Source organism: Labeo rohita, unplaced genomic scaffold, assembly GCF_022985175.1.
Source record: "Labeo rohita strain BAU-BD-2019 unplaced genomic scaffold, IGBB_LRoh.1.0 scaffold_400, whole genome shotgun sequence".
NCBI classification, from domain to species: Eukaryota; Metazoa; Chordata; class Actinopteri; order Cypriniformes; family Cyprinidae; genus Labeo; species Labeo rohita.
The window spans coordinates 5,764-68,477 of record NW_026129318.1 but is presented as its reverse complement, the minus strand read 5'-3'; the positions used below and the strand labels follow the sequence as shown (position 1 = coordinate 68,477).

The window sequence follows — 62,714 nt, the reverse complement described above, 5'->3', positions numbered from 1 at the left end:
CATACGCGTGAGCATAGAGCTTAATATATTAGCGCCAGTGTTGGGGCTAGTTACTCAAAAAAAGTAATATATTACATATTACATATTACTCTCAAAAATAGTAATGCCTTACTTTACTTTATTACTCCCTGGAGAAAGTAACTAGTTATATTACTAGTTATATTACTAGTTACATTTTTTTTCTTAATTACTCTATAATTGCCTGAGATGCATCAGATGGAGGGAGAAGATACAAAGGAGGAGTGTTCTTTAGGGTCTTTATTACGCCAACAACTGGATATGTTTTTGGTCGATCGGATCACAAGTGGACAATGGAGACACAGTCGTTTACATCTGGTGTTTTAATCCATCTCTTCTGTCCACTTTCGACCACTTCTGACCACATTCCTGCATTTACATACATTACAAACTCAACTGACAGGCGTCTCTCCTGTATGACTTCATGTGATTCTCTTCAGACATTAGAACTGTACATGAATTATGAGCTTCTAGAACGTTTGACCTCCTAACTGAAGATCTTTTTTACAAATATAAACAAAAACAGTATCAATAAAAATAGTCTAAACAAAAGAATAGCTGTATTAAGTGCAAACAATAGTGCAGCCATAATCAAAGTAGGCTAGGCTACTCTCTCAATGTTCAAAGTGCAAATAGAGACCAATTTTTTAAGCCTGATACAGAGCTATAGACAACTACACAACCTATTATAGGATACATACAAATAACAACATATATATGTTATGTAGCCTAATTTGCGCGCACTGTGGAACCGCTCTCTAAAAGCGCGTATTAAAATTGCTTTTGAAGGCGTGTGCGCGTTTTACTTTCGGTTTCGTTTTAAGGATCGTGCGAATTCTCAGCGGCGCTGCGCGTGCTTTCTACAATACGAGACATTAATTTAACAAACGAATTTGAAAGTGAGGGGGACACAAACGGGATTTTGAAAAGTGGATGTGGTCAAAAGTGGACAAGCTGAAAACGTTTTACTTACTTAAAATTTACTATTTTCATAGTGTAACAATGTTGTTTTGTGCCACTGATTTGGCAAAGTATCTGTCAAATGAACTAAAATCGAAAGCACAATATGACTTTGCTCACACAATCAGTTCATGATCCAATGTTTTCAGAGTATCAGAAGAGGGGTGAGTCAGGTCATCAACCTTTTTTCTTTGTTCAATTTGCACACTGAACATGGGTTCACTTGGAGCTCTTATTTTTGAACTCTCAAAGTGCACCAGATTCATGAATTTAACTTTAAAATATCTCAAATTTTCTCTCGGGGGGCATGCCCCCAGACCTCCCTAGAAGGATCCAGGTTCACCCACCTGTGTCTAACAAAATCTTACGTAAATATGACGTGAGCTCCCATCCACCACCACTAGCCCCTGATGTTTTGGCACCAGCCCCAGATGTTTTCAAATCCTAGAAACACCCCTGGTGGGTCCGATGTCATTGGTCTTCAAAAGTGGGTGGGTCCTGTTCCACCCACATTCAATGGTTCCGACGCCCATGTGTGTACTGCATTTTTGCAGAACTGAGAAATGAATGTCTAGAGATATAGTATTGTGTCAGTAGACCAAGAAACTACTATAGTACTGTATACTGTAATGAAATTTGGCCAAATGTGCAGAGGATGCTAAATTATTATTATTATTTTATTTTTATTATTTTGTTCCTGGACTGTATTGTGGTATTGTGGCATACCAAGTTCATACACAATTCTTTGGTATTTGAACTTTTCTAGTGCTTTTTTTTTTTTTATCTATTGCAAGATTACTTTACAGTGGTAAAATGAAAAAAAAAATTTTTTCCCCCCAAAAGTTAATTGCTGATTTATACATCTGTATCTGTTTTTTGTAATAGTGTTATTGATCTCATGAGTGTTTACTGGCAGGAAAGTCGTCTGTGTATTTAAATTGTGTGTAATCATTTAAGAACACCTGTAATAACCTGAAAAGTTTGAAAGACAAATTTATGCTGGCTTGTCTTAAAGTCTTGTTTAAAAACATAAATAGTTTGATCAGATATTCTAGATGTTTGCTAGGCTCTTGCTATGCATTTGCTGGGGTGTTGCTAGAGTAGATGGTAGAAAGTGTGTTGTGGGTGATTACAGACATTGCCGCTTCTGTTAATAACAGAAAATCAAACATTGTTTTCAAAACGAATCCAGAATTCAGTGCTTTGATATTACTGTATTCTTTCTAATGTTAGGAAATTCAAACGTTTTTGTTGCTTGCTCTTAAACTTGCACTAAAATGTGATTTATACCATCTAAGTATGTAATTTTAACAGAACTGCATGTCTTCTTTAGTGATACAAGCTCAGAAACATTTATAACCTCTATAAACAGTATAGATGATTACCTAATGGTAATGCAATATTTGTGAACATAGCTGTGTATGTCAGACTATAAATTCCCTAAAACTAGGCATGAGGGCTTGCTTTGGTGTTGCCATCCCTTATAGATCCCATGCCACCCCTTTTGCCACCATAAAAATTATTTTCTAGATCCGCCCATGCAATCATGGCTTTAGAATAGGCCTATAAATAGGCCAAAGGTCAAGTTATACAGTTTTTCTTAGTCGCTTTGGTGCGTTTCTCAGATCAGAAAAATAATTTTCTAAATTACTGCACTTGTTCAATCTCCACATCATCACTTGTGCACATCATAGCAGTTTCTCATTCTTTTGAACAAGTTCATTTCTACACATTTCTATTAATCTTTTTGTAAATTTGCCATGGATTGTGCAGATGAATCTTTTCACTAAGAGAATATAAGATTAACCAATGATAAACCAGTTCTCTGAAATTACTCATACAATGCAGCACGCAAAAATACAGTTCTGCGAAAGGGGTGTTTCCTGTGTTTGGATTTCAAATTTAGTTTTTTTTTTTTTTTTTTTTTTTTTTGTGTCCATATTTCTTTCTTTCTTCTATATATACAGTACTGTGCAAAAGTTTTAGGCCACTAGTATTTTCACCAGCTAATAAATGGTTTAAAGTAAGTTATTTCTATCTTTTGCTGTAGTGTGTCAGTAAAAAATATCAGTTTACATTTCCAAACATTCTTTTTGCCGTTATTTGTAATAATCTAGTGAGATTTTTGTTTGCACAAGGAGTCTGACAACAGCCAGTGCTCCACACAGAACTAATCTCATCATCATCCAGTCTTCCTGTAATGACATGAAGACACAGAGCAAACTGAAACAGAGTAAATCCAGAAGAACTGTGGCAACATCTCTAGGATGTTTCAAGTAACCTACCTGCAAAGCTACCTGAAAAACTATGCACAGGTGCACATAAGGTAAAAGCTGCTGTAAATGCAAAGAATGGTCACATCAAATGTTGATTTCATTTAGTTAATAGAAGGTAATTGATAAAGAAAATCTATTTATGACAGCATCCTCATTTTACAGCATTTTTACACAAGTGCCTAAAACTTTTAACAGTGCTGCAGCTTTGCAGGTAGGTTTCTTGAAGCATCCTGTAGACTTTGTCACAGTTCTTCTGGATTTAGTCTGAGTTTGTTCTGTTTCTTCATGTCATTCCAGACAGACTGGATGATGATGAGATCAGATCTCTGTGCAGAGCACTCACTGTTGTCAGACTCCTTGTGCAAACAAAAATCTCACTGGATTATTACGATTAATGGCAAAATGAATGTTTGGAAATGTAATCTGATATTTCCTACTGACACACTACAGCAAAAGACCGACTGTAACTGACGTTAAACCATTTTTTAGCTGATGAAAATACTAGTCGCCTAAGACTTTTGCACAGTACTGTATGTATATATATATAACAATGACGTTGTAATGTGTCATTGTAACTGTGTAACTGTGAATCCTATCGAGGCTCTTTCAATCAATATCTCAGTAGTCTGTAAATTTGTACTTTTGAAATGGATATATGGCATTCATAAGAAGTGCATCCTTCTGCATTTCAAAACAGTAACAGTACAACAATAACTGCCATAAAAAAAAAAAAATAAAGGTTGTCAGCCAAACTGTCAGCCAATTACTTTCAGTCTTGTACGGAAATGTACATAGGAGCTCATGAAAGAAGAGCTTTAGGTTTTGAATAACTGTGGGTGCAATGTAAGACAAATGTTTGCTTGTAAGATGTGTTTGTGATATTCTGAATGCAGTGCATGATTTTGCAAGAGATGTGAGGCATTTTGCATTTTGTGTGTGCAATTCTTGGATTTGTGTGTAAAGTTTTAAAAAAAGAGGGGCAAAGTTTTGAAAATGTGTGTAAGCAGTTGAAAAAAATGTAAGTGATAAAAAAGAGAGCAAGCTTTGCTTACCTTCTAGGGCTAGGCTATAATCCATTCAGAATTTGTATGACACTTTTGTTTTACACAGTGCAATGTTTCAAGATGACATCTGCATATTTATGCTGGATTTGTTGTCAAAATAGCAGTGACTGACACAGTGATTACCAAAGTAATGGATAGGACAAAACAATATATGTGAGAGCAGCCTCAGTGATTTAATTCTGGAACCGATCCATGCCAAACAACCACAGACAGCGTGCGTCCTGAGCAAGATCTAGTTCATGGACCATTTTGAAATCGGGACATATCAACCAGTAGCCTAATTTCAAATGTCAAATGTCACCCATGATTATTAACATTATGTTACATCTGTCCACAGGAATTTACCGTGATCCATCCTGCACCAACAAGACAAACCATGCAGTGCTGGTTGTGGGATATGGTGGGCGTGCTGGACAGGACTTTTTGGCTGGTCAAAAACAGGTACAGGTTTACTGATTGTGAAATTGTGAGATCATAAACTAAGAACATCTGTTTTAAACAAAACAGTTAGAGGGCAAAATACAAATGCTGATTGTTTTCTTTTGCTTTAACAGTTGGGCTACCACATTTGGGGAGAAAGGCTACGTCCGTATGGCCAGAAACCAGAACAACATGTGTGGTATCGCCTCAAGAGCCATCTATCCGGTTATGTAGCTGAAATCTATAAATATATCATAATAACATTGAATTTATAAGTAATTTTTTATTTTTCTTTCTTTTTTGACTTGTAAAGCTTTACAGTTTTTTTCAACTGCTTATACACATTTTCAAAACTTTGCCTCTCTTTTTCAAAACTTTACACACAAATTCAAGAATTGCACACACAAAATGCAAAATGACTCACATCTTTTGAAAAATGAAGCACTGCATTCAAAATATCACAAAAACATCTCAAAAGCAAACATTTGTCTTAAGTTGCAAACACCTTTGCCATAATATTATATTTTTGGATATATCATATACACACAGTTATTCAAAACCTAAAGCTCTTCTTTCATGAGCTCCTATGTATATTTCTGTACAAGATTAAAAGTAATTGGCTGAGAGATGTTGAAAAATCCATGGTAAACACGAAAGCAAGATTGAAAACAAACTATTTTTTTAATGACAGTTACTGTATGGAAATGCAGAAGGCTGCACTTCATATATATGCCATTTATCCATTTAAAGAGTATAAATTTACACATTATTGGGATGCTGATTGAAAGAGACTGAATTAGATTCACAGCTTAACAGTTACACTGACACATTAAAACGTCATTGTGACAGTAAAGAAAAAGACATATGGGCACATAGGTGAAAATACAAAATTAGAAATGCACCAAAGCCACTGAGAAAAACTGTATAACTTGACCTGTGGCCTATTTATAGTCTTATTCTAAAGCCGTAATTGGTTGGTGTTAAGTAAAGCAATGAGTGTTTGCACACGTGAGGGCTTAGTGTGAGGCACTGATGAATTAGTGTGGCATTTTAAAAGGTTGTGTTGAAAAAAGGAAATCAAGATACTTCCTGTTAGATTCTTGTGTGTTACATAAAGAATTGTGTGCTGTGTGTTGCAAAAGTGTTTTAAAAATTAAAAATGTTGTATGCAGTTGAAAAAAAAATGTAAAAGGAAATATGCATTCCCTCTATTCAGTATTTTACAAATGACTCGATTTTATTCAGCACAACATCACAACGAACAGTTTCACATGAGGTATTAAAGGATTTTTCAATTAGCCACATTAATAAGGTAAGAAGGGAGAGAATGGCATGTGAAGGAAAATTCTAACTTCTTTTAACTTCTAACCTGTAGTAGTGTTGCAATCATGAAATATGGACAAGCCATCTGTCTGAAAATAGTAATCTCATTATTTGGGCAACAAGCTGATTTACCATACAAGTTAACCAAATATTTTAGAAGAGAATGATGTAATGTGACATGCTGATACCTTTGCTATGTACTTTTCCTATATAAACTGTTGTATCCTTATTGCTGGGGGATTCTTTGTGATTGGTGTGAGGTCCTCCCAGCCATTATTAAAGCATATTCAAAGGCATTGTCTGGAGTCTGTCTGGTTACTTCTGTGCAGCAGGTGTAATAGAACACTAAAGATCTTAGACCCAAGTGATAGAGAAATGAAAGCTTAGACTGAATTTCAGATTTGTTGTCAGGATGTTTTCTGTTGTCAGTTGAGGGTTTATTTGGTTGTCTTGGGTGTTGTCAATAAAACTTTGTTCATGCAAAGAGCAACTTGTCATGTAGCAGCTTGGAATTAAAAGTGCTAAAGATTGTAGGTGTCAGAGTGAATCAGATAAATTGAAGATTCGATAAGAACATTGTTGAAACCAAAGAGCCAAATTCCACAAAGAGGCCCAGGCTAACCAGACCATGTCACAAATCTGCCCATGATACCCTGGCGCCAGCCAGCCAGAAGTAAGCCTAACCAACCAACTCCTCACAGCTTTGAACAACTTGCAACAGTATACTGTTTTCTGTGAACGACTGAACGAGATGATTTTCACATCATTTTGTAGAAAAAACTCTAGCCTACCACATCCAGTTCTCAAAAGTCTTGCAAACAGTTATATACTCACTGTTTTTTGCACGCATAAATCCACCAAAGCAACAATAACTAGCAAAACCGAACTCTTACTGCCCATCAATTCGCTTGAACTAAATTGTCCTCTAACGTGTTAGTCTTTAAAGTCGTATGTTATAGCAGCCCGTTAGCGACCTCTGCTGGACTGGTTCATGCAATCCTTCATAACACTTTGAGTTAGGTACATTTCTTTAAATATTATCAAACCTAGTCAGTTCATAATTACAAATCGTTCCGATTGTAACTGTTTTTGTCCAGCCAAAAGTCCTGTCCAGCAGTCGCACTGCGTCCCACAAACAGCACTGCATGGTTTACGTTTCGGCTGCAGGTTGGATCATTTTAAACTCCTGTGGTCAGTTCACTCAACATCATGAGAGCAATATCAAAAACAGCATCTAAAATAAAAAAGACAAAAAGCTAATTGAGAAGGTATCAGTTAGCATAGTTTCAAATAGAGTCCATTCACACCTACACCTTCACACTGTAGACATATCCCTTTTTTTCCAGTCAAGAGAGTCTGGGACAGCAGCCGGAGCAGCGTCATGCACTCATGATTTTTGAGGGGCCACGATTTGTGATGATGCTTGTCATGTGACACACAGCAGCCACGATAACACTGCATAGCTGATACAGGCTTATGTCCTTCTTTTTTTAATAGTAAAGCCAACATGACAAAGAATCACGATAAAATCATGAATTGTGATATTCCTGAAAAAAATTGTGATATGATATTTTTGCCATGTCACCCACACTGAACTTGTGCTACAACTGTTTGTCCTCTGCTAAAACGTTCAACCTCTGTAGCACCAGTGCTATGTGCAAAAAAAAAAAAAAAAAAAAAAAAAAAAAAAGTTAACATACAACAGCTCTTTCATTGTCTCATGTAGTCATGTTGTTCATTCGCACTCTTTGTCTGAAACTTACAGGATGTTTTTTTTATAGTACAGTGACCTCTTATATGTCAAAAGATCAAGAGACTTTTGGTTTCTCAGTTAATGACCCCTTTAATGCCACAGTGGACCTACACAGGTTTTTGCCCACACTGTAAAAAAAATCTGTAAAAATACAGTACAATATACCGTAATAATTTGAAGGAATTTTCCTTATTTGGTTTTTACAGGTGTTTTTCCATATTTTTGAATTATGCTTTGCATTGTGGGAACAAGAACCTCTCGGTTGCCTATCGGCGCGAAAACAGTGAAGAGAAGACACGGAGAGTTTCATTTTAATGTCGGCTTTTGAATTTGGGAAACCCGTTTTTTTATGTTTCGTGGTAAATGTTGTTAAATGTCACATAAATTGTTTATGTAACGTTAACTTAGTTGCTGTCTGGCTTGTTTGGCAAATGAACGTCAGAGATGTTGCATTCAACATTCTTAGCATATTGTTTTCTGCCAAATGAGGTAAATTTAGATCTTTTATTGTCTTGTTTTACACACACACACGAATGATAAAACCAAAAACAAAAATTAATTCGGTAACGTTATACTGGCAAGCTGTCTGTGAAGCGACTGTGTAAACACAGGCATCCGATGCGCGGCAGCCGCGCCATAATGCCGCTTCAGCTAGGTCAGCATGCAGGTACGTTAGCTCATCGAGTTATCTTTCACACTCTAATGGACAAATGCACACGACTATGTCAAAATGACCGTTGTTGGCGAGTGACCTTGTAAGCACAATCTAAACTTTTTGAACTTTAGTCAGTGTGTGGTGTTTATTTTGGGGCATAAAAAAGATCTACAAAGTTACAAATCTCAAAGTCCACTCCAAAAGGAGATATTTCGTTTTTAATAAATCCCTTTTCAAGAACTACAACAAATGGCTCCTTTGGACTACAACCTTTGTTTTCCGCATGCAATGACGTCACAACGCGGTGCATTAGAATATCATTAAATTAAATCCCGCCCACGGAAATTCAAATTGTTGGAGGGAGGGTAGGGGAGAACCGCTTCAAGGAGCCGCAGCACGGCGGGTATAAACACAAGCATTGACTAGAGTGGACGCTTCAGAGCTGTAACACGCCGCAGACGTGTGCAGTACAGGGGGTCGAAACACATGCCGAAGCCGCGATCTACCCCGGTTGCCGTGTCAGAGCCGTACGCGACAAAGACGTCCTGGGGTCGGCTAAGGCGCCAGCGGGAGCGATTGCATATTTTCCAGATGACAGAAAAAGAACTTAAATTGCTCCCTCAGTTTTCATTGGATACATAAAAGTAATACATCATCTGAATCTGTAAAGTGTTTACTTGTTTTTGTGTACACTTCTCAGTCTCCGTGAATATTCAGTTGAAATGCGTCACTAAAATGTACTAAACCTCAGCGAATACATGACACACAAGCATGAGAGATATATCTATAGAAACCTTGAAATGTCTACTTTTAAATGAGTCTTAACACAAATCTGTGTTAAAGTAATCCGTATGAAAACAACGGGATGTACTTTTTCCCCTTGGAGCTCATTACCTCTAATTAGGTCACGCCCACGCTGTTCCTGCTATTGATATTACAAACATCCACGTGAGAGACGCGCGACATGACCGTCCACATCAACTGGTAAATAAAGCAGCAACGTGTTTATGTCGGATACTTTCGTTTTTGGAAGAAGGAGCTGAGAGGAATAATCCTCCTTGTATTTACCCCAGAAGAAGACGCGCTGAGAGGAACAGGCTAAGCTTGTTTATCTCACAAACAGAACGCGAACGCGGCTACAGCAAGCTGAGGAGATCTCTTATACAGTGTAAGTAATGTTTCTTATTGGCAATGTTTTGATGATAGTACATATGTAAGTAAACTCAGGTTGTGTAATTCTGGTGCTGTTTATTGTAACATTGTTTAAGTTGCTTTGCCTTATGTCCACATTTGTGTGCTGTTTAGCCCAAAGACCATAAAGCTAGCATCTACATCAGGAAGCAGTAAGTTTAAAGTTTGCACCCTTGGTGAGCGGAGCGAGGTGTGTATTTTTGGTTCCATGTTTAAGAGATGTAAAATCTTTAATGATATAACATTTCTACATTGACTCTTTCTGGAATTTTGTTTTGTTGTGTATCTTTTACCAGAAAAGTTTAATGTGTTTACAGATCAAATTATTGTTTATGTGTTGTTAGTTTTGAATAGCTTTAAGGGTTATTTAATGTGCATGGAATATGTACAAATGCACGATGATGCACTGTAAAAGATGTGAGGTTTTATTTGTAAATTTGTGTTATGCCAAAGGCTTATTAACCAGCTATTTGTGTGTTTACTTTTAGTGTTCATGGTGCTTATGCTGGTTGCAGGATAATAAAACCAACTGCACCCATTAGAGACTCTTTGTTGCTGTTTATTTAGTTGAAAATAAGTATATTGCAAGACATAGTTGATCTGACACTTGGATTAAACATGCAGATAAAAGGGAAGTAATACATCCCTTATAATGAATTGCATCACTTTAATGATATTTCAGTTATAATAAATTGCTTAACTTCAAAAATGTGTTGTCAAGCCACTGGAGTCACATACTTTATTGATGTTTTTATACCTTTCTGGACTTTGTGTGATAGTTGCGCAGATTATCAATAGAAGGACAGAAAGTACCTAAATTTCATTTAAAAATACTCTTTATTTGTGTTCTAAAGATGAATGAAAGTCTTATGGGTTTAAAATGGTGAGGGTGAGTAATTGACAGAATTCACATATTTGTGTGAAATAAAACAATATTGTTTTCTCTTATAAGAAAAAAAGTTTTGAATCTTGACTGTTTTACAGTTTGAAGTTTAAATTTTGTGACCACTATTTAGTGCAACACCAGTATTGTACGAGTGCTCATGTTTTCTTTTTTTAATTATGTCTGTTGCTATTTAAATCTAAACTGTCTTTTCTGATACAGGCATTTTTTGGTGTTTGACACATTGTTAAGTGAATTGATTTGATTGAGTATTTGATTGATAATATTGTTTTGTCCTAACCAATTTAAGGCAAACAAAAGCCATTGAATGCACTTTTAAGAATGTTTACATGAAGTAAAAATAAACTATGTTCAATTCGTATATTGTGCTGAATTTATTTGCTTTATATATATATATATATATATATATATATATATTAGGGCTGTCAAACGATTAATCGCATACAAAATAAAAGCTTGAGTTTGCCTAGTATATGTGTGTGTACTGTGTGTAATTATTATGTTTATATAAATACAAGCACATTCGTGTATATATTTAAGAAATATTTACAAGTATGTGTATTTATTATAAATTTTATATCATTTATATTATATATAAATACAAATATTTTGTACATAAATGACATATTTCTGTTAAATATATACATTAATTTGTGTGCATTTATATATACATAATAATTACACACAGTACACACACGTTTGTTAGGCAAACTCAATATATAGAAATATATATATATTTTCTGTATTTGTAATATATATATAGTGTATTTTTTGGTATTTTTTTGGGTACTTTCTGGGGTACTTTCTGGGTACTACTACTGATAATCTACGCAACTACCACTTTCAGGGTCCAGAAAGGTATAAAAACATCAATAAAGTATGTGACTCCAGTGGCTTGACAACAAATTTTTGAAGTTATGCAATTTATTATAACTGAAATATCATTAAAGTGATGTAATTCATTATAAGGTATGTATTATTTCCCTTTTATCTGCATGTTCAATCCAAGTGCCATTTTGAGATTTTAAAAAAGCTCAAATGTTTTTTGAAACTGTTCATGCAAGAGTCTTGGAGGAATGCACAGCCACGTGGTTGCCTTCATCTCAACCCTCCTTCAGGATTTCTTCACAGGAAAATTCTAAAAAGAAATAGATATGACAAAAAATAAAATTAATGAAACTAAACTACAGAGTAACACGCAGGTTGGGGTGGAAAAGCAGTCATACAGTATTTTAAGTTCATTAAATCAATCAATACCATAAAACCATAATACTTTCCAATTCAAACAATTGTTTCTACATTGCTTAACTTACATTTCCAATAGTCTCCATTTGCATCTGTCTGTAACATGGACTCGTGGGAAGCGTGTAAGATCCACTTGCGAACTTTATTAAACAGATCGTAGTCAAGACAGGCAGGGTCGATATCCAAACAAGCAGTACATCCAGGGCAAAACAATAGCGTAATCCACAAAACAGGCAGAATGTCAAAAAAACAGAGTGAGCAGTCCAAAGTGACAAATGAACAGGGCTGTGAAACTTGGCAAAAACTATGGCAAAGAACTAGACAAAACTGTGGCAAAAACAAAGACAAAACTATGCAGCAGAGGGAGCAACAACAGTCAGTCCATGGGTAAGGGCTCCCTCTGCTGGCGTGGCGCTACACTGTCATATGAGCTTGTAAGAGCAACTATGTCTTACAACATACTTCATTATTTTCAACTAAATAAACAGCAACACAACAAAATGCTTTATACACATTTTATAACATGCGCGTTGGGCCCTAAAACACCCTCAGACCCAAGTGATGGGCAGTTCAAGATTGCTGTCGTTCAGGAAGTTAATAACCACATCCCCTGTTGCAGTTGTGAGCTACAAATACCCAGAGCAATACTAGGCAATAATAGGCAACACTTACACTGGAATTCATACAGAAGTAAGCAACGCGCATGTTATGAAATGTGTATAAAGGATTTGGTTGTGTTGCTGTTTATTTAGTCGAAAATAATTAAGTATATTGTAAGACACAGTTGATCTGACAAGATCGTGGTAGTTTTACGCAAACCTATTGCATAATGCTGTAAATTTCAAATCTACAGAGGCGGGATTTTCTTCAACGGTCGACATTCAGGAGTGGCAAGAAGAACAATTCACAACTGTGGTAAGTGACTTATTTCGGTTTTTATTTCTCATTTTTTGGCAACTGCAGTAGTATATTAAGGTGTCTACATTCGCGGTAACCACAGATTAACGAATCCTCCGTCCGTGGGGCGCGAGGGAGACTTTTACCGGGTTTAAGCAGCGCAGTCGCGGGAGGATTTCACACATTCCCCGGCCTTATAGCGACTTTAGGTGGAAAGTCTCTGGGTTCCTACATTAAAAATTACACGCTTCACTGACAACAGTTGTGATTCACGGGAACGTCGTGTTGTTCAGCACACTTTCTCATTATTTTTAAAATGTAAATCAAATTTGCACAGGCAGTCATCTGTTAACATGGGCGCCAAAATAAAACATGTGACGTTACTAAAGGCTCGGAACTCGCGGTCATCCCGCTCACGGAGGATCAGTGTCATAGGTGGAGTTTCACTTTTATGCGTGGGGGGCACCCTCTGGCAGAGGAGCCAGCAGCAGATTTTTTCATACTCAATACATTTAGAATTAACAATGACTGCTGTACAAAGAGTAAAAAAATAATAATAATAAAAAATAGGCTAATGCAGAGAATAGCCTTGCTGCCATAGTCGGTGTACTGCAACGCCGGTTACGTCACTTGCCCACCGCGGCACCGCATGACCGTTGTTTTGATTCTTTATAGTAACAAAATATTATTTAGTTCAGTTGGAGAACATACACTACAAATAAAACTGAACGCGGCTGCTTAATGCAGAGTGCCGAATGACAGTCGCATTGCAGATCAGATTTCAGATTTTATTTATCGGAGAACAGAGTGAGGTCAGGCGAGACAGACGAGAAGTTTGGCAATGTTTGAAAAGCCTGTTGATTTTTGTAATTTATCTATGGTGTTTTTCGAAGGTTTTTTGAACATTCGTGTCTTATTTATTTGGTTCTAGTGTTTGCTGATTTTTACTTTGTGTAATTTCTTTCTTATTCGTTTTGCTAATAAACGTTCTACGTTTCTTATATTTATTTGGTTCCATGGTGTTTACCGATTTTCCGTTTTAATATACTAGGCTATTTAAAATTTATGTAGGCCTAGCTATTAAAGTTATTTGTCATTTTATATTAAGCATACAGCATGGTGTAAGCTATTTTTATTCGTTTTGTTAATAAAAGTTCCATGATTCATTTATAGGATAAGTGAGTTTAACGTTGTATTTTATTGTTGCTTGAGTGGAATTCAAGCAATTGACGCCGAATTGCCGCTAATTTAAAAGTGAACCTAAAAAGTGCACTGTGCATTAGCTATTTATAAACGAAGGAAAGCGAGTGAAACGAGGGAAATTGAAGATATGTGCCATTGAAGTTCGGAGCCAGTTTCCTACTATCCTCATTCCTGAGAAACTTGTTTCTGATGTAGCCAAACAGTTAACTTGCAAAAGCGGAAAAAATAACGAAAAGAGAGTCCTTTGTATCAAGACAAGTTGAGAATCATGAGTCGCGACTCGGGAGGATGTGGGGCTTAAATTGAAATTAATTTACCCAAAATGTACTTATTCTATCCACTAAAATAAGAAGATATATATATATATATATATATATATATATATATATATATATATATATATATATATAACTTATAAGCTTTGGTTTAAAGAATGAGTTAATCCAGCCCATCTTTTTGTCTGACCTGTTCGCAGCATATATTCACTCTGGAGTAAGCTTACCAGGAGGAGACAGACCGAGATTTAGACTTCATTCAAAGGTAATGGTCGCATTCTAAGAATCTGAATACCTGCATTTTACATGTAGATATGTTAGAATATCTTTCTCAACTCCAAAAGGGGGACGATTTTTTAAGGGAGAATGATTCAGATGTCTCAAAAGCTGAAACCAATGTGAATTACATATTGTCTGTTTCCTGACTGTTTTGTAGGTATTTAAGAGGAACAAAGAAGTTAAAAGGAAAAGTGCCATCTAAAACCACAGGGCAAATGGCACAGAAGAAACTGGTTGAAGTGAACCCAAGTTGCCACTGTCGTGGAAATTCTCAAAGCTAATCTGACTTCACCACAGACAACTCAAACAACTAAATAAACAGTATCTCGGGCTAATTCCCTGAACTCCCCGAATACTTGCAGTACAATCCAAAGAAATACTGTATCTCGAGCTAATTCCCAGAATTCCTTGAATACAATATAATCCAATACTTCCCTGAAGTATGGTGACGGTGTCCCATCAAGAAGCTACTATCACTACCTCAATCACACATGGCATGCAGGTCTTCAGCATCTATACACTCTCACCGCCCTTCTCAGCTGTACACTGTTACTTCAGCCCGAGGACGGCTTTATAGTCTTCCAACACTATCACTGTCTTTGTGGTGGTCTTTTGAGCGTAGAGTCTTTAGTACTCCTATTCCTCAGCTGCGCAGCATATACCAGACACCACTCCCTAGTTGCTCTTTGCAGGAATGTTTTATTCACGGCCGGGAACCCACTGATGACAACAACCAAGAGAGACTCCCTGAACAGAAAGATACATGTACATTTATACCTTGTAGTTGAGTAAAAATCAATATCACTCAAGTCTTCTTCACTGTAATTGGTTACACTGATCTGGTCATTGGTTTGTCATATGACTTAGTTCTACTGTTTAGGCACTTTTTAGATTATTTAATCATGGAGACATGGTCTTTGATTTGAGCATCACTTAGACTGTACTTTTCTAAACAAGTTTATGTTGAACACACCCTTTCAACATATTCTAAGGCCATTAAATAAAATTTCCATCACAATTCCCCCCTCTGATCATTTTACACGATCACATTCTCATGTTTTCTACTGTGGTAATCTCTTAAAATGAATAAATGATCCTCCTTCTTCCTCTACTTACAGTTTCTTTCTAAAATCATCTGACATCATCTTCAGTTCTTTCTTCTTTCCAAGTATCTAAGATATCTCCATCCAACTCAATCACTTGTTCTTTTGTAGTAGGCCTAGATAATATGATTGTCAAACTCAATTTGAAAACTTTGCTGGCCCACAGTCAGTCTCAGACCCACTGTTCATCCAGGCAGCCCTACAGATGTCTCAACAGCTCCATTTTTCAGCAGGGAAAGTTCCTTGGCTCTGCTTATGTGGCATGAAGTTGATGAGATTTACAATGTGACACGTGAATCCAGGTATCACGCTCAGCAACCTTGATGGCAATGTTGGTTGTTAGGATGATCTCATATGCCCGGAACCACCTTGGACAGTACCACGTCTTCCTCCAGAAGTCTCTAACCCAGATCCGCTTTCCTGGTTCGTAGTATTGTCGGTGTTCTCCAACTACAACCGGTAAAGCAGCTTTCACCTGTGAGTGGATAGAGCTGATAGCTTTAGTCAAATACATCATATAATTTCTCAACTGTCCATCGATGCCTGCAAAGCTCTCTTGGGGAGAAGACTCGATCATCACTCGACCTGTAAGACAGTTCGTAAGTCAATCTGTAAGAATTTCATGTGGGCTGAGGGCCATCTTGTTGACTTTATGGGCTCTCATGACCATCAGGACTATTGGGAGGGTTTGAAACAAATGCCATTCATGTTTCTGCCATGATTTTTTTTTTTTTTTTTTTTGGTTTTTAAAATCTGATTTGCCTTTTTTACTGTTTGGGTGATATGCACAGTGGGTTTTCAAATTTATTCTCAATCTGTTTGCAATTCTGTGTTTATTTTATTTACAAAATGTGTCCCATTTTCACTGGGCAATCTTTCTGATAGCCCCCACCTTGGGATAACTTCTGTTATTAAAGCTTTTGCTACAACTGTAACATCAGCTTTTAAATGTAGTGAAACACTCAACCCACATGTCAACAATTGCAGGACAGTACTCATAACTTTAGCATTGTGTAAACTGTATGAGGTCCATCATGATGTGCTGAAAAAGAAGTTATGGTGTGGGGTGAGCGGAGTAAGTTTGTGGCTTACTTCGTCTTCCCATGTTATTTGTTGTGCAAATGTAACAGTTCTGGCAGAGTTTCTCTGCCACAACTGTAAATCCTGGGGCAGTACATGTGGAACAAACACAGTTAAAGGGTGAAATGTCACCAAGTGTGAACTCGCAAAAAAACAGCTTCAACAGCGGTCGCTACCGAACGAAGGCACTGTGGTGTTCCACATACAACAGTGTCAAATCGTTTGGTGTAATACTCGATCGACTGATGGCGATTTCTATGGGGCTGTGTTAGAACTGCCGGTATGAACCCCAATTTTTTTTTTTTTTTTTTGAAAAAAAGTGCTCAAAGGGTTTTGAACAGGTAAACCTAAGCTGCTGTTAGTTGAAATTTTTTGCATTGTTTTGGATCCATGGCCTACAATATCCCCCAGAAATGACATAATTTGTAATTTTTCAGAATTTTCAGAAAAAGATTTCAGAATTTTCTGAACTGCTTCAATTTGTTCAAATCCTAGTGCACGACCTTTTTCTGAAATGAGGTGACCAAGGTACCTAACTTCCTGCTGCACTAGATGTAGTTTTTTTTTTTTTTTTTAATTTGTGACCATTTTCTGCTAAAAGCTCCAGTAATCCGCACAGATCGATTTCACAGGTGGTTTTGTTAGGAGAACACTGCATCAGATCATCTGGATGTACTGAAATTTGCATTTGCTAAATCAATGACTGAGATGTATATATAATGAGATATGTAGCATTGTTAAGCAATTCAGACAAAGTTATAGAAGGATTTGGTACAATTGGAGATTGCGGCTATATAGTTCCATTTACTAATTTCAAATCCTGTACAAATCTCCATTTCTCCGATGCCTTCCACACCAGTAGAATAGGAGAGTTCACAGGTGAATTTTGGCAGGGTATGACTGTCCCTTTTTTTTTTTTACTAATGTCACATGCACTTTTGATATTCCCTCTTCAGCCTCTTTGCTAAAGGAATACTGTGACCTAAATGGTTACCCTCAACTGCGTTGAGTCAGTGGTGTTACCCTCAAAGGTGCCGTATTTTGGCCAAAATCAAATTTATCATTTGACCAAAGAGTGTCTAGAATGCTCATATACATTGTTCCTATCCTGGCCTATAAACCATAAGGTACAATGCAGATGAAGTGTTTTTTCTAAATGCAGCAACATTTGTTGATAAGTAGAGTATGGGTCAAAAGAAAGAGTTAAAGCCCAATTATAATACCAGTTTGGCATAATTTGCATGTTTCTGAAACCAGGAAAGAATGGTTCACTTGTTTCAGCATTTTTTTGTTACTATCAACCAATAGTATGCCAGATAACCCATGTTGTTTGGGTTTTGCCAGAAAAGCTAAATTTGGAATTTTTAGAGCAGTCTCTGTAGTGATCGTAGAAAATGTGGCACTTGTGTCCACCAAAAAGAAGGTAAAGAAAGTCCTTCAACTTGAATAGTCATTTTTGGGTTGTGTCTTTGGTTGTCAGATTTTTGCAATAATTCTTTTGGTTGAGTCTCTCTCGCCTTATCCTGTTCATGGTCTCTCACACTTGAGGATGGAGACCAAGGGTTGTTAAATGGAAGGAGGAGGAGGTTCATGTGTGACATGTTGTTTTTTTTACTCTCTCATGGGCAGTCCTTGGCCCAATCACCACAATTGTGACAGTGATCGGCAATGGTTTTCCACTGATATAATGCCTCTTGATGGCCTCCTGAAGATGGCACACTCTGGCAGTTTTCTCGATGGTTGTAATCTCTTCTTTTCCCAGACCATCAAACTCTGCCCTGCTGCTGAACTCCATAGTTTGTTTTTCCCAGCTAATGCAAGTCAGTCTTACTGCTTTTTGCAAATCAGGGAGGAGTCCATTCACAAAATGATGTTTTAGTGTCCCTGTGTTATCAGGGCCCTCTGGAGGGCCAGCACTTTCATCAACAGCTGTTTTTAGGCATGCATGTTAAGCACTCACCATCACCTCCTTTAGCTGTTTTGTTTTAGAGATTGCTCCCAAGTTAGGACACATAAGGAACATTGCTTATTCTGGCAATCATCCTATTCCGGCAATCATCCTATTCCAAGTGGTCTGCCATCCTGGAATGTCAGTTCACTCTGGACCTGCATCAGCATTCATTCTCATAGTGTTTGGGTTGAAAGCATCATCTTCAGCTCCACGTACTTCAGTCCATTTCAAAGACAGCTTGTTGCTGATGATAGCTGCCTAGTCTTGGGTTGTGGGTCTGTATGTGCCATCGAAGTTTTTCACTGTTCTGATAAAATGCTCCATCATTTTTTCTGGATCTGGAAGTGCAACAGCCACATTTCGGAGTTCCTATATGTTCCAAGGTTGTTCCACCCAGATGGGCCCTCCTTCTCCAGGAAACTGGATCATCGGTTGTTGCGGGTTTCTTAACTCCCCGGTCTGGGCTTGGATCTTGTTGTTATCTTTCTCCTTGGTGTTCCTGACTGTGATGCTTTCTGTCTGAAAGGCAGGGATAAAGTAAATATGTGTTCCAATGTTTTCTTGTGTGTCGAAGCAAATTTGTTTATCTCTTTCCACAGCAAGACCGGTTGCTCATCAGTCTTTGTCTCAGTGTCATCGGGTTTAATCTTTTCCTCATTCTGGATTAGGGAAGAAGGGACCTTTACTTTCTCATCTGCATTTAGGGTTGTTTTATTGGTCAGGAGTCTGTATGCCTTGTGTGTGCCACATCTTCATCTTGTTTCTGCCGTGTGGTTTGCACAGCATTAAGAGCTGCAGACTGTGTTGGTAGGTCTTTTCGTTGTTTCTGTTGCTCTGTTTGCTGCTCTGCCTCTCTCTCCCATTTATTGAACAGCATCCAGTCTATCCGATCTGCTTCTTTGAAGACAACTGCTCCAACTGCTTTCTAGTTTCTTCTAGAACTGAAACACTCAGAGAACCGCATGAGACAAAATACCCCTTTGTCAATTTTGATCACCATTGTATCTAATCAATTAGTTCATTACTCAAAAGTATTTTTTTTTCAAGGGTCCCTTCAATTCAGGGACTGAATCTGGTTTACCACAGCAATTCCCTGGCAATTCTTTGAAGAAAGGAAAATGATAGATCAGTCACAACATATATGTGTATATATATATATATATATATATATATATGTTTTTAAGTAATGTGAAAGCAAGCAAGTTCTTCTTTGCAAGATGCAGAAAAGATAGACACTCACAAATAGTCAATTTTTTTTTTTTTTTTTTTTTTTTTTTAATGTGAGTAATGTGAGGGGAAGTAGTATTACTATTACTACACTGTAAAAAGTGCTACATCCACAAAGTAGGTTTTATATACTTTAAATAGTTGTAATCTAGTTCATGTTATTTGTTTTATACTAAAAAGTATCAATATACTTCCTCTTTACTTAAAATATATCAGTTTTTATATAACAATATATTTTAAATAAAACTATTGCAATTTATTTGGGTAGTTATTTCTATGTGTTTGTTGTGTACAAGAAATGTTATAAAATTGAGTTGACATACATATTTTTTAGAGCAGCTGTCGATGTGGAAGGTGTGTTCATCAAACGTAAATATTTTAAAATTATTATAAGTTTTTCATTGGCGGAGACTTTCCCAGGCAGATGCAGCATCTTCCTCTGCACTTCAACTGTTTGTTCGCTGCAGGGGATCTGAATTTCAGGGACTGATTAATACGGTAAGTTGAGCAAATTTAGCCAAATGATTTGTGATGTAAAGTCATGCGAAATCGCTTACACCACTAGAGAGGCTGAGGTTAGGTTTGCAAATTGTATTAGCTATCCTGCACACATCACAAGCTAAGTTGGCTGCACAAGCAGTGTGGTCTTGTAGGCAACGATCGGCAGACAACGGTGGTTGAGATCGTGTTGTTAATATAAAAATTAAGTGCTGTAGTCATGCCTACTGTGTGTTTTTAGGCTACTTTGGCTTTAATTTTACCAATTATACCACTTTTAATCGTTAGTTAGCGTTAACCTTAAACTAGCATAGTACTAATGTTAATGCGTTTTGTCTAGGACTTTTACCTTACCGTTTAATGTCAAATATTAGTTTAAGTTTAACGCTAACTAACGATTAAAAGTAATATTATTGTTAAAATTAAAGCCAAAGTAGCCTTAAAACAGAAATGTCGCAAATCTTTTAGAGAGATGGCCTGCCCTCTTTGAACCATCACAGGTAAGGTAAACTCAGCAAAGTTGACTAGCTAAAATCCAAATCTTTGTCATCTAACGTTACTGGTATGGCTAAAAATACAAGTCAACAGTATTTTTTTTTAATTATAATTCAAACTTTCTTCACCATCAGACTCTGTGTCTTTTATGCTGTGCTACATTCAGTTGAATTTCACATTGCTCAATTATGGTAAATTGCAGATAGTTGTGAAGACGGCACACATAAGGCAACAAACTTGACCAAAGATTAAATTTCATTCTTGCATTTTTCATACTCCAAAACTCTCATGTTGTTTAAATCACAGAAAATTACTTTTGTTATGTAAAAAAAATTACTTATGGTACCTTTTTGGGTAAGTATAGATTATTTATTCATGGAGACGTGGTCTTTGATTTGAGCATCACTTAGACTGCACTTTTCTAAACAAGTTTATGTTGAACACACCAAAATATTCTAAGGCCATTAAATAAAATTTCCATCACACCATTCTTCTTTGCAAAGTGAAGGATTTTCAGCAGAATTTCTTAAAAGTAAGTACACATACACACACACACACACCAAGATCCCCTTTTATTATATTCTTTTATTATCTACACTGCCATTCAAAAGTTTGGAATTAGTAAAATTTTTTATGTTTCTTATGAAATATGTCTCTTCTGCTCATCAAGGCTGCATTTAATTGATCAAAAATACAGAACAAATATTTAAAAATATTACAATTTAAAATAATTATTTTTTTTTTCTATTTTAATATACTTTAAAATGTAATTTATTTCTGCATTTTTTAGTATCATTACTGTAGTCTTCTCATTTCTCCAGTGTAACATGATCCTTTAGAAATCATTGTAATATGCTGATGATTTATTATTAATTTTAGAAACTGCTTAACACAGTTGTGCTGCTTATTTTATTTAATTATTTTTTGGAACCTGTAATACTTTTTTCAGGATTCTTTCATGGATTAAAAAAATGCTTTTTTTTTTCTTTCTTTCTTTCTTTTTTTTTTTTTTTTTTTTACTTTTATCCAACAAGCATGTGTTAAATTGAAAGTGATTTTAAAGACTTATATTGTTAGATTAGATTTCTAATTTTAAATAACTGCTGTTCTTTTGAACTTATTCAAAGAATCCTGAAAACGTATCACAGGCTCCAAAACATACATTGACAACAATGACAATAACATTGACAACATTGACAACTGATAATAAATGAGAATGATCTCAAGTCAAGTCAAGTCAAGATTATTTAAATACCGATTTTAACAATACACAATTGTGAAAAAGCGGCTGTACAGTATTAAATAGGAAATAGTGCATCAATAATGCAAAAGGGCAGCAGTAAACATTAAATTTTCAGGTAAAGGCAGTTCATCATTGGATTCAATTATGTCATCTAGCTCAATTCAGTTCAAATAGTATACAATATCGTTTGAAGAAAAAGTGTCCCCAACTAAGCAAGCCAGAGGCGACAGCGGCAAGGAACCAAAACTCCATTGGTGACAGAATGGCCGTCTAGGTGACGAGGTCTTCACTGGGGATCCGTCTCTGGGGCTCATCTAGTTGACGGGGTCTCCGCTGACATTCAGGGCTGTAGAGGTCGTCTCTAGGTGCTGATCCACCGTCTGGGCTGGGAACGGACTGGATCCGGGGGACTGCAGTGACCATCTGATCTGGATACAGGCTGGATCTGGTGGTTAATGTGACCTCGGAATAAGAAAGAAACAGACTAATATTAGCGTAGGTGCCATTCTTCTTACGATGCATCTGGTGTTACGGGAAGTGTTCCCAGTTACGGTTGACCTAATTAATGCAGCCTAACAATCCTTTAACGGATTTGAATTATAGAAATATGTTGATGTGTTATGTGTAAGCAAGGTTAAAGAGATGGGTGTTTAATCTAGATTTAAACTGAGTGTGTCTGCGTCCCGAACAGTGTTGGGTAGATTGTTCCAGAGTTTGGGCGCTAGATAAGAAAATGATCTGCTGCCCGCGGTTGATTTTGATATTCTTGGTATTATCAAATTGCCAGAGTTTTGAGAACACAGTAGACGTGAGGGACTATAATGTGATAAGAGCTTGTGCAGCTGGGCTAATAATTATAAAATGTTGAATGTGAAGTGAACTTCATCAAAACTTATTTCTTTTGTGTTTTATATTCATTGTTGTCTGAGTTATAAGGTACAATGGACATCATTTATTCTACACGGAACCATATATGCAGAATTTTGTGTTATGAGGAGCACGTATTATGATACCTCTTTAGAATTAAATTTGCCGCTGACGGGGTCAGATGTATTCTCTCTCGCTCTGCTAACGAGAGCCTGGTAAGAATGTTTAAAGTACACTAAATGAGTTCATTATGTTATTTCACGAGATACAGAATGTCTAATAGTAATGTAAGGCTGTGATGTCATGAAAATGAATGTAAATGATCGCATTTTGGATGCTTTACTGTGACTGACTGGTATAGCAAGTTTTTTCCTTTCTGTCTGAGCAGAGTGAAGGGGAGAGACATGTCTCCAAAGAATTCATTTGTGCTCTGTGTTTCTGCAGGTATGCTGTATCGTTACTGTATTTTGAGAAATGTTCAAAATGTGTTTAAAATCAACTTTATATGAGTTTGATATAAAAAATGAGGTCTGTCTGCAAAAGTGACATCATATTGTATATTTTGATACATTTTATTTGCACTTTTCTTTGACACATTTGTTTTGATATTTGATACATTGATATTGGAATGTTTGGTTATTTGTGTAAAATTTCTTATCTTATTGCTCACTGGTATGAGTAAGCAGTGACAAAATTATATTCTTATAGAACATCTAAACACAATATAATACCTGCTATGCTATATAACAGTGATTTGTATTTTCCTGGCTACTTTATTCTGTGGTTCATTTTTATATTTTATTTTGTTGTCTTAAGTTTTGTAATTATTACTGTGAGTACATTGCATCTTTAGAATCAAATTTGCCACTGACGGGGTCAGATGTATTCTCTCTTGCTCTGCTAACGAGAGCCTGAGTGAAGGGGAGAGACGTGTGTCCAAAGAATTAATTTGCTCTGTGTTTCTGCAGAATAAAAAAAACCTGAGACCTCCATCGTCAACGTAGTCTTTATTGAATAAAACCACAACCAGATTAAAACTGCTACATAAAAATGGTGCCGTGACCTACTGGATCAACTGGATCACCCACAGCCGACTGCCGGAGTTGTACGTGTTCGTGATGTCTGAGTGCTGAACATGGAGGTTGAGGAATCAGTTTCACCATTGTTCCAGTAGCTGTAACAGGAGAAGAGACTGTAAAGCGACAAGAGACTTCTCTGCAGACTGACAAACTGATTGTTGAACGTAGAGGCTGAGGAATCAGTCTCACCGTTGTTCCAGTAGCCATAACGGGAAGAGAGACATTTCTGCAGACTGATAATATTGAATTTTTGGTTTCACCTCATCATACTTCTCTGACATTCTCTGAGGTTAGTTCATTTTTGGGGCACAGACCCACAAGAAAAACATCATGGTGGGAAGAGTTATAGTCTCCATGTCTGGTGATGGATGGGTCCCAGTTAGGATAATGAATCCTCTTGATAAGCCCATAACACTGAAAAGGATCTCCAAAATAGCCAATGTCTTTCCTTCTGTGGCGGTGGAGGACCTTGGTGCACAATCTGATCACAACACTAATGAGATGGTGAGTGTGCAGAGCCAGAGCACTGTTGGAGGCATTGTCAGTGATGAGGAAAGTTGCCCTGTCGTCAAACTTCATGAAAGCTTGCAGGACCTTAATCTTGGTGATCCAGATGTTGACTCATGTGAAGTGTCCTTTTATTGGAAGAGTCAGCTGGTGCAGCTCATTAAGAGGCATAAGGATGTATTTTCAAAGCATAAGTTGGATTGTGGGAAGGCCTAGGGGTTTGTCCATCATATTCATTTATCAGATGATCCACCTTTCAGGCTTCCGTACCACCATGTTCCTCCTGCACAGTATCAAAAGCTGAGGAGTGTGCTCTCAGAGATGGAGGAACAGGAGATTATACGCAAGTCTTATAGTAAGTGGATTTCACCACTTGTGCTAGTATGGAAGAAGACTGGGAAACTTAGGGTGTGTGTGGACTACCGTTGGCTGAAACCTCGGACTGTTAAAGATGCCTCATCAGGCAGACTGCTTAGCAGCTTTGGGATGCAATGCCGTCTTCAGTGCAATGGACTTGACCTCCGGGTTTTATAACATCGTTGTGTCTGAGGAAGACAGGAAGTTCACTACCTTTACGACTCCCATGGGCCTGTATAAATTCAATAGTCTGCCACAAGTGCTCTGTAACAGTCCAACCAGCTTTATGCGACTCATGATTAACATCTTTGGGGATCAGAATTTCCTCACGCTGCTCTGTTATCTCGATGATCTCCTGGTGTATGCTCCCAATGAAGAGGAAGCCATTAAACGTCTCGAACTTGTGTTTACTAGGCTAAGAGCACATGGACTGAACTTGGCCCCTAAGAAATGCCACTGTCTCAGGAGGAGCGTGAAATTCCTCAGCCACATTATTGACGAGACTGGAGTGGCAACGGATCCTGATAAGGTCAGTGCCATATCAGCTGTATCCGAAGCAGACCTTATGATGCCTGATGGAGTGACACCCTCGCAGAAAAAATCAAGTAATTTCTGGGGATGGTGACATATTATCAGAAGTTTATCCTGAACTGTTCCAGTGTTGCAAAGCCTTTGTTCAACCTAACAGCTGCAGCAAACGGGAAGAAAGTCTCTCTAAGAGGTGATGTAAATTTTAAGAAGCTGAACGCTGGTGATTGGAAGCAAGAGCATAGTGAAGCATTCCAGAAGTTAAAGTCGGCCCTGTTAGAGTCTGTTGGTGAGTGTCTAAGCTGAGAGGTGGATGTCTAAGCTAAGGTGGGTGTCTAAGCTGGCCCCCTATAGCTTTAACATTCAGTACATACCCAGCAGCAGAAATGTTGTTGCTGACGCTTTAAGCAGATAATCCTTTCATCCATCAGAGTGTTGGTCAAAGACTGATGTCTGAGCCAAACAGTATTCTGTTGAGAGAGGCAGAAAAAGTTCAAGAAGAGACCCTTCAAGTGCAGACGTCTGTAATGTTGCGCATGTCCCCTGTGAGGAATCAGAGCACTCTTCGCTTACTTGTGCTGAAGTGTCAGCCATCCTTGATGTTCACACACAGTGGGAGATAGGCACGGCTGATAGAGCAGTCCAGTGGCTCACTCAGGATATCCACCAGTTGTTGTCTCCAGGTCCCAGTCCACTGCCAGTGTTCTCACTGAGTGAGTTGCAACAGAGGCAGCAAGATGACAAGGTACTGTCAAGAGTTCTATTCTATGTGAGTAGAGGGAAGAGGCCATCCAGGCGGGAAAGAGCCGGAGAGACATTTGAGGTGCTCAAAACCCTGAAACAGTGGGAGAAGCTCAAGATGCTTGACGGAGTATTGTACAGGGTGTCTAAACATGTCCTGATGGGAAAGAAGAGATGGCAGTACATTGTTCCGGCTTCTCTTGTGACCCAGGTTCTTCAGGGGATTCACAACGAAGCTGGGCATCAAGGTCAGGGTAGGACCCTATCCCTTGCGCGACAGAGGTTCTTCTGGATCAGTTTAGAGTGGGATGTCCATGAACATGTTAAATGCTGCAAGCGGTGTAAGCAAAACGCCTGAACCCGAAAGAAGAGCACCTCTGGAAAGCATTAAAACATCATGCCCACTGGAATTAGTCTGCATAGATTTTTGGTCTGCAGAGAATTCAAGTGGTCGCAGCGTGGACGTCCTGGTCATAACTGACCATTTTTCTAAAATGGCCTGTGCTTTCCCTTGCAGAGACCAATCTGCTAAACAAGTGGTAAAGGTACTACGGGACAAGTTTTTCTGTGTTTTTGGCTTCCCAGAAAGGATCCATTCGGATCAAGGTGCCAACCTTGAGAGCCAACTGATTCGCAAACTCCTGGAAGTTGCTGGTGTGAGGAAGTCCAGAACGACCGCATATCACCCAATAGGCAATGGTCATGTTGAACGATTTAACAGAACACTGGGTAACATGATCAGGACGTTGCCACCAAGGAGCAAGCAAAAGTGGCCACAGATGTTGCAAACTTTGGCCTTTGCTTATAATTGCACAGCCCACAAATCGACGGGCTATGTGCTGTAATAAATTTCGCTTTCGCCAACCTAGGGATGCCAATTAAGGCAGTGAATTTAGCTTTCGCCAACCTAGGGAGGTGAAATACGGTAGTGATGGGTACTCATGTCACAGCTGACGTTATGACTCTTGGATCACGTGTCAATTAATGTGTGGTTATGAGTACATCACATAACAAAGATTGGTGGGATCTCTAACTTGTAGAACCTCTTCTGTATTATCAACACAAGGAAGACACAAGTTGTAATAAAATAAATTTTATTAACAAGATAGACAAGAGTAATCAACAACTACTAAATGAATACCATGAATGAAGAAGGAATAAAGTGCATAAGATGCATAAAAAGCAAGTGATTATGTTGGGAGTTGCTATATCAGAGCTACGTTATCGGGAAAGATAAACTGTTGCTACTCTGAAACAAATAAGGTGAATAACCTTACTATGCATCAAACAAATATGTGTGATTTGTTATCAACTGCAATCAGCTATGTAATACCTAATGTAACTTAGAAAATCATATACTGACAATATACAACAATGCCAAGGTCTCTGGAAGAGGTTTGGAAGTGATATTTACGTTCGCTGTGGTTGAGTGAGCAGTCCGGTGGCGGCGACTTCTTCCACTGGTTGCGCTGGTGGCAGTACAGTGGGGAAAGGAGCAAGAATCCGTTTCGACAGCCTTGAAGATGAAGCGCTGTAGGATGCTGATCTCCTGGAGCACCAAGGGTCCTAAGATCTGGAACACGCAGATGTGGCCCTGGAGTAGGTGCTGAAGGTCCTTAGCTTGGAACACGCAAGCAAAAGTACCTGAAGTGAAGGTTTGCTCGCCGGAGCTTAACCTTGTTGCAAATGTCTGTGTGTCTTCTGCCTCTCTGGGCTAGAGACTCAGAACTTGGTCAATCCGCTTTGTCTCTCTAGGATGGAGACTCAGGATGCTGCATCAATTGTTGTCTCGCTGGACGAAGACTCTGAACGTAGATTATCTCTTTCCTCGCAGGCTAGAAGCACAGAACGTGGTCGTATCTGTTGCTGCCTCAAAAGCTGGAGACTTGGACTTGGTATCTGTTGTTGTCTCACCTTTGCAGGCCAGAGACTCAGAACGTTGGTTGTCCTGTTGCAGTCTCTTCCCTTAACAGACGGCAGACTCAGAACTGGTGTGTTTCCTCGACCAGCCGCAGACTCAGAACAAAGGTTGTTCTGGTAGTGTCCTTTCTTTTACAAGACTCAGACTCAGAACTGTGTATCGGTTACTGTCTCTCTGAACGGGAGACTCAGAACTTTGGTGCTCTGTTTGTGTCTCTTAGACATGCCGGAGACTCAGAACTGTCTTGCTCTGTTGGTGTTTCTGTTAACGTCCCCTGGACGTGCCGGAGACTCAGAACAAGGAGTGTCTTTTGGAAGGGTACCTTTATCCCTTTCTGATGAGGAGGAGATTGCAATTTGGCACTTCTCCATTTCCGTGCTGTGATTGTTCCGTGCTGTTCCATCAGAATGGGGGGACACATGATGGCCCACCCTTCTTTCCTCCTGGGGAATTTATTTGCATAGTCCAAACACAAAACTAGAAAAGTGTCACTAAAGTTTTACCGGTGCATTTATCACTTTCCAAACCATAACCAGAATGCATTTGGCAATGTTACGAACACATTAAGTCCAAACATAATGGGGAAAAGATTGAACTGTCGTGCATGCATTCATTTGTCCATTAACAGCTAAATTTGTGTAAGGTGTTGCCCTACACGTTGCTGTCACAAGGAATACTTATTTCTCTGAATAAGTATAAGATGTGTGTGTTGTAGTGTGCATCAATTTTAAGGTTTGAAAACAGTTATGAATAGATTTGGATGGATCTCCATGATCTCTCTTTGTTTCACCCACTGCTGGAAGGAATTTTTATGGTCGGTCACAGGCCAAACCATTAGGAATCAGTCTCAAGGTGGGTGAAGGGCACAAACTGCATTTTGACCAATAGGAAGTTCTGTCCTTCGCGGGCTTTGTACCAAAGGTCTTCTTCTTGTGCTCTAAGAGATGTCTGGCTGTTGTCCTGGCATCTTTATCTGATGGCGTTGGACAGTTTGTTTATGTTAGTTCACCAAGATCCAATCAAAATGTAGCAAACCTCTGTCCACTGTGGTGGTCAGGGAGGGGCCCCCTTGCCATAAACTGGGCCCTGGAATTTGCTGTCCACTACAGCGCCATTCTATCTGATGTACGGCAGAATTTCCAATCTCCCGATGGATGTAATGTTCTGCAGTATAGAAAGAGACAGTGCTATCACTGACTATGATACATATATGAGACGTCTGAGCGATGACTTACAAGGTTTGATTCTTGCTAAAAAGAATGCTGAAGCCAGTCAAAGGCGGCAAGCGGACCTGTATAACTAGACGACAAGAGGATGTAGAATTGAAATTGGTGACCAGGTTTTGCTGGCGAACAAAAAAGAACGTGGACAGAGAAAACTAGCAGACAAATGGGAGTCCACACCTTATATCGTTGTTGCGCTAAACCCTCAATGTCACACATACCGCATCTGTAACACCCACACTTCACAGGAAAAAACTGTTCACAGGAACTTGCTGCTTCAAGCTAACTTCCTGCTGATTGAGGTTGAAGAACTTGAACCCTCATTCACTGATGACAGAGAATTAATTTGTGCTCTGTGCTTCTGCAGAATAAAGAAAACCTACATAGTCAACATCGTCTTTATTGAATAAACCCACAACCAGAGTAAAACTGCTACACTCGCTCAGGTACTGAGGAGCTAAACCATTTAGGGCTTTATAAGTAATTAGCAAGATTTTAAAATCTATACAATGTATAATAGGGAGCCAGTGCAGTGTTGACATAACCGGGCTAATATGGTCATACTTTCTGGTTCTAGTAAGAACTCTAGCTGCTGCATTTTGGACCAGCTGGAGTTTGTTTATTAAGCGTGCAGAACAACCACCCAGTAAAGCATTACAATAATCTAAACTTGAGGTCATAAACGCATTAATTAACGTTTCAGCATTTGACATTGAGAGCATAGGTCATAATTTAGATTTTTGAGATGGAAAAAAACAGTTTTGCAAATGCTAGAGATGTGATTTGAACCATGCCAATGCACTACCACTAATGCCAACATAATTTTCAAGTCTGTTCAAGAGAATGTTGTGGTCAACAGTATCGAACGCAGCACTAAGATCCAGTAACAGAGAGATACAACCATGATCGGATGACAAGAGCAGATCATTTGTAACTCCAATAAGAGCAGTCTCAGTACTATGATACGGTCTAAAAGACTGGAAATCCTCGCAGATATCATTTTTCTGTAGGAAAGAAGATAATTGTGAGGAATTGTGAGGACTACGTTTTCTAATATCTTTGACAGAAAAGGGAGATTCGAGATTGGTCTGTAATGAATTAATTTGTTGGGGTCAAGTTGTGTTTTTTTAATGAGAGGCTTAATACTAGCCAGTTTGAAACTTTTGGGGACATATACTAATGACAGTGATGAATTAATAATATTAAGAAGAGGACCTGTGACATCTGGAAGCAAGTCTTTTAGTAGCCTAGATGAAATAGGGTCTAGCATACAAGTTGTTGGTTTAGATGACTTAACAAGTATACAATTCTTCCTCTCCTATAGTAGAGAATGAGTGGAATTGTTCTCCAGGAGATCTATAGCGCATCTGATGCGATACTGTAACTGACGGCTGCATGGTAACAATTTTGTCTCTGATAGTATCGATCTTGGAAGTAAAGTAGTTCATAAAGTCATTACTGCTATGTTGAGGGGCACAGTCAATGCCCGTTGGTTCTTTATTTTTTGTTAACTTAGCCACTGTATTGAATAAATACCTAGGGTTATGTTTGTTTTCTTCTAAAAGAGCCGAAAAGTAATCAGATCTTGCAGTTTTTAATGCTTTTCTATAGGATAGGGTACATTCACGCCAGGCAGTATGACAAACCTCTAGTTCTGCGCTCCATTTACCGGGCTGCTCTCTTTAGAGCGCAAGTGTGCTCGTTATACCACGTGGTCGGACTGTTTTCCTTAATCTTCCTTAGACGCAGAGGAGTGACCGTATCTAGACTCCTAGAAAAGAGAGAGTCAGCAGTTTCAGTTACATCATCAAGTTTTTCTGAGCTATTGGACATGCTGAGGAATTCAGATAAGTCAGGATGATTACTCAGAAAGCAAACTTTTGTAAGAGAAGTGATGGTTCTACCATACTTGTAATAAGAAGCTGAATTGACAGTTTTCGTTATTTGGAGTCAAGAGACTAGATAATGATCTGAGATATCATCACTTTGCTGCAGAATTTCAACGACATTAGCATCAATTCCACGTGACAGTATTAAGTCTAGAGTATGATTTCAACAATGAGTGGGACCTGACATGTCTTGTCTAACTCCGATAGAGTTCAGAATGTCTATAAATGCTGCTCCCAGTGCATCGTTTTCATTATCAACATGGAAATTATCAAAATTCAGATAGAAAATCAGTGAATTCTTTAAGAAAGTCTGTATGGTGCCCTGGTGGCCTGTATACAGTAGCAAGTACAAACGTCATGGGGTATTTATCATTAACACTTTCTCTGGATAATGTTATATGAAGCACCATTACTTCAAACAAGTTATACTTGAAGCCCGCTCTCTGAGAAACACTGAAAATATTGCTATAAATTGTAGAAACACCTCCCCCTTGACCTTTTAGATGTGGCTCATGTTTATAACAGTAATCATGAGGGGTAGACTCATTTAAGATAACGTAATCTTCTGGTTTAAGCCAGGTTTCTGTCAAACAGAGCACATCTAGGTTATGATCTATGATCATATCATTTCCAAAAAGCGCTTTTGTAGAAAGGGACCTGATATTCAGTAGGCCAAGTTTTATCATTTGTTTCTCTGTATTATGTACATTTTTTATTGGTCGAAGATCAATTCGATTGTTACTCTTAACCTGGCTGTCTTAAATCTCTGACAGATCATGTAACCTTGGTGTAATTATTCTGAAAATTCAGCGTTGCATCACAGAAATAAATTCTATTTTAAAGTATAGTAAAATAGAAAACTTATTTTAAATTGTAATAATATTTCACAATATTACTGTTTGTTTTTTCCTGTATTTTTGTTTAAATAAATGCAGGCTTGATGAGCATATGACACTTTTTTTTTTTTTTTTAAAGAACATTAAAAATCATACTGATCTCCCAAACATTTTAATGGCAGTTTATCTGTATCTAACTGTAACAATCATCACTCTGTCTGTCTTTGACTGTATCTGTCATCCCTCTGTCTGTATCTGACCGTATCATTGTTTTGTAAAACAATATCTAATGTATTTTCCTCTTTGTTCTTTTTCAATATTTTTAGCCACTCTTTGCATCTTGGAATGGGACAGCGTCTGGAGCTGAACTGTTTTCCTTTTTTGATCAGAAGTTTTGTTGGATTCACTTGGGACCTTGTTGTTTGGCCATGTTGGACTGTTCATGAAGTTGTTCAGCACTGTCTTTGTGGTATTTAGAACCATTTAATTATGACCATACAAATACAGTTATTTGCTATAATCAGGAAACACAGGATAATGCTGTAAATTAAATTACAGCAGTGCTGCTGTAAAAGTTACAGTAACTGACTGGTAACCCTGCTACCAGTATTTTACTGTAAAATTTACAGGAAATTTTTACAGTATATTGGAAATGTAGTTTAAGTAATGTACAAACATTTGTTTGAATTGGAAAGTATTATGGATTGCAGTTGATGTAATGAACTTAAAATACTGTATGACTGCTTTTCCACTAAAATGCAACCTGCATTTTACTCTGTAGTTCAGTTTCATTAATTTCATTTTTTTTCATATCTATTTCTTATAGAATTTTCCTGTGAAGAAATCCTGAACGAGGGTTGAGATGAAGGCAACAAAGTGGCTGTGCATTCCTCCAAGACTCTTGCATGAACAATTTCAAAAATCCATGTAATATTGTAGTTTTTTTTTTTTAAATCTCAAAATGGCACTTGGATTAAACATTCAGATAAAAGGGAAATAATAGATCCTTTATAATAAATGGCATCACTTTAATGATATTTCAGTTATAATAAATTGCATAACTTCAAAAGTTTGTTGTCAAGCCACTGGAGTCACATACTTTATTGATGTTTTTATACTTTTCTGGACCTTGAAAGTGGTAGTTAGTTAGATTATCAACAGAGAGACAGAAAGTACCTAAATTTAATTAAAAATCTCTTTATTTGTGTTCTAAAGATGGATGAAAGTCTTATGGGTTTGGAATGGTATGAGGGTGAGTAATTGACAGAATTCACATTTTTGTGTGAACATTTTTTCCCTCTAAACAATAAATTTTGTGACCACTAGTTAGTGCAACACCAGTATTGTATGAGTGCTCAAGTTTTTTTTTTTTTTTTTTTAATTCTGTCTGTTGCCATTTAAAGCTAAATTGTTTTTATGATACAGGCATTTTTCGGTGTTTGACACATTGTTAAGTGAATTGCTTTGATTGAGTATTTGAGGGACTTTCTGTCCCTCTATTGATAATCTGCGCAACTACCACTTTCAAGGTCCAGAAAAGTATAAAAACATCAAATAAAGTATGTGACTCCAGTGGCTTGACAACAAATTTTTGAAGTTATGCAATTTATTATAACTGAAATATCATTAAAGTGATGTAATTCATTATTAGGGATGTATTATTTCCCTTTTACCTGCATGTTTAAACCAAGTGCCATTTTGAGATTTTAAAAAAGCTCAAATATTACATGGATTTTTTAAACTGTTTATGCAAGAGTCTTGGAGGAATACTGCCCTGCAAAGGCAAAAGACCTTAACTTGGATTTTGGTCAAAAATGAGTTATTGATATTTTTGGGACATTCAAGACATCCTTTATCATGTGTATAGGTATCTTGAGTCAATTTAGTTGTTTTTTCTGAGAAAATAATGAATTGTCTTAACCTTAACTTCAAAAACCACTGGAGAAACCAAGGCAGAGCACCTTATATCACCAGTTACCCCTCTTTGACTTTGTTTGGAACATTCAAATTGAGTTAGGGCGTTCTGCCTTTGTTTAGCCATGAATCAGTATAAAGTTACAATGCTGACTCAGAGTTCTATGGTGTTTTACCTTTGTTTTACTGTCCATTAAAGTCTGCCACATTTTAATTACAGTGTAACTTGCATACTTTCATACATCTGATCTGTGACTGAAGCATTAGACAAACGAATTGGATAGATAGCGAGCGGCCAGACAGCTCCATATAATAACGCACTGTACAGAGATATTTTGGCAACAATATGTAAATGTGAATAATCTTTAAAGATTTTTTTTTTTTTTTTTTTACTTTTTATAATGCAGATTATTCAGCAGGCTGTCAGTGCTAGTTGGACGTGTGTGGAATCGAATGCCGTAGCATGTAGCACAATCAATTATAAAATCAGTAGGCTATGAACAGTTTGCAATTAAATCTATATCCTACCTTTTCTTGTAACCCGATAAAATCAGTCCACAAGCATTCTGGCCATTCCTGCTTGCTGGCATTCACATCAATCCACAAGTCGTTCTTTTAGGTTAGGCTATTTCATTCAAGTCAATATAAAAACTATTATGCTATGTCTAGCGTTCTCTTACGTTACTGAGCATAGCAAACTGTGGTACAAGTACCAGTAGTGGTTTTCAGGCTCCCTCTAGTGGTACAAGTTACCGCATTTTGCCTTGGTGTGACTTCTCACTTTTTGCAGACACATGCAAAGGCAGAGTACGCTAACTTCGAAATAGGGGTAAAAATCAAGTTTGAGCTCACAATTTTTTAATGTAGATAATTTTCATTGCTAAAACATCTAATTGCCAAATTTCCAGTGTCCTACCTATAATTAATTTGGCTGGACAAATAAAAAAACTTGAAAGTCAATTTTCTCATTTTTACACTCTAGCGAGTTAAGGTCTTTTGCCTTTGTAGGGCAGAATACACAGCCACTTGGTTGCCTTCATCTCAACCCCCTCGTTCAGGATTTCTTCATAGGAAAATTCTAAAAGAAATAGATATGACAAAAAATGAACTTAATGAAACTGAACTACAGAGTAACATGCAGGTTGGGGTGAAAAAAGCAGTCATACAGTATTTTAAGTTCATTAAATCTGCAAAAACATAATAAACAAAAAAAAAAAAAAAAAAAAAAAAAAAAAACTGCAAACCATAATACTTTCCAATTCAAACAATTGTTTATACATTGCTTATCTTACATTTCCAATAGTCTCCATTTGCATCTGTCATATGAGCTTGTCAGATCAACTATGTCTTACAACATACTTCATTATTTTCAACTAAATAAACAGCAACACAACCAAATGCTTTATACACTTTTTATAACATGTGCGTTGCTTACTTTTGTATGAATTCCAGCGTAAGTGTTGCCTGCTCTGGGGATTTGTAGCTCACAACCTCAACAGGGGATGTGGTCATTAACTTCCTGAACGACAGCAATCTTGAACTGCACATAACCTTAAAAAAAGACATTACAAAATGACCATATACATAACGACAAGCAGTTTGAACACATCTTATACACACAAGGATGATAACATATAAAAGAATTCAATCCAATCAATCAAACATTACTAGCACGTTGTCTGTGAAGTGGCTTTGTGAACACAGGCATCCGACGCATCAGACAGCAACCAACTTCACATTGTTGTGAAAGTCAACAGAATAAATGACTCAATAACTATTTTCTTTCCAATACTGAACACTAATGTTAAATAAAACTGTTAATAGAACAGAATACAAACCCATAATAAGAATGCAGATGTTCTTGAGATTCACAGTACAGTAGCAACCACGTCCTGTCATTAGAAATGAAAATAAAAGAAACACTATGAATGACTGATGACATGATGCACATTTGACACATAAGATCTACTGAAGACTTTTTTTTTTTTTTTTAACCCTTTTTAGATTGTGTTCATGAGGTCACTCGCCAACAACGGTCATTTTGACATAATGTCGTGTGCCTTTGTCCATTAGAGTGTGAAAGATAACTCGATGAGCTAATACTGGCACATTGACCTGAAGCAGCATTCTGGCGCGGCTACTGCGCATTTACTGAAGAACAATCATATGATTTTTTTTATATGTGCCATGTGTCCTGTAAATGCGAAAAAGCCGTTTCCATTGCAGTTTTGCGAAATATTCCTTTTTCGAATTGCCTGAAAAACCACCTCATGTAAGTGTAAAAACTTTTTTGCGACATTTGGGCGTTTTTGCAAAATTGACACGTTTAAAATTGTCGCAATTTAAATTTTCGCATCTTGAAAAATAATGGAAACGCGCCTACACACAGCTTACTAGTAGCGTTACTGAATTAATTGCTGTTTTGCATTTTATCATCCGTGTGTGTGTGTGTAAAACACGACAATTAAAGGTCTAAACTTACCTCATTTGGCAGAAAACTCCACGAGTAAGATGTGTGACGATATGCAGAAAATGTTGAGTGCAACGGTTCCAACGTTCATTTGCCAAACAAGCCAGACAGCAACTGAGTTAATTATTTAAACAATTTATGTGACATTTAACAACATATAATTTACCACGAAGAGTACAAAAGGGTTTCCCAAATTCGAAAGCCGACATTAAAATGAAACTCTCCACATCTTCTCATCACTGTTTTTGCACAGATAAGCCACTGAGGTTCTTGTTCCCACAATGCGAAGCGTTAATTCAAAAATACGGAAAAACACCTGTAAAAACCAAATACGGAAAATTCCTTCAAATTATTACGGTATATTGTACTGTATTTTTACCATAGACTGTAAAAAAACATTAGTCAGCCGTCGCCATCTTGGAATCGCGTCATTGCACGTCACTCCCGGATAATCGAAAATGGGCAAATAGGCGGAACGTGGGTTGAGCTGGTTGCTGAAACCACACCCGCCTAGCATGATGGTGGTGACAGCAGCGGCAATCCACCTGTCACTTAAATGGCCATGCCCTAAATTATGCAGAACTTTAAGGCTTAATATAAATTAAAAGGATGAGTTATAAAAAATTCACCCCCCTCACAGTTGACATGAAGGGCAAAATTAGCTATATAGACCAAAATCACTTTTTGTACCAGGCTGTAAACATATTTTTTTCTGCTGTGAAGTTGGGCATTTTAACATGGGGAGTCAATAGGATTTACTCCCTTTTGCAGCCAGTCTCTGGTGGCCAGTCAATGAATTGCAGTTTTAGTCACTTCCGTGTTGGCTTCAAGAGGGAGATCGGGAGGGTGCCACTTGATTTTTACAGATTTTTATTTTTTTTTTTTACAGTTTATACTTTGGCCCACATTATGCCCACACCTTCCCCATTAGGGATGTCACAATACTCAATATAATATCGAACCGTTTACCGGTACGACATCCACGATTGAATATGTGCTTGTGAATTGCATTTTTTCGGTTTTGTATTTAAATAATTTCCTTGTTTTATTTCTCTCAAAATTTGCTGTGTGTGTGCCCGCGATTTCACGTGCTGAGATGAGGAAACGCTTCCTCGCTTGTATTTGAAAAAGCAACAAATGCAGAGCATCTTCCATTCTAATGAAATGCAATGATAAGCCTTTCTAAACCTGTTGTCCAACAAAAGAGAACATTATAACTTATTTTTACTTCACAGCATCAGTCGAGTGTTTGAAATAACTTCCTTTTGTGATCTGATGTGGCTTCTTATCATAGAATGAGGAAGACAATATATTCTAAACTGTATGCCGATTATGGCTTACAAATATCATTATGAAAATCATTATGAAAATACCCGAGATGGCTTGAAGAACACAAATTAAACCATATATTATTGAAGACAAGTGTTTATTGTCCTTACATTTCATCATTGCAAAAAAAATGGGTTTTGCATGACAAATTCATCACAGGGCAAACTGTGTCTGAATGAGAATGTGTTTAGAGTTTTCCAAAAAGAGTGCATGAGATCTGCATACAGTGTCTCAGATGCCAGAACTTGTTAAAGTTTTGCAGAAAGAGTGTCTATCTATCTATCTATCTATCTGTCTGTCATGTGACGGGGTAAAGCAACAGCATATAAAGCAAAGGACTCAGGAACTCAGATACATTCTTTATTATCTCCTCTACAGATGACTAAAAGTGCTGATTAACGAGACTGCACAGGTGAGAAGAGTTTTTTTTTTTTATGTGTTTTGTCTTTTTCATAAAAGTCTCATTTTAAGTGTTCTCTCAAAAAGTTTCTCTTTCGGTTTAAACTGTGGTGATCTTCTGTACAAGATTGGCAAAATTCATAGTAAACAAGAAGGCAAGATTAAAACCAAACTTTTTTGTTCTGTTTTGTTTTACTGTAAGCATTTGTGGTTGTGAATACAGTAATACACAACACGAAAGAAAAGAAATACACTACAAGTCAAAAGTTTTTGAACAATAAGATTTTTAATGTTTTTTAAAGAAGTCTCTTCTGCTCACTAAGCCTGGATTTATTTGATCCAAAGTACAGCAAAAACAGTAACTTTTTTATTTATTTTTTGCTATATAACTGTTATATATTTGAAAGTATTTTAAAATGTTATGTGTTTTAAAATGTATTATGTTGAAAACAGCTGAGTAGAATTTTTTTTCAGGTTTCTTTGATGAATAGAAAGTTCAGAAGAACAGCATTTATCTGAAATAAAAATCTACTGTAACATTACAAATGTCTTTATCCTCACTTTTGATCTATTTAAAGCATCTACACTCTTAAAAATAAAGATGCTTCACAATGCCATAGAAGAACCTTTTTTGTTTAAATGGTTCCATAAAGAACCTTTAACATCTGAAGAACCTTTCTGTTTCACAAAAGGTTCTTTGTGGCAAAAGAAGGTTCTTCAGATTATAAAAAGGTAAGAAAGAGATGGTTCTTTAACGAGCCTTTGACTGAATGGTTCTTTGTGGAACCAAAAATGGTTCCTTTATGGCATCGCTTGAAGAACCTTTTGAAGCACCTTTATTTTTAAGAGTGTAAATAAAAGTATTAATTTTTGTAAATTCTATCCCTAGAAAAAACTCCAAGCTTTTGAATGGTATAGTGTATAATGTTACAAAAGCTTTTTATTTCAGATAAATGTTGATCTTTATATCTTTCAGTTCAAAAGAATCCTGAAAAAATGTTCTCAACTGTTTTAAATATTTATAATAATAACAGATGTTTTTTGAACAGCATATTAGAGTGATTTCTGAATTATCTTGTGACACTGAAGACTGGAGTAATGATGCTATAAATGTAGCTTTTATATATATATATATATAACATACATATTACATATATATTTTATATATAACAATATATTACGTTTTAAAATATATTCAACTATGTAAAGAAGTGATTTTCTTTACCACTGCAGACGGCAGCGCTGGCGCTCTCATGTACACGCACACACACATACATTCATTACTCACCCTTCCAGTCCCGGTTTATGCGGCTCAGCATAGTGGGTGCACACACTAGCTGGGTAGCATCGGTCAGTCATTCACACTTAATTTATTCCCTTAGTCATCATACAGTCATCCGGATAAAGCACACATAAACTTTATGTACTGTTTTATGTTTTAATCGTCTGTTACATGTTGTTGTAGCCGGGTCACTAGACGCTGTGCTGGCGAACCGGAGCTTGTGGTGAACGATCGCTTTAGACGTCATCGGTTGGTGTCTTGCCAGCACAGCGGTCGATGACCCGGTGAAACCATGTTCGTTTGTTCTGTGGGGTACGCAAATGTGTCGATCTGTAAAAAGAGACAGAACTGTGGCAACTTATATATGGCCATTTTATTGTGGTTGGAAATTCAATGTTGATGTGTTTTAAAATATTAGCAAGAAATATCATGGTATAAATCTTAAAGTGGTTGGTTTAAATAATAATTGGTGTAACTTACCTGTTAATGGTTGTGCCCGAAAAAGGGGCGAAGTGTAGCCTTCAAAACCTGGCGCTAGACTTCAAACTATACTTTTTAACCAAATCAAGCAAACATGCTACTGCGGTGCTGTGAGCTAAAAAAAAAAAAAAAAAAAAAAAAAAAAAGGAAAAGAAAAGAAAAGAAAAAAACAAACAAAACAAAACAAACAAAAATCAACCAACCAAAACCCTCTGTATATTAGTGGATAGAAGTGAAGAGAAGTCTATATATATTTATATTTCCTTTATTTGCTTTATTTTTGGGTTATTTTGGTACTTTTTTTTATTTTATATACATATATATATATATATATATATATATATATATATATATATATATATATATATTGGTTTGGACTGAGCACTTGTACATATCTACACTGCTGGACTGCTAGATTATCGGTGCACGTGTAAATAAAACACCAGTTTACACTGAAGAAAAATTGTGGGTTAAGCCATCATTTTTGTTTTCTCTTTTTTTTTTTTTTTTTTTTGGACATTAACACAGACAGTAGACATTGCTACCAGTCTACAGCTTCACAAACTAGAAAGCAGTTATTTCAAATAGTAAAAATATTTCACAATATTGCTGCTTTTGCTGTATTTTTGATCATTTAAATGCAGGCTTGGTTAGCAGAAGATAATTTTGTTTTTGTTTTTAAACATTACAAATCTTACTGCCCTGGTGAAAAAAACAGCACATGCTGGTAGGTATGTTTTGATGTTGGGATGCTGGTTTAAGCTGGTCCTTTGCTGGTTCATGCTGGTCCTTTGCTGGTCATGTTGCTGGTCAAGGACCAGCATAAACCAGCAAAGGACCAGCATGAATCAGCTTAAACCAGCAAAGGACCAGCTTAAACCAGCATCAAAACATACCTACCAGCATATGCTGTTTTTTTCACCAGGGTGGTCAAAAACTTTTGACTGTTAGTGTATATCAACCATGTGTAGTTGGACAGAAACCAAACATAATTTGGTGAAAAGGTGATTATTCCAAAGCATACTCAAAGGCTTATTCTAAAGCCATGATTGATTGGTGTTAAGTAAAGCAATGAGTGTTTGCACAAGTGAGGAGTTCCTGTGAGGCACTGATGAATTAGTGTGGCGTTTTGATTGGTTGTGTTTAAAAAAGAAAATCAAGATTCTTCCCATTAGATTTTTGTGTGTTACAAAGAGAATGGTGTTTCTGGTGTTTGAGTGTCAGGTTTCAGAAATTGTTTGACAGTTGAAAAAAAAACTGTAATAAAAGTCTTCTTTGTTGATGATTTCCCTCAAAAAGTTTCTCTTTCTCTTTTACAGTTTTTTACATTTGCTAAAACAGTAAACCCCATTCTCTAATCCAAATTCTCAATAGCCTAAACTAATTTGTCAAATAAATCACTCTTTCTGCAAAACCTTAACTCTCATCTGTCACTCGGGTCATTTTGACCCAAAAACGATTTAAAATTTTTTTTAAAAATCAGCCGTTGATCGTTTTGGGTCGAGACTCCCTGACTTTTCGTACACTTGGGCCGGGAACACACACACACACACAAAAAAAAAAACGAGTGGATTCGAGTAGTTTAAGGGGTTGTAAACAAAAAAGTACCCAAGGTGTCCCTCGCAGGTCATTTTGACCCGGGTGCCGAAAAGAATAGAAGTTCAGAAAAATCTGCAGATTTTTTAAATTGAATTTCATCACACTTGACCATGGACCACACACAAAAAAATTTTAGTCGATTCGAGGATTTTATGTGGGTTTAATAAAAGAAATAACAAAAACGCCCCCCCCCCTGCAGGCCATTTTGACCTGCCCATAGGAATGAATGGGATTTTCAAAAAACTCTCCTACACACACACACACACACACACACAAACACACACATGGCACACACACTCCCATCACAAACTAGAAACTCCCAAAATTGGGGGGAAATTTCCCAAAAAATTCAAAATATAAGAAAAAAAAAAAAACCTACATAAATAAAAAAAAATATATATAAAAATGGACCAAAACCAGCTTTCTGGACTGAAAAAAAAAAGTTACGATTCAGTCCCTCGGGTCAATTTGACCCGTAAGGGACACTTAAGTTACAGTATCGGGAGGGACGGATGACAAGTTTAGGCAGTTTAGACACTGTTTGCAGATCTCATGCACTCTTTTTGCAAAACTCTAAACACATTCACTTACTAAGACATAGTTTACTCTGTGACTATAACCAGTCATTTGAACTAAAATTTCAAAACCATTATGCCATTTTTCAAAAAGCACACCCATTTCCCTGAACTATAAACACTTTCCCCTGCTTTAACACATGAGTCAGATTTGGTGAACTTTTACTGCAAAACTCTACACACAAATCTCTACATTTCTCAGTGCTTACACCATGTCATCATTTAGAAAGCACTAGCATTCAATATTGTTCACTCAAGTCTGCAAAGTTTGAGCTCAGTTAGCACACAATTACCCAAGTGGAAACACTACACTGTAAAAAATTTCCTGTAGAAATTACAGTAACTTACTGGCAGCAGTTCGCCAGTAACTTACTGTAAATTTACTTACAGTAAAAATACTGTATTTATATTTACAGTACTTAATTTTTACTGTATTTTTACTGTATTTTACTTGTAAAATATACAGTAATTTTATGGTCTTTTCTCAAGTAATATATTGCAATACAAGAAAAAAAATGAAATAAAAATAAGCAATGACAACTGTAACTTTTAATGTTTTTAATTGTTCAATTGTTGCAATAACCCTTGCAATAACATTAACATTTTCACAGATTCAGTTAAGACTCAAACAAAACACTGTTACAAAGTATTGTGTATATATTACAGCACATACCATTTTAACTATTATAGCTAGAAAAATTCTTAACATTTATCCAAAGCTCAACATACTATGATAACAGTGAACAGCAATGACAGTGAAGCTTCAAATAAAACTCAAACTTTTGTTACACACGAGAAGCATTTTTCAAGAATGTATACATAAATATTTGTATATTACAGCAATTAAAAAAAAAAAAAAAAAAAAAAAAAAAAAAAAAAAAAAAAAAATTAGGAATAAATTCAATCATAATCTAAGAACAATCAAACATTTAAGAACAATCTTAAAAACATACAACTTCACAAAAACTCTCCTGAGTAAAATGCATTTGCCCGTAGTGGATTAATAGTTTTGCCAGCTGAAATCCATGAGCTCCTTGGACACATGAGGGTTCAGGCCAGAATTTCTCCTTTGCACCATCTTCCCACTTCTTTTGCTAATCTGGAAATTTGCAGAACACTTGAGGTGTGTCAGGATTGATCCTCACAATGAACCTTCACATAATACCTCTAAATAAACAACAAAGTAGTGGCTTCCACTTAGTACTTGATCTTAAGCACATAAACGAAGAGAACAGCAAATGCAGAGGACGTATCTGGTAGGTCACAGGAAGGAAGACTTTGCTTTCAATCACCAGCATCCATTCTTTTTTTTTGCTGTGTAGAATTGAATCTCCTAAAAAAAAAAAAAAAAGTCAATTAATTAATTTATTGAGGTCATGTTTTTTATAGTGATATTTGTGACTTTACAAAAAAAAACCCCACTTTTCACATTTGATTATGGTGTCAGTAAAAGTAGATGTAGATGCTGGAGCCTTTCTCATTAGTTCAAAAGGATTGTTCACCCAAAAATGACAATTCTATTATGATTTACCTACCCTTGTTATGCAAAATGTAATTAAGAAGATGCTAGGTAGAAAGTTAGATATAGAGAGTCATGAAAAAAAGTGTGACAAATAGTTTTTTTTAAAAAAACCCATCCCTTTAACATCACTAAATCATGTACTAAAAGATCTTACCAAGCATGATCAGAGTAGAAGGAAGTGAAAGCCTGGTCTTTGCATCTGCTGCTGTTGTTGTGACCTACACACACACACATATACGTAATGGTTTTTATACTGTACAAACCATATTTTCTATCGCCCTACACCTACCCTACACCTAAACCTAGCCCTCACAGGAGACTGTGCACACTTTTTGAATTTCATAAAACACTGTTTAGTATGTTTTTTAAGCCTTTTGTTTTACGGGGACACAGGAAGTGTCCTCATAAACCATGTTTACGTTGTAGTACCCATGTCATTATACACATTTGTGTCCTCATAAACCACAAATGCCGGAACACACACACACACACACACACACAGTTTTTCCTAAGTGTCAGTTATAGAAATTATCAGTTGTCAATTATACAAATGAAAAAAATTTACACTGGCCAAAAGGAACAGCAAATCCTCTGCTTCTTTTAAAGTGGGCCATCAACAACAGGACAGTAACATCAGTATTCACATCTGGCACAGCAGCAGAAAGCACAGTAACATTAATATCTACACAGATTTCTCAAAATCACATTTATGCTGTGCACTGAAAATGATGAGTTTAAAATATTTTTTTTACAGTTACTAACTGGACATTAAGTTTTTTCTTACCATCTCGAATGTGCCATCTTAGGTGTTCAATTTTCACAAATGCTGAAGAATTTAGTCGACACGAATGTACAACCTTCCGCGCTGCATCTAGAATTCAGATGAGATGGTGTTCAGATCAGTTCGTTAGTTTTGCGGTACATGTGCGACAAGTGCAGAGAGGCTTAAGAACGTGCATGAGCATTCAGGCACTGTAACGTTACACGAAAACCTGGAATTCGCCAAGTTTTTGCCTGCTTTGGCATGATTAATAAATGCATATAATGTCTCCACAGAGACGCCACAGTGTTTACAGACGAACATTGCGGGTTTTATGCTAACGTTAGCATTAAATGCATGCTGTACATTTACGCGCTTATATGGGGTTAATAGCTAACTTAAGCATCAAGCGATTTCATAGTGATTAAAAACCACAGCGAAATGACTATTTTAAACTAGCTTTAAACCTTTAAAAGCCCAGATTCTTGGTCAACAATTTCATACAAATTAACATAAAAACTCACCTGCTAGCAACGTGGTCAAAACCAAGACAGAGACCTGTTTATGTTCACACTTTGACGGTAAAACTTCCTACAAAAAGGAAAGAAAAGAAATAAAGATATTTGTTTTGCACAGAAGGTTCTCCTCAATCTAAAACGAGCATCCGCCACAAAGCTCTCTACCATCGACATACACTGTAAAGTGTGACTGCGCGTCGTGAAGAGACGGCATTTTTATTATTATTTTATTTTTAATTAAACCGTTAATAACCCAAAAATACACTGACATTAAATATGTAATTAAAAAGCAGGAATATTGTATATACGTTTGATGGCAGGTGGGGGTTCTTGTGTGTGCCTCTTCCTTTTCTTCTCTCCCAGAGGAAAAAAGGCCTTTCTGTCATTGGTCAGATTTCGCGCTCTTTTTTTTACTGTATTTGGATTTACAGTAAAAGAAAAATACTGTATTTTATTGGCGCCAAGAGGATATTTCATAATGCAACTTTAAAATACAGTAACATACTGTATAACTGTTCTACAGTAAAGTACAGTTCATATTACAGTTAAATACTGTGTAATTTACAGAAATCGCTAACAGTGTAGGAGTCAAAATTCATCACACACCAATCAGAACCTTCGATGGAGATAAAAGGACCAAAGTCAGCTTACAGTTCGGTGCATTTCTCAGTGAAATTCTCAAAACTACTCGTTTACCTCCACATCATCTAGTCACTTGTGCACTTCATAAAATGTTTCTAATTTTTTTTAACAAATTGCATTTGCTTTTGTACATTCATACAACTGATTATGCAGCTGATTTGTCTGCAGTTTCCTACATTATCAGTTCCTATTGTCATGTTGCTATAGTCTTACCCCTCAAAACATCAAGTCATTAGCTCAGCGTGTATGTCTTTACAGTAAATGCTAAATTTTTGATCTAGTTTCATAAACTGTCAAGCACATTTCTATTAGACTTTTTGTAAATTTGTCATGAACTGTTCAAGTGAATATTGACTTTCACGAATGTAGAGACTACAGATCAACCAAGGATAAAGCAGTTCTCTGTATTTTCATTTTATTTTTTTTTTTATCTTGATTTTTTTTTGTCAGACCACTAGTAAAAGTGTAGCTGTGAATCCTATCTGGTCTTTTTCAATCAATATCCAGCATACAGTAATGTGTAATTTCAAAGAGGAAGAGTAGGAGGTGAAAGAGCAGGAAGACGACGACAACAACATGGAAGAGAAATAGGAAGGGCAAGGGCAGGAAAACAAGCAGTCTCATATATTTTAGTTGGGATTTTACCCCCGCTGCCTGTCTAGGGCCAATTTAGTCTGTGATGTTGAGGAGGTTCTTTGGCCTGTCCCAGACCAAAGACAGGACGCTGGGGCAGAATAATTATTTTTGTTATTTTGTTATACGGAAGGATGCCCATAAATAATTTAAACAGCTTTACCTTCCTCATCTCTAGTCGTCAGCATTTGGTTTTATCCAAGCGCTAAATCATTTCTGAGATTTATTCCTCCTCGGAGATGAACTCCCCCGATTCCCCAGATTCTCCGGCGCCATCAGTCGCCGCCAAGCATGGTAGGATCCCGCAGAAGACCTCAGTCGAACCAGCGGCCGCACCGCAAGGCCGTCGGCCTTCTCGTGGCCGCCGCCGCTCGCCCTACCAAACGCCGAGGCACGCCATCACTGCCGCCTCGCAAAGGGCAGCCTCCTTCCCCAGCGTCCTCCTATGCTTTGGCTCTCCACGACATCACGGACAAATGGGCCGTGCCGAGCTTACGCCAAGCTCTCAGCAGTGCCGGCGCCATTGTCCCGTGAAATTCATGATCGGCCCATTTTCCGCTCCCCCCTTTAACGCTTACCGTGTCAGTCCACTTGGTGTCGCCACCAGGAAATTCTCAGGCAAAAAACACCTCATACTCGATCTTTCCTCCCCACATAATTCCCCATTTCCAAGCATCAACAGCCTCATTCCACTCGAGGAATTTTCCCTTCGTTACCACGATATTGACCAAGCCATCATTCTAATTAAAGATGCAGACCGCGGTGCTTGGCTGGCCAAACTCAACATCACCTCCTCTTTCAGGGTGATGCCCATTCACCCAGATTTCTGGCACCTATTGGGCATACGCTGGCGCAATAAATTTTACTTCGCCGTCTGCCTCACGTTCGGCTGCAGAAGCAGCCCAAAAATATTCGATATGCTATCACGCCGGTTTCACACTGCACGCGTAAGCAGGACGTAAGCAGCGCGTGCACCTGAACCACGTCTTTTGTACAGACTTCGTTATAATGGCTAAGTTGGCATTGCTTTATTTCCATGTAATTGAGGTCAAGAAGCTTATTTTATTACTAAATTATTTTTTTAAACTTAGGTTTCATCTGTGTTTTTGTTCGCTCGTGGGCCAGCGTAAATTTACCAATTACTTACCATCTACACTAAGAGATACTGCAACTTCCTCCCATGCTTTTTCTCTAGCCTGCAAGTCTTTATACAGCAAATGTTGAGGATCATAAATGACTGTATGTTTCTCAACTTCTACAATGAGACGAGTGTCATCCATAATGATCTTCTTGGCAGTTGCGCTCTGAAAACTACCTGCCTGTGACACGTGCATTTGTGTCATCATGATGTCAGCGTGACACCTGTTCTTATGGCAACATGTAGTTGTAATAATAAATATAGGCTATATATATAGGCTGATATAATAATTTCAGTTAATCAGTAACGTCAGAAAAAAAACTGTATAAATTAATTAAACTTGTTTTGGAAGTTCGGGAAAAAATATTTTTTATCTTGTTAATTACATAATACTGTGTTTACAGCACGGTAGATATCATCAATGTACTTTTTGGGGTAAAACTGCTACTTTTTCCTGTGTATTTTGGCCATAATCAATACATTGCCATTGAAAGCGAGCGTAAGCGGCGCAGCAAAAATAGACTCGGGGCCAAAACGATCGCTGTACTGACGCTTCTGCTCCTGCTACGCACTGCTGCGCCGCCACTGCGGGAGATGTGAATGCTCTCATTCGTTAACATGGGCGCCGAAAAAAATACGCGCTGCTTATGTCCTGCTTACGCGTGCAGTGTGAAACTGGCGTCAGAGGCCATCTGCTGGATCCTCTCCAATAATCATGCAATACCTTACCTTATCCATTTCTTAGACGATTTTTTTGATCATCTTGCCCCCCAACTCCATCCCAGCCACACACCTTTCAGCAGCCCAAAAAAGTTTTCTCACATCTCAGGATTCCCCTCGTCCTAGACAAAACCACAGGTCCCTGTACCTCCATCGAATTCCTGGGCATCAATCTAGATTCCCAGAAATTCCAAGCCTCCCCACCCAAAGAAAAATTGACAGAACGATCCTGTTCGTGTCCACCCTAATCGATAACCCTAGCTGCTCCAAACACGAGCTCCTATCTGTTCTCGGCCACCTAAATTTCGCAATCCACATCATCCCGCAAGGCTGCCCTTTTGTCTCACATCTTCTCTCTCTCGCATATTCCGCCCAGACACTCGAAGATATCACTGACTCATGTCGCAGCGAGCTCAGTTTGTGGATCTCCTTTCTTAGTCAATGGAACGGTCTCTCCTTCTTTTACAATAACTTGATTTCCTTGATTTACCGACGCCGCCCCTTCTGTCGGCTTTGGCGGATTCTACCAAGGCCGCTGGTTCGCATCCACTTGGCCCGACCAGCTACTAGATCTAACGCAGCAGCAAATATCCACAGCCCTTTTCGAGCTATACCCCCTGGTGGTCGCAGCTCTCCTGTGGGGTAAAGAGTGGTCCGCCACCAGCATCTTAGTCCACTGCAACAACGAGGCAACCGTTCACTGAATTAACAAAGGCCGTTCCCATTCACCCGCACTCATGCCCTTGCTGAGACACCTGATTTGGACCTTGGCTCACGACCAGTTCATCATAACCGCAAAGCACGTTCCCGGGTCCAAAAACCAAATAGCTGACTCTCTCTCTCTCGTTTTGCCTTCCAGAAGTTCAAACTGCTGGCACCAGAGGCGGAACAACTCCCAACCCCAGTACCTCACTATTCACAACTGATATTCCCATACACCATCCACTGTCAGCTCTATGTGAAGCTTCCCTCAGTTCCATTTTACAAGCTGTCTCGCCCAGAACCCTCCAATCCTATCTGACAGCATGGAAAAGCTTCATAGAATTCCACTCCATCCACACTGCAAATTGCTGTTCCCCGACTTCCCACTGCTTGCCATCACGTAGTTCATCTGCCACCTAAATGTCAACAAAAAACTCCAAATTAGCACCATTAAAGGTTATCTAAGCGGCGTCCAATTTTTCCATAAGATCATTTACGGCTCACCCGCACACCAAATATCTAATTCTCAGACCTCCCTACTCATCAAAGGCATCCAAAAAACCAATCCCACTCACCCAGACTCTAAAACTCTAAAAATTCTGACCAAATGCATTTCCACCCTCTGCAGAGGTTACCATTTCCTCAACACCGCCGTGCCCTCGATGCAATGTTCATTCTAGCCTTTTTCGGTTTTCTCAGATGCTCGGAACTTGCCATCTCATCCAACTTCAATTCATCCATCCACCCCACCATTTCAGATCTTCAGCTACTGGACCACGAAACCATCTCCTTTTTCATAAAGCAAAGTAAGACGGACCAGTCCATGAAAGGCCAGTTTATTTACATTTTCAATCTCCATTATTTACATTTTCAATCTCCATTTCAATCTCTTTCTGGTTCCAAAAACACCTCAAGTCCATTCTGCTCTTATCCGTTACCCCAACCAACAACTTCTCCTCCCACTCATTTAGAATAGGTGCAGCAACTACAGCAGCACAAAAAGGCCTCTCTCAGCATCAGATCCAAGCTTTTGGCTGGTGGTCTTCAGAAGCCTTCAAGAGCTACATCCGGACAGCCCGCTCCCACATCAAAGAAGCCCACTGCACTCTCATTAGCCACCCCTGTTAAAACGCCAGTCCACCCCCACCTACCCAGCCTCCAAAACCCACCTGTCAGCACCATACCCATCCATAACGGGCCTGCCACCCCACCCCAGCATCTCCCAGCTACCGCAGGAGCCTCGCCCTTACCCCCACACTGCCAGAGCAGTGCCAACCTCCCCCCTATTTTCTTCATTCTCCCACTGCCACCGCAGTGACTGCTCCTGCAGGGGCCTTCTCTGTATTTCCTCACTGCCGTAGCAGTGCCTGCTCCCACAGAAGCCTTTTCTAAATTCCCACACTGCTGCAGCAGCATCTGCACCCGCAGGAGTCTTCTCTGTTTTCCCCGCTGCCACTCCAGAAACCTTCTCTGTATTTCCACATTGCCACAGTAGTGTCCACTTCAGCAGGAGCTTCTCTGTATTTCCACACTGCCGCAGTAGTGACCACTTCCGTAGGAGCCCTTTCTCTATTTTCCCACCCAGCACAAGCTTTCTCTGTATTTTCACACTGCCGCAGTGGTGTCCACTCCTGCAGGAGCCTTCTCTGTATTTCCACCCTTCCATAGCAACGGTTGCTCTTGCAGGAGCATCTTCCATTCTAATGACATGCAATGATAAGCCTTTCTAAACCTGTTGTCCAACAAAAGCAATAGGGTCTGGCTGCAGACATCTGCACCTGCGCTCTCAGACACCTGCACTCTCAGACAACTGCACTTCCGGAAGTGACGTCACTTGCAGTCGATTTTATTTTTACTTTATTTGAGTTATTTATTTATTTTTTTTAATTGAATCTCTCAACATTTTACAACAGTAGCCAGGTGGTGAAGACAAGAAAAAATAAACTAAATTACAATGCCACTCGCAATCGCCACCTGCACGTCACTTGCAATCCACACAAATGGTGGGTGTTGCCAATAGAGACAAGACGCTGTGGTCGTTAAACGATTAAAACTAATTTAATAGCATAATGTACAGGGTCATGCAAGTCATCTGTAGGAGATAAAAACAAGACCTGCAAATATAGTGAGTATATAGTGAACAAACACGCGCGCGCACACACACCCGGAGCAGTGGGCAGCCATATTGCTATCGCTGCGGCGCCCGGGGAGCAAACAGGGGTTCACCCAGTTTAAGAAATTTCTGATCGTAAAAATCTAATTATTTACATTTTTAATGTATTGTTTTCGTTATAATGTACTGATTCAAATTAGTAATCAATAATAATTCTTCTTTTAATACTCGGCGTGCCCAGGGGCGTTTCTAGGATTTTAAAATATCCGGGGCTGGTGCCAAAACATCAGGGGCTAGTGGTAGTGGGTGGGAGCTCACATCATGCTCACATAAGATTTTGTTAGACACTAGTGGTTGAACCTGGATCCTTCTAGGTGGGTCCGGGGGCATTAAACCGCGGGTTAAAGACCTTGTCACACTATTAACAATAGTAAATAGTAATCACTGCAAATAGCAAACATATCAAAGTATTATAACAAAATTATAACATTACAAAAATATGTTAGACAAATAAAATAATACATTTGAAAATGTATTTATAACTGTAACAAATATATAGTTGCATGCAAAAAGAGGGCCCTATTTTTTTTTTCCCAAATTCCGTTTTATTTTATTCAAATTCTGTTTTCTGTTTTCTTTTTTCTGGTCTTCTTTTTAATGGTTAAATTTAATTTTATTAATTATTTAATTAGTAATTAATTAAAACCATGAATCTTATACAATTTACCGTCAATTTATCAAAAGTTAAGAAAATGTACTTGTTTGGGAGCCTATGAAATGTTTTATTTTTTCGGACTTTACGTTTTATTGTTACCAAATATGGTTTAGTCTGTTTATTTGAATGCATAAAAACAGCTTTTATTTATTTTTACAATAGCCTTATGGAATTCTGTATTGTGTATTTTTCTGGTTATTAGATGAAGGTATAAAATATTGACTTAATTGATCTTTTAATGAAAATTATATTTTATTTTTGGCAAATAAAGGAGATTTACTATTAAAATGTAAAACATGGAAGAAATATTGTGTAAAAAAAATTTATACATTATTATTAATTAATAGTAGTAGTAATAGTAGGCACGTACATTATACTGATTGATGTATAAAGTTTTCTTTGAACTTTTATTTTGACGGGTTGCCGACTTGCCGTGAATACCTTTACATTTCTGTGTATATATTTGACGCTTGTTTTACTTAAATGAAACAGTGAAATGCTCATGAAGTGACTGATGTATTTATGCCCTCATTTAGTGAAACGGCAGACGCTGAAATCACTGCGCGTCAGTATTACATGTGTAGAAAACGAAACCGCGCATCGGCGCCGTTCATTCATACAAAGACACAGAACATGCAGGATTCATATTTAAACAGTCTTTTGCGGCATAATATTTACAGATACTAGTCCATATCGCGACTTGATTTAAGTGTAATGACCAACTTTTGATTAACTAATTTAAATTTTGACAAATTCCGTGGAAATCATAGGGCCATACAAAAAAAAAAAAAAAAAAAAAAAAAACATTCGGGGCTAAAGACTAAAATCTTTCGGGGCTCGAGCCCCGAATGATTAGCCCTAGCGACGCCCCTGGGTGTGCCTCCCTTGACATGTTCTCGCGTCTGAACAGGCAGCAAATCTGGTGCTGGCGCGGACGGCGCGGGCGCATCAGGCGCAATCATCAAACATACTTAAAAAGAAGCCGGCGCCACGGTCCTTACAGTCTTTACTGTGTGATTTGAGCGAATATTTGCATTTATTCACATACGATTTAATTAGAAATTGTGGCCTGTCATGATTTTGGCTAATGCAGGACACTGCTGAATGATGCGCATCAGAGGGGATATATTTGGTTTAGAGAATGGGGTTGTGTTTTAGCAAATGTGAAAAACTGTAAAATACAGTGAACCAAACGGACACTGTATTCTCCATTTTTTGATGTAGTGTCTAAGAATGATATGTAGTGCGTATATTATTGACTAATGTGTGTATGATTTGAAAGCTTTGTTGAGTACAGGTGAAATGGTTTTGTAGCGATTGTTTGATTTTGCCAGAAGAGGCAGGGGTTCTGTGAATTTAGTTTGAACATTTGGATTTGCATTTAAGGTTTTGAGAAAATGAGTGATGGTTTTAAAAAATGTTTTAGCAATTCAGAAAAACTGTAACACCATTTTATTTTTCATTTATACTGATTCACAAACAGGGAAGATGCACAAACACAAGTGGTGGAATTTATCACATGAACCAATCATAGCTTATCATAACCAGTCATTTCGTCATCACCAGTCATATTGCGGCACTGCCTAACCTCACGTGACTTTCCCCCCTGTTCATTTTCAATTACTCCCCACCAAATTCACTGCATGCTTTAAAGGGTCTGTTAAAACTCAGTGGGCTCAGGGGAGGTAAGACACACACAGACTCCCACTGTAACTTTACCTGCTTTTGTCACTGTTGGACAGTGTTTTTTTAAATAAACAAGTGATTATACACTTTTTAATGTTGAATTTTGTAATGTTTGCATTGTTTCATTTTTGTACTATTTTTTTTTTTTTTCAACCAATATTTTAAAGAGGCACTGCCTCTCTTGCCACCCTGGAGGAAAGATTGTGTGTGTTTGTGAGCTGTTTCAGAATTCTTCTTCACTGAAATAATCTTTTCATATTGTGGCTGATGACAAATCAGCCAGATGTCAACGTAATTCAATGAGAATGTAATAACAGATAAAATACTGATTGTTGAATGCATGTCAGTAACTAATCACAGGCCGTTTTGTTCTTTTCAGGCCATGATGCTCGGGAGCTTGCTGTTTGCCGTGTGCTGTAGCACAGCACTGGCTCATTTCAACACAAATCTAGACCAGAACTGGGAGTTGTGGAAGAAAACTTATAACAAGTTTTACTCCAGTAAGGTGAGAATATGAATTTCACAAGCATCTGTCAGATGATCCCAAACCTGATCTTTTACCCACATCTACAAAGGGGGCCAGTGAAACAATAGGACTACAAGTTGACTACAACATGGCACTAAAGACAGAAAGTAGCCTAACATCAAAGTCCTTACAAAACACAGAACAGGGATTGTGATAGTTTTAATCAGTGTTGTCAATAATTTAATGTATTGCTTTATTAAACCGTAGAATTGTCTCTTGTTTATGTTGATAGGATGAGGAACTGGGCAGGAGGGAGTTGTGGGAGAGAAACCTTGAACTTATCACCATTCACAACCTGGAGGCTTCCATGGGCCTGCATTCATATGACCTGGGCATGAACCACATGGGTGACATGGTGAGAACATCAGTCCAGTGTCTCTTTATTCCACCCAGCCCCATATTCTTATTTGTGCCATGTTGTTTCACAGACAACAGAGGAGATTCTGCCATTACTGGCCACAACTGACATCATTCCTGACTTGAGGGAAACAGCAGAATTTGTGGGCTCTTCTGGAGCTGCTGTCCCAGACTCTCTGGACTGGAGAGATAAGGGATATGTCACCAGTGTGAAGAACCAGGTATGATTATACTGTATATTTTGAGAGAATACACTCTGATATTTGCTCATTTAGATTTGTGTCCTTGTAACTTTTTTAGGATAGCTTATTTCTGTTTTTGTTTGTTTGTTTTTTAAGTTTGTTTGTTGTTGTTTTTTTTAGCATAAAGGCAAAAAGTTTCCTGTTTTACTACTGTTATTATGTTTCTCTCTCCTTTTTTTTTCAGGGCAAATGTGGTTCGTGTTGGGCGTTCAGCGCCGTTGGGGCTCTTGAAGGTCAGCTGAAGAAGACCACAGGAAAGCTGGTCAGCCTCAGTCCTCAGAATCTGGTGGACTGTTCCTCCAGTTATGGCAACAAGGGCTGCAAAGGTGGTTCGAAGAGGGCTGCCTTCCAGTATGTTATTGATAATGGAGGAATAAGCTCTGAGTCGTCTTACCCTTATAAAGGAGTGGTAAGTTGTTTGTATGGGTCTATGTGTAGAAAAAAAAAAAGGATGAGATTGCATTCAATAATAAAAGTGCCAGGACCTGTTACTGTGAGATTTGAGTGATACATATGCAGTTAGGTCTCTACATCACTGGATTTATCAGTGTTTGGACCATTTCTAAAAAAGCTGCAATTCATAATCATTATAAGTGTAATCTAATAAATAAATGTATCCTACAGCAAGGACCATGCAGATACAATCCATCCAAGTATGCAGCAAAATGCACCAACTACACAAAAGTCCGTCGAGGAGATGAGGAGGCCCTGAAGCAGGCTGTTGCTAGCATTGGACCTATTTCAGTGTCCATTGATGCTTCCAGGCCTCAGTTTAAGCTTTACCGCAGTGGTGAGTATTTCTTCCCTACACATTTCAATCAGACTGATTACCAGATCAAGGTATTCAGGCTACACATGGTTAGTCATCCCCATTGTCAGCAGAATTCCCGGTGGCCTGTCCTACTTTTTACTGTATATATATATATATATATATAAATGTTGTTGTTCTTGTTGCCTGCCGACTGTACTAAAGTGATTATTTCCCAATTAATCAATAATAAAACTCTAATAAATCATGAATCGGTTAGTCTTGACTGGCAGTGCGAATCGCCTCGCGCACGATCCGTGCATCCGTGGTTGCGCCAAAAGGATGCGAGACTAGAGAATGGAGTGGAAGTGCCGGATGGAGCAGAGAGAAAAAACTGTCCTGTTCAGGACTTCAAGTGCAGTTCAGTTACATCTATAAACAGACTATTGTAGTTTACTTTGTTTACTTAGTCAAGCATTAAACTGCTAGCAAATGTTAGCAGTAGCAGACAGTTACTGCAAAATTACCAAAAGTACATAATTACTATTGTAAAGAGTAGGAATTTAGCAAATATTCACATCGTTTTATAACAGGTTTATAAGGCAGACAACAACCGTTGTTTTACTAAAAATAAAACCAAAAACCCAGGGGCGGATCTAGAAAATAATTTGTATGGTGGCAAAGGGGTGGCGTGGGATCTATAAGGGATGGCAACACCAAAGCAAGCTCCCATGCTTAGTTTTAGGGGATTTATAGTCTGACATACACAGCTGTGTTCACAAATATTGCATTACCGTTAGGTAATCATCTATACTGTTTATAGAGGTTATAAATGTTTCTGAGCTTGTATCACTAAAGAAGACATGCAGTTCTGTTAAAATTACATACTTAGATGGTATAAATCACATTTTAGTGCAAGTTTAAGAGCAAGCAATAAAAACGTTTGAATTTCCTAACATTAGAAAGAATACAGTAATATCAAAGCACTGAATTCTGGATTCGTTTTGAAAACAGTGTTTGATTTTCTGTTATTAACAGAAGCGGGAATGTCTGTAATCACCCACAACACACTTTCTACCATCTACTCTAGCAACACCCCAGCAAATGCATAGCAAGAGCCTAGCAAACATCTAGAATATCTGACCAAACTATTTATGTTTTTAAACAAGACTTTAAGACAAGCCAGCATAAATTTGTCTTTCAAACTTTTCAGGTTATTACAGGTGTTCTTAAATGATTACACACAATTTAAATACACAGACGACTTTCCTGCCAGTAAACACTCATGAGATCAATAACACTATTACAAAAAACAGATACAGATGTATAAATCAGCAATTAACTTTTTTTTTTTTTTCATTTTACCACTGTAAAGTAATCTTGCAATAGATAAAAAACACTAGAAAAGTTCAAATACCAAAGAATTATGTATGAACTTGGTATGCCACAGTACCACAATACAGTCCAGGAACAACTATGAAAATAGTAAATAGTAATCATTGCAAATGGCAAACATATCAAAGTATTATAACAAATCTCACCTTATGTTTTATTGTTACCAGATTTGTTTTAGCATGTCTATTTATTTGAATGCATAAAACAACTTTTATTTATTTCTACAACAGCCTTATGAAATTCTGTGTTGTGCATTTAATTTTTTCTTGTCATCAAGTAAGGACATAAAATATTAATTTATCTTGTAATGAATGAAAATTAAATTTTATTTTTGGCAAATAAAGGGGATGTACTCTCTCTCTCTCTCTAATTCGGCGAATATGTCTGCGCACTTTTAGAGCGCCATCAGTCAAATCCATTCCACATGACGAATGCGCTAATATATTAAGCTCTATGCTCACGCGTATGAACAGGAAGCATCTGGGGTGGAGGAGTAGACGAAGCGGGCGCGGGCACATCAGGCGCCATCATCAAACATATTTCAAAGGAAGCAGGCGTCACGGTCCTGACCACTGTCTATACTGGTTGTGTTTAGGGAATATTCGCGCCTGCTGCACTCCTGTAACACAGCAAAGTAAACAAAGCATCTGAGCCTGCTGCTCAGATACACCTTACCCGATACTTTATTCAAACTTTTCGATTATTTCCTTGATTTTTTATTTTTATTGAAAACAAATGCCTTTCCGATGTAAAATAAGATGTGAAAAAGCAGAAGAACGATTTCGGCAATAGGCGGACGCGAACTCGGTTCGTTTGCGTCAAAAAATACTAATTATTCGTTTTACCATTCACGCCACTGGAAACATGTTAAAATAACTGTCTTTTGCAATGTTAGTGCGCATAGGTAATATACAACATAAGAAGCACCAGGCTACAGAAAATGACATATACTCCAGTAATTGTTTTGGGGGGGAAGGACCCACCCATATTTATTTTGCTTCCGACGCCCATGACTTTAATAATGGTAATAATAATAGCGATAATAATAATACAAGTAAAGAATGTCTGACAACCTGCCGTTGAATTACAGTAAAAAAAAAAAAAGGTACTGTCACGCGCAAATGAAAACAATAAGAAGGCGCAGAACTTAACAAATACATAACACAACACAAAAACACAACCAGGAATGCGCACACGTGACTGGGGCTATAGAGCCATCTAGTGGTCGCTCATTTTCGTAGGCTCAGCTGCGTGTGGATCGCGAACTGTGTGTGCAGACTGCGCAATGCTAAAAGGGCGGAACGAAAGTCTCAAAATTCAAATGAATCAAATAGAATCGACTCAGAAGAGATGTGAATGACTGCACGCATGTCGTCACATGCACAGATTGTGATACTTTATTACAAACTATAACATTTGTATTCACAAATATGTCTCTGTTTGAACAAAATGCTGCACATTAGTCTTAACTCTGAAACATTTGTTTCAGTGTAGTGACGAAAATTTGCTAATTTTTCAAATCGTGTAGACGTTAATGAATTGCAGTGGGCATTGTTCATTGGTAGTTGTCTGTGTGGTTGTCGTAAAATGCAATGTCTCAAAATTCAAATGAACTGAACAAGATTGACTTGAACAAGACGTCAACAAATGCACGCGTGTCGCCTGATCCACAAATGCACAGATTCCTTTTTGCATGAGCAATTTATGATATATTAATGCAGAACAGAAAATTTTTATTCGCAAACATGTCTGTATTTGTACAAATCGCTATAATGGTATCAGCGTCTTTAACGTCTTTAACCCTTGAGCCTTGTCTCTCCTCAGCTTCTCTTGCCTCTTTTTTAAAATCCTGTGTCGAGTTTAAAAATGTCTTAACAGTCTGTGCTCTTTTCCATTGTGTTTGTTTTTTTAAAGCACAATTGCGTTCTGTGTGAACGCTCATTTGTTCAGCTCACTGCAGCTTAAAAGTACTCTTTGAACAGTAGCTGTTCCGGCTAGCTGCACTATAAAAAAGTATTTGTTGGTTTAACCTAAAAAAATAAGTAAAAATAAGTAAAGATGTTGCCTTAAAATTTTGTGTGTGTGTGTGTTTTCGTGTTTTCCTTTTTTGTTGTTTTGGTTTCACCAAACTTGATTTCTTTTGAGTGTGTGTACGTTTATATATATATATATATATATATATATATATATTTTTTTTTTTTTTTTTTTTTTTTTTTTTTTTACAGCAAAATAATTACTATACAGTAAACATTCCTCTTTTTTTTTTTTTTGTAACGAAAGATAGCAGACCGCATTACAGACAGTGTGCTCCTCCCTGCTCACGTTACATCCCGAGTGGGGATACGCACAGTTTTTGCGTGGTTTGCTTGGGAGCGGATCACGCAGAGTCAGCTCTCGGGGGAGCATTTTAAGCGTCTCAGCCTGCGTGCTCTCCGCTCCCGGAAGGCTGTCTTTAAGGAGGGAGACTTCGCTAGCTTTCCTCATGAGTCTGACCCCGCTTCCGCAGAGGCGGAGTGGCAGCTGCACTCGTGGGGTTCGCAGCTGGATCTGCTGGAGGGAATGGAGACGGGGGTGGTCACTCGTGCGGTAACCAAGGTGAACATCGTTTGGCCCACCGAGAAACAGGCCAAACTGCAGCAAAGCAAGCTGAGCACTTCCTGAGCACTTGCTTTCTCCATTACAGAGAATCGCTTATGTAGGCGTGATGTGGGATTCAACCACGATGCAGGCACGATTGTCACCTTCTCGGATCGAGTCAGTCCTCACTGCAGTCGCAAGAGTGAGAGAAGGCCGGTCACTCACTGTAAAGCAGTTTCAACAACTGCTGGGTCTGATGGCAGCTGCATCCAACATGATACCATTTGGCCTGCTGTACATGAGACCCCTACAGTGGTGGCTCAGGACCAAGGGGTTCTCCCCGAGGGGAAACCCATTTTGCATGTTCAAGGTCACGCGGCGATGCCTACGTGCCTTGGACATGTGGAGAAAGCCTTGGTTCCTGTCTCAGGGCCCCGTGTTGGGAATGCCTTGTCGTAACACTAGTGACAGATGCGACCCTCACCGGTTGGGGAGCACAACACAGCAGTGGTCTACTACATCAACCACCAGGGAAGTCTGTGTTCGCGCCCTTTGTACAAGATGGTGCACCAGATCCTAGTGTGGTCCCAGGACAAACTCCTCTCGCTGAGAGAAGTTCATGTTCCTGGCCATCTCAACATGGGAGCAGACATCCTGTCAAGGCAGTGGCCGAGGTCTGGGGAATGGATGCTTCACTCTGAGGTGATGAAGCAGATTTGGAGAGTGTTTGGCCAGGCTCAGGTGGACCTCTTTGCGACTCGGGAGACATCGCAATGTCCCCTCTGGTACTCTCTGACTCATCCACCTCCCCCATGATACAGACGTGGCCGAGGCTTCGTCTGTATGCCTTTCCCCCCGATTGCTCTTCCCGGGAGTTCTGGAGAAAGTGCGCTGGGACAGGGTCCGTCTATTCCTAGTAGCCCCGTACTGGCTGACCCAAGTATGGTTCTCGGACCTAATTTCCCTTCTCGACGGTTTTCTTGGGAGATACCTATAAGATGGTTCTCCTTCTTGCTTTGACTTCTCTCAAGAGAGTATGGAATCTTCAAGCCCTCTCTGTGGCCCCTTCCTACGTAGACTTTGTGCCCGGCATGGCTAAAGCCTTCTTATACCCTCGTCCTGGGTATGTTCCGAAGGTCCCCTCCTTGGCACCATGGCCTGTTGTACTCCAGGCCTTCTGTCCTCCTCCCTTTCTGGAGCCAGACCAGCAGAAGCTTAACTGTATGTGTCCAGTGTGAGCATAGATATGCCATGTGGAGAAGGGCGGACCAGTTGTTTGTCTTCTACGGTCCCCCTAAGAAGGGTCCTACAGCATCCAAGCAGACCCTCAGCCACTGGATTGTGGATGCCATCACTTCAGCCTATGAATCCTTGGGTCTGCCCTCACCCTTGGGGGTCAAGGCCCACTCAACCCGAGGCATTGCTGCCTCCAAGGCCTTCCTGGGGGGTGTCCCCATGTAGGACATCTGAATCGCTCTGGGGTGGTCTACACCCCTGACCTTCATCAGGTTCTATGACCTAGACCTGCAAGCCGCTCCTGGCTCTTCTGTCCTTAGTCCTAGCACACACTAGGGAGGGACTTCTGGTGACATGGGCATCTCATTCCCCATATGCATTTCGATGCAGCTCGAGTTCCTGAAAGGGAACGTCCCAGGTTACATATGATCCCTCTGGTTCCCAGAGGGAACAAAACGCTGTGTCTCGGGCCATACTTCCAGCATCCCTGCGAGTGCTTGCTTCTGCCTTGAAGCTAATGCCGGTTCCGGTGCATGTGCTTTTAAGCTTCCTGGTCTATGACGTCACCACCCGTGACATCTCGCCTCTCCATTGGACTGTTTGCACACGTTTGTGTTTTCAATCCATGTTATACCTCCGATGCTACTTAAAACCTTGCTTGTTTTAATGGTGTGTAAATTTGTTTAATAATTTTTCTCCTGTTTTGAGGCTAGTAGGTGGGTAATGTTTCAACTATGTTGTTTCTTTGGGGGTTTTTTAAGTAGGAAAGAGGTTTAATGCGGTAGTTAGTTTGTGAGTTTTGTTTATTATTTTAGCCTTTCCCCCTCCTGAAGTTTTAAGTTTATTTGTCTTGTAATATGTATCAATAAATACTTTTTTTGGTTATATTTCTTAGTTGATGGCTTGTTGTTTAATTTAATTAGTGAAGCGGGAGATGAGACTCCGGGCACCTCGTTACTTCCGGGGCTGAGGTGCTCTATTATTAAAAGTAAATCCTCGCGTATTGTTTAATTTAATTCTGCGGGCCAGGCAAGGGGCTGTGGTGGTGCAGCTCTGTCGGACTCCCTAACAAATGGGGGCTCGTCCATTCTTTTTCCTTTCTTGTTTTCTTTAAGCGAGCCAAAGTGATGTATGATGTTTAAAAAAAATACATACAATTGTGTGTTTGTATAATTTGTAGTTTTTTTTTTCTAATCCTGGAAATTTTGCTACAATGAAGTAATTTTTTCGGTGTGGCCTATTAAGTACAGTCTGTCTCCCCTGAACGGGAAAGTTATCCAATGGTTACGTTGAGATTAAAAGAGTTGGAACTCCAGATTAAGCAGCAAGAGCACAAAAAATAGTTTACAATAGTTGCCCCATGTTACGAAGAAGGAAGAGCATGGTGAATTAATTCTGCTTGAAGATTTTAAGAATTGTCTTCCTGCCTTTGTGTGAAACATCCAATTCATTCTGTGTATTTAAACTCGGACTTGGTTACAGGTATGGTGAATGTGGGAGTTTGTGTAAAACTTTTGGTGGATGAGGTTGATGTCATCCTCGGTAATGATCTAGTGGGAGATAAAGTTTTTCCTTCACCAATTGTGTCTACAAAAACTGTGTGTGATTCGCAAATAGCTCTGCAGTTTCCCGGTGTGTTTCCCATCTATGCTGTGACAAGCTCTCAAGCGTGTAATTATGAAGATCTGGTAGATTTATCCGACTCCTTTCTTGAGCGTTCAAATCCTAACAAACTTACGCTGTCCATGGATAATGCTGTTAAGGTGAGTAATGATGCTGGTGCTGAAGTCCCACTAATTAGGTTAGGTCGGGCAGAACTTGTGGCTGCTCAGAAAACTGATTAATTGTTATCCACCAGTGTAGATGTAGCAGTATCTGACAAAAGTTAGTTAGATGGAGTCAGGGTGGGTTATTATTGGGACGACAACATTTTGATGCACAAGTGGAATTCAGTGGCAAATGAAAAGGCTAATTTGGCCCCTAGACATCAGATTGTATTACCTTCTGTAGTCAGAGTGGCAGTTTTAAAGTTAGCTCATTATCATATAATGTGAGGTCATTTGGGAGTTAATAAAACTTTCCAACACGTGTCTCAATATTTTACTGGCCTGGCTTACGAACTAGTGTTGCAAATTATTGTCGTTCATGTTGTGAATGTCAACTGGTAGGCAAGCCTAATCAGGCTGTTCGACTGGTTCCCTTGTGTCCTATACCAGTCATGGGGGAACCATTCGAAAGATTAGGTTTTGTGGTCATTGTTAAAGCTACAAAGTTATTTTGACATACTATTGTAGGCTATTTGTCCGTCAGAGACGCGTCTCTCTGTCATCGCTTGAAATTTCAAATAAACAAGACTTAAAAACTCAAGCAAATGATAAACTTTCGTGAAGACGCAGCAGTGGCCCGATCGGGCCAATGACAGATTCGT

General features: G+C 38.3%; 1 protein-coding gene, 3 long non-coding RNA genes and 1 pseudogene across 4 annotated transcripts; 4 read left to right on the top strand and 1 right to left on the bottom strand.

The window, feature by feature from the left end:
• The first annotated feature begins 4,650 nt into the window (after nt 1–4,650).
• LOC127160603 (uncharacterized) lies at nt 4,651–5,921 on the top strand. The gene is made up of 2 exons (XR_007826796.1): nt 4,651–4,759; nt 4,873–5,921. It is a non-coding gene; the product is annotated as an uncharacterized LOC127160603 (long non-coding RNA).
• A 4,282-nt stretch (nt 5,922–10,203) lies between these two features.
• LOC127160607 (uncharacterized) lies at nt 10,204–12,184 on the bottom strand. The gene is made up of 2 exons (XR_007826798.1): nt 11,878–12,184; nt 10,204–11,702 (listed from the first exon to the last, which is right to left on the bottom strand). It is a non-coding gene; the product is annotated as an uncharacterized LOC127160607 (long non-coding RNA).
• Nucleotides 12,185–12,328: 144 nt separating this feature from the next.
• LOC127160608 (uncharacterized) lies at nt 12,329–15,463 on the top strand. The gene is made up of 4 exons (XR_007826799.1): nt 12,329–12,499; nt 12,663–12,724; nt 14,385–14,449; nt 14,621–15,463. It is a non-coding gene; the product is annotated as an uncharacterized LOC127160608 (long non-coding RNA).
• A 22,549-nt stretch (nt 15,464–38,012) lies between these two features.
• Nucleotides 38,013–59,134, top strand: LOC127160604 (cathepsin S). The gene is made up of 7 exons (XM_051103242.1): nt 38,013–38,133; nt 53,585–53,710; nt 53,964–54,086; nt 54,160–54,309; nt 54,515–54,739; nt 54,955–55,170; nt 58,754–59,134. The coding sequence occupies exons 2-7, from the start codon at nt 53,588–53,590 to the stop codon at nt 59,132–59,134; spliced, it is 1,218 nt and encodes a 405-aa protein (XP_050959199.1). The 5' UTR covers nt 38,013–38,133; nt 53,585–53,587.
• On the top strand, nt 46,371–49,010 carry LOC127160605 (uncharacterized; annotated as a pseudogene).
• Nucleotides 59,135–62,714: the final 3,580 nt, after the last annotated feature.

What these genes read in the sequence shown, in the direction of transcription:
- LOC127160604 (XM_051103242.1), top strand. Translation starts at nt 53,588, where the DNA reads ATGATGCTCGGGAGCTTGCTGTTTGCCGTGTGCTGTAGCACAGCACTG. An exon ending in TGAACCACATGGGTGACATG is followed by an intron (nt 54,087 to 54,159) that starts GTGAGAACATCA and finishes GTTGTTTCACAG; the next exon opens with ACAACAGAGGAGATTCTGCC. An exon ending in CTTACCCTTATAAAGGAGTG is followed by an intron (nt 54,740 to 54,954) that starts GTAAGTTGTTTG and finishes TGTATCCTACAG; the next exon opens with CAAGGACCATGCAGATACAA.